This window comes from Triticum urartu, chromosome 2A (genome assembly GCF_056163025.1).
Source record: "Triticum urartu cultivar PI428250 chromosome 2A, HENAU_Tu73, whole genome shotgun sequence".
In the NCBI taxonomy this organism is placed as follows: Eukaryota; Viridiplantae; Streptophyta; class Magnoliopsida; order Poales; family Poaceae; genus Triticum; species Triticum urartu.
Genome location: NC_141874.1, coordinates 154499657 through 154571388, shown reverse-complemented (window position 1 = coordinate 154571388; position 71732 = coordinate 154499657). Strand labels below are relative to the sequence as shown.

At 46.3% G+C, this 71732-nt stretch overlaps 3 protein-coding genes across 3 annotated transcripts; 2 read left to right on the top strand and 1 right to left on the bottom strand.

Annotated features, from left to right (window-relative positions):
* The first annotated feature begins 30139 nt into the window (after window positions 1-30139).
* LOC147984347 (uncharacterized) lies at window positions 30140-33095 on the top strand. Its single transcript, XM_087543513.1, has one exon. The coding sequence runs from the start codon at window positions 30352-30354 to the stop codon at window positions 32794-32796; it is 2445 nt and encodes an 814-aa protein (XP_087399639.1). The 5' UTR covers window positions 30140-30351; the 3' UTR covers window positions 32797-33095.
* Window positions 33096-40040: 6945 nt separating this feature from the next.
* Window positions 40041-46008, top strand: LOC125536440 (formin-like protein 13). The gene is made up of 4 exons (XM_048699671.2): window positions 40041-41512; window positions 41609-41802; window positions 44366-44604; window positions 44979-46008. Exons 1-4 carry the CDS (start codon window positions 40317-40319, stop codon window positions 45780-45782), a joined length of 2433 nt encoding a protein of 810 aa, XP_048555628.2. The 5' UTR covers window positions 40041-40316; the 3' UTR covers window positions 45783-46008.
* Window positions 46009-49003: 2995 nt separating this feature from the next.
* On the bottom strand, window positions 49004-54673 carry FAD6 (fatty acid desaturase 6). Its single transcript, XM_048699672.2, has 10 exons — window positions 54403-54673; window positions 54233-54284; window positions 52999-53231; window positions 52767-52910; window positions 52503-52654; window positions 52136-52258; window positions 51841-52018; window positions 50375-50493; window positions 49559-49673; window positions 49004-49464 (listed from the first exon to the last, which is right to left on the bottom strand). The coding sequence occupies exons 1-10, from the start codon at window positions 54454-54456 to the stop codon at window positions 49303-49305; spliced, it is 1332 nt and encodes a 443-aa protein (XP_048555629.1). The 5' UTR covers window positions 54457-54673; the 3' UTR covers window positions 49004-49302.
* Between the last annotated feature and the right edge of the window lie 17059 nt (window positions 54674-71732).

Genomic DNA, 71732 nt, shown 5'->3' with positions numbered 1-71732 from the left:
GATGCATCATAGTAGCGTAAGTATTTCCCTCAGTTTTTGAGAACCAAGGTATCAATCCAGTAGGAGCTGTAACACCCCGGATGTAACTTTCCCTATTTGTACTCCAACTCTTGTCGTTTCCGGCGTTAAGTTATATTTATTTCCTCGGGTTCGGGTCCTTGTCTCCGTGTGTTGTTTTCGTTGTCATGCATCTCATATCATGTCATCATGTGCATTGCATTTGCATACGTGTTCATCTCATGCATTCGAGCATTTTCCCCGTTGTCCGTTTTGCATTCCGGTGCTTCGTTCTCCTCCGGTGGCCATTTCTATCTTTCTTTCGTGTGTGGGGATTAAACATTTCCGGATTGGACCGGGACTTGCCAAGCGGCCTTGGTTTACTACCGGTAGACCGCCTGTCAAGTTTCATACCATTTGGACTTCGTTTGATACTCCAACGGTTAACCGAGGGACCGAAAAGGCCTCGTGTGTGTTGCAGCCCAACACCCCTCCAATTTGGCCCAAAACCCACCTAACTCTGCTCCATGTCCTAGAGCGTTCGATCATGATTGCGTGGCCGAAAACCGCACCTCATTTGGACTCTCCTAGCTCCCTCTATGCCTATAAATAGACCCCTCCGTTTTCGGATCTTCTTCCTCCCCGAAACCCTAAAACTGCACCTCCTGCCGACGGACACGTCCGATTCGGGCCGGACGTGTCCGCCACCGCCAGCCGCCGCCACGTGTCGCCGCCCCATTGGCTGCACCTGCCGTCCCCGCCGCCGGCCCGCGGAGGCCCAGGTCGGGCCCTCCACCGCTCCCGCCCGGGCCGAGGCGCTCGCCCGCGCGCGCCGCCGTCTCCTTCCTCCCGCCGCCTCGAGCCACCTCGCCGGCGGCCGCCACCTCGCCGGCGACCCCGCCGCGCTCCCCGCGTCGTCTCCTGCCGCCCGCCTTGCTCCGGCGCCGCCAACCGCCTCCCTCGCCGCGCCCTCCGCCGCCACGCGAGATCCGGCCGCGGGAGGCCCGAGCCCCGCCGGATCCGACGCTCGCCGAGCTCGCCGACGACCTCCCTCCGGCCGCCGTCGTCCTCTCCGGTGAGGTCCAGTGGATCGGGACGAGATCCACCGGGATCTCATCCAAACGCAGCCCCGCGCCGCCCGGATCCCTCCGTCCCGGGATATCCTCGTCCCGTTGACTTTCTGCACAGGGTATAAATTTCGTCTAAGTCCCAGAATTCCTGATCCAAGTTGCTCTGTTCGAGGCCCCGTAATTTTGCATTCATAGCTCCGATTCATGCATATAGCATATCAAAATGTTCATCTCAGAGAGTACATCATTTCATTCCATTGCATCATTTTCATTCGAGTTCATCCTGATGCCCGAAATGCTGTTAGGAGAGGGCTACTTGAGTTAATTGTCAAATCTGTTACTCCGTTTGGCACTTTTGTCATTTTTGCCATGATTAAAGTGTGCATGCTATGCCCGTGAGTTCTTCATATGTTTTGTTAAGGGTTTTGTCATCTATCCAGAGGTGAAACCCATGTATTTTTAGGATGTTTGTGGTGACTTGTGCAAGCTTGCAAAGTGGTGCACTTGCTAGTTCTGTTTTCAGGGACTTAGTGATTTCACTAAGTCCTGGGATTGTTTATCTCATGATGCCATATGTTCTTGTTGTTTCCTAGTGATCCGTGCCTCTTTTGAGGATGATCAGTAAGGGAGTTTTGTTAATATTGTAGTGCTCTATCCATCCATGGCTTTGTTTGCAATTATGGAGCACCCTAGCTTGAGTCAATCGAGCTCTACTTTTGCTTCGTTGCGAATCTGGGCAGATCGTCAACTTGTTTGCGATTTTGCCGATGTTATTGTAGTTGATCCGTGCATGCTATGCCATTTTTCTTGCCATGTCTAGCTTGTATTTTGTGCCTTCTTTATGGGTGTATGCTTGTCTTGCCATGACTTGCACCGTGGTGAGTGCATCGAGCTCGTAAACATGCCTTCGTGAGTTATGTTTCAGCATGTCCCAGTTTTTCTCTGTCTGAAACTGATTATGTTTTTGCTATGTTCGTGTGCTTGTTATTATATTTTGTGATCCCTTTCGGCTCAAGGTCACTAAGGGACTTTTGTTAAGCTTGTTGAGTAGCTCCATGCCATGTCTTTCTTTGTCATGTTCAGGTCCTGTAGCATGTTGTTTTGTTGCTCCGAAGAGGGCTAATGATCTGAAATTCCAGACAAGTGTTAATTTCACTAAGTCTGAGATCTGTTTACCGTTTGCGTTTTTGCCATGCTTGTTTGAATCTTCTAATGGATGAATTGTCCATAGCTCAGTGCTAGACTGTTGTTAAGCATCTTGTGTGCATCCCTGCATGTATTTTGTTGTCATGTTTGGGTGCTGTAGCATGTTCATCTCATTGCATTTAGGTGTCTACTTGCTGTAAATCGCAGATCGGTGTCATTTTTGAAACGCTTGCCATTCCAAACAGTAACTCCGATTCCGGCGTTCTTTATATCGTTTTCAAGCGATTTCATCTCATCTTTCCAGTGGCACACTTGGAATTCCAAGTTGAGGCCAGGTTCATGCATTTCCTGTCATATCTTGCATTTTGCATCCCGCATCGCATCCCGCATAGCATATCATCATTTCATCATATTGCTTGGTCTTGCACGTGGTTGATTGTATCCTTGTTGCTGTTTGTCTTGTTTGGGTAGAGCCGGGAGACGAGTTCGCTAACGAGGAGCCCGTTGAGTTTGCTTTTGAGGATCCAGTCAACTCTGACAGCTGTGCAGGCAAGATGATCATACCCTCGAAATCACTACTATCTTTGCTATGCTAGTTTGCTCGCTCTTTTGCTATGCCATTGCTACGATGCCTACCACTTGCTTGCAAGCCTCCCAAATTGCCATGTCAAACCTCTAACCCACCATTGTCCTAGCAAACCGTTGATTGGCTATGTTACCGCTTTGCTCAGCCCCTCTTATAGCGTTGCTAGTTGCAGGTGAAGATTGGAGGCCGTTCCTTATTGGAACATCTTTTATTTACTTGTTGGGATATCATTATATTGCATGTTATCTTAATGAACATATATACTTGGTAAAGGGTGGAAGGCTCGGCCTCTCGCCTAGTGTTTTGTTCCACTCTTGCCTCCCTAGTTTCCGTCATATCGGTGTTATGTTCCCGGATTTTGTTCCTTATGCGGTTGGGTTATAATGGGAACCCCTTGATAGTTCGCCTTGATTAAAGCTTTTCCAGCAATGCCCAACCTTGCTTTTACCATTCGCCACCTAGCCTCTTTTTCCCTTGGGTTACCGGAGCCCAAGGGTCATCTTATTTTAAACCCCCCCCCCCCGGGCCAGTGCTCCCTCTGAGTGTTGGTCCGAACTGAGCTGCCTGCGGGGCCACCTCGGGGAAACTTGAGGGTTGGTTTTACTCGTAGCTAGTCTCATCTGAGTGTGCCCTGAGAACGAGATATGTGTAGCTTCTATCGGGATTTGTCGGCACATTCGGGTGGTGTTGCTGGTCTTGTTTTAACCTGTCGAAGTGTCTTGAGTTACCGAGATACTGAGTCTGATCGGAACGTCTTGGGAGGAGGTCTATTCCTTCGTTGACCGTGAGAGCTTGTCATGGGCTAAGTTGGGACTCCCCTGCAGGGATTGAACTTTCGAAAGCCGTGCCCGCGGTTATGGGCAGATGGGAATTTGTCAATGTCCGGTTATAGATAACTTGAACCTTAATTAATTAAAATGAATCAACTGAGTGTGTTGCCGTGATGGCCTCTTCTCGACGGAGTCCGGGAAGTGGACACGGTGTTGGAGTAATGTTTGCGCAGGTTGCTCTCTAGTTTCTCGCTCGCGCTTTGCCTCCTCTTCTCGCTCTCTTTTGCGAATAAGTTAGCCACCATACTCGCTAGTCGCTTGCTGCAGCTCCTTATATTTACCTTGCCTTACCTATAAGCTTAAATAGTCTTGATCGCGAGGGTGCGAGATTGCTGAGTCCCCGTGGCTCACAGATTGCTATTACACCAGATGCAGGGCCCGTTGATTCCACTCCAGGAAACGCGTATGAGCTCAAGTGGGAGTTCAACGAAGACTATCAACGATACTATGTTTCCTTTCCCGATGATTAGTAGTGGTGCCCAGTTGGGGGTGATTGGGACCGTTGTCGCATGTTGGGTTCTCTTTTATTTTGGCACCGTAGTCGGGCCTTGAGTGTATGGATGATGTAATGTTATTTATGTACTTGATTGACGTGGCGAGTGTAAGCCAACTATGTTATCTCCCTTTTTATTATCATATTACATGGGATGTTGTGAAGATTGCCTAACTTGCGACATATGCCTTCAATGCGATTATATCTCTAAGTCGTGCCTCGACACGTGGGAGCTATAGTCGCATCGAGGGTGTTACAGGAGCCCACGCTCAACTCCCTCATACCTGCACAAAGCGATAGCTACTCGCAACCAACGCGATTAGGGGTTGTCAAGCCCTTCACGGTCACTTACGAGAGTGAGATCTGATAGATATAATATTTTTGGTATTTTTGGTATAAAGATGCAAAGTAAAAAGTAAAGGAAGAGTAAAAAAGCAAAGCAAGATTAAAGTGATGGAGATTGATATGATGAGAATAGACCCGGGGGCCATAGGTTTCACTAGTGGCTTCTCTCAAGAGCATAAGTATTCTACGGTGGGTGAACAAATTATTGTTGAGCAATTGACAGAATTGAGCATAGTTATGAGAATATCTAGGCATGATCATGTATATAGGCATCACGTCCGTGACAAGTAGATCGAAACGATTCTGCGTCTACTACTATTACTCCACTCATCGACCGCTATCCAGCATGCATCTAGAGTATTAAGTTAAAAACAGAGTAACGCCTTAAGCAAGATGACATGATGTAGAGAGATAAATTCATGCAATATGAAATAAACCCCATCTTGTTATCCTCGATGGCAACGATACAATACGTGCCTTGCTGCCCCTTCTGTCACTGGGTAAGGACACCACAAGATCGAACCCAAAGCTAAGCACTTCTCCCATGGCAAGAACTACCAATCTAGTTGGCCAAACCAAACAGATAATTCGAAGAGACTTGCAAAGATAACCAATCATACATAAAAGAATTCAGAGAAGATTCAAATATTATTCATAGATAGACTTGATCATAAACCCACAATTCATCGGTCTGAACAAACACACCGCAAAAAGAAGATTACATCAAATAGATCTCCACAAGAGAGGGGGAGAACTTCGTATTGAGATTCAAAGAGAGAGAAGAAGCCATCTAGCTACTAACTATGGACCCGAAGGTCTGAGGTAAACTACTCACACTTCATCGGAGAGGCTATGATGATGTAGAAGCCCTCCGTGATGACGGCCCTCTTCCGGCGGAGCTCCGGAATAGGCCCCAAGATGGGATCTCGTGGATACAGAAAGTTGCGGTGGTGGAATTAGGTTTTTGGCTCCTGTTCTGATCGTTTGGGGGTACGTGTGTATATATAGGAGGAAGAAGTACGTCGGAGGAGCAACGAGGGGCCCACGAGGCAGGGGGCACGCCCTAGGGGGGGCTCCCCCCACCCTCGTGACCGCCTCTTTTGTTCCTTGGAGCAGGGTCCAAGTCTCCTGGATCATGTTCGGTGAGAAAATCACGTTCCCGAAGATTTTATTCCGTTTGGACTCCGTTTGATATTCCATTTATCCGAAACACTGAAATAGGCAAAAAAACAGCAATTCTGGGCTGGGCCTCCGGTTAATAAGTTAGTCCCAAAAATAATATAAAAGTGGAAAATAAAGCCCAATATAGTCCAAAACAGTAGATAATATAGCATGGATCAATCAAAAATTATAGATACGTTGGTGACATGAGGAATTTATCTAAATATCACTCTTAAAATAAAAAATGACAGTAGTTCTCGTGAGCGCTGAAGTTTTTGTTTTTTACAGCAAGTTCAACAAGACTTTCCCCAAGTCTTCCCAACGGTTCTACTTGACACAAACACTAATTAAACACAAAAAAACACAACCAAAACAGAGGCTAAATAATTTATTTATTACTAAACAGGAGCAAAAGGCAAGGAATAAAAATAAAATTGGGTTGCCTCCCGACAAGCGCTATCGTTTAACGCCCTAGCTAGGCATAAAAGCGAGGATTGATCTAGGTATTGCCATCTTTGGTAGGCAATCCAGAAGTGGCTCTCATGATAGTTTCATATGGTAATTTTATTTTCTTTCTTGAAAAGTGTTCCATGCCCTTTTTTAATGGAAATTGAAATCTAATATTCCCTTCCTTCATATCAATAATCGCACCAACCGTTCTAAGGAAAGGTCTACCAAGAATAATAGGGCAAGAAGGATTGCAATCTATATCAAGAACAATGAAATCTACGGGCACATAATTCCTATTTGCAACAATAAGAACATCATTAATCCTTCCCATAGGTTTCTTAATAGTGGAATCCGCAAGATGCAAGTTTAGAGAGCAATCATCAAAGTTACGGAAATCTAGTAAATCACACAAAGTCTTGGGAATAGTAGAGACACTAGCACCCAAATCACACAAAGCATAAAACTCATGATCTTTAATTTTAATTTTAATAGTTGGTTCCCACTCATCATAGAGTTTTCTAGGGATAGAAACTTTCAACTCAAGTTTTTCTTCATAAGATTGCATCAAGGCATCAACAATATGTTCGGTGATGGCTTTATTTTGATTATAAGCATGTGGAGAATTTAGCACAGATTGCAACAAGGAAATACAATCAATTAAAGGGCAACTTTCATAATTAAATTCCTTGAAATCCAATATAGTGGGTTTAGCAACATCTAGATTTTTATTTCTTTCAATCCCACTTTCATCAATTTCATCATTAAGATCTAAACACTCCGAATTTTTAGAACGCCTTCTAGGTAAAGGAAGATCATATTCAGTTTCATCAAGATTCATATTGCAAGATAAAGATTTAATAGGAGACACATCAATAACTTTTAGATCTTCATCTTGATTTTCATAGGTATTGGAAGAACACGCTTTAATAAAGGCATCTTTGGAAGCACGCATCCTAGAGGTTCTTTCCTTACACTCATCAATTGAAATTCTCATGGCTTTTAGAGACTCATTGATATCATGCTTAGGTGGAATAGATCTAAGTTTCAAAGAATCAACATCAAGAGCAATTCTATCAACATTCCTAGCCAAATCATCAATCTTAAGCATTTTTTCTTCAATCATAGCATTAAAATTCTTTTGCGAGGAAATAAATTCTTTAATATTAGATTCAAAATCAAAGGGTATCTTATTATAATTCCCATAAGAGTTATTGTAGGAATTTCCATAATTATTAGAAGGATTACTAGGATAAGGCCTAGGATTAAAATTCCCTCTATAAGCGTTGTTACCAAAATTATTCCTACCAACAAAATTCACATCCATAGATTCATTGTTATTCTCAATAAAAGTAGACAAAGGCATATCATTAGGATCAGAACAAACACTGTTAGTAGCAAATAATTTCATAAGTTCATCCATCTTTCCACTCAACACATTAATTTCTTCTATCGCATGCACTTTTTTATTAGAAGATCTTTCAGTATGCCATTGAGAATAATTAACCATAATATTATCTAGGAGTTTAGTAGCATCTCCTAAAGTGATTTCCATAAAAGTGCCTCCCGCGGCCGAATCTAAAAGATTTCTAGAAGCAAAATTCAATCCGGCATAAATTTTTTGTATAATCATCCACAAATTCAAACCATGAGTAGGGCAATTACGTATCATTAATTTCATTCTCTCCCAAGCTTGTGCAACATGTTCATGATCAAGTTGTTTAAAGTTCATAATATCGTTTCTAAGAGAGATGATCTTAGCGGGAGGAAAATACTTAGAGATAAAAGCATCTTTGCACTTGTTCCATGAATCAATACTATTCTTAGGCAAAGACGAAAACCAAGCTTTAGCACGATCTCTAAGCGAAAAAGGAAATAGCTTCATTTTAACGACATCATTATTGACATCTTTTTTATTTAACATATCACATAAATCAACGAAGCTATTCAGATGAGTAGCGGCATCTTCACTAGGAAGGCCAGCGAATTGATCTTTCATAACAAGATTCAACAAAGCAGTATTAATTTCACAAGATTCAGCATCGGTAAGAGGAGCAATCGGAGTGCTAAGGAAATCATTATTGTTGGTATTGGTGAAGTCACACAATTTAGTAGTATCTTGAGCCATTGCGACAAACAAGCAATCTAACACACGAGCAAACAAAAAGCAAACGGGCAAAAAGAGGCAAATAGAGAGGGAGGATAGGGAGAGAGAGAGAGGGTGAATAAAACGGCAAGGGTGAATTGGGGGGAGAGGAAAACGAGAGGCAAATGGAAAATAATGTAATGCGAGAGATAGGGATTCTGATGGTTACTTGGTATGTTGACTTTTTGCGTAGACTCCCTGGCAACGGCGCCAGAAATCCTTCTTGCTACGTCTTGAGCTTGCGTTGGTTCTCCCCGAAGAGGGAGGGATGATGCAGCAGAGTAGCGTAAGTATTTCCCTTAGTTTTTGAGAACCAAGGTATCAATCCAATAGGAGCCCACGCTCAACTCCCTCGTACCTGCACAAAGCGATAGCTACTCGCAACCAACGCGATTAGGGGTTGTCAAGCCCTTCACGGTCACTTACGAGAGTGAGATCTGATAGATATAATATTTTTGGTATTTTTGTTATAAAGATGCAAAGTAAAAAGTAAAGGCAAAGTAAAAAAGCAAAGCAAGATTAAAGTGATGGAGATTGATATGATGAGAATAGACCCGGGGGCCATAGGTCTCACTAGTGGCTTCTCTCAAGAGCATAAGTATTCTACGATGGGTGAACAAATTACTGTTGAGCAATTGATAGAATTGAGCATAGTTATGAGAATATCTAGGCATGATCATGTATATAGGCATCACGTCCGTGACAAGTAGATCGAAACGATTCTACATCTACTACTATTACTCCACTCATCGACCGCTATCCAGCATGCATCTAGAGTATTAAGTTAAAAACAGAGTAACGCCTTAAGCAAGATGACATGATGTAGAGAGATAAATTCATGCAATATGAAATAAACCCCATCTTGTTATCCTCGATGGCAACGATACAATACGTGCCTTGCTGCCCCTTTTGTCACTGGTTAAGGACACCGCAAGATCGAACCCAAAGCTAAGCACTGCTCCCATGGCAAGAACTACCAATCTAGTTGGCCAAACCAAACGGATAATTCGAAGAGACTTGCAAAGATAACCAATCATACATAAAAGAATTCAGAGAAGATTCAAATATTATTCATAGATAGACTTGATCATAAACCCACAATTCATCGGTCTCAACAAACACACCGCAAAAAGAAGATTACATCGAATAGATCTCCACAAGAGAGGGGGAGAACTTTGTATTGAGATTCAAAGAGAGAGAAGAAGCCATCTAGCTACTAACTATGGACCCGAAGGTCTGAGGTAAACTACTCACACATCATCGGAGAGTCCATGATGATGTAGAAGCCCTGCGTGATGACGGCCCTCTTCCGGCGGAGCTCCGGAACAGGCCCCAAGATGGGATCTCGTGGATACAGAAAGTTGCGGCGGTGGAATTAGGTTTTTGGCTCATGTTCTGATCGTTTGGGGGTACGTGTGTATATATAGGAGGAAGAAGTACGCCAGAGGAGCAACGAGGGGCCCACGAGGTAGGGGGGCGCGCCCTGGGGGGGCGCCCCCCACCCTCGTGACCGCCTCTTTTGTTCCTTGGAGCAGGGTCCAAGTCTCCTGGATCACGTTCGGTGAGAAAATCACGTTCCTGAAGATTTTATTCCGTTTGGACTCCGTTTGATATTCCGTTTATCCGAAACACTGAAATAGGCAAAAAACAGCAATTCTAGGCTGGGCCTCCGGTTAATAAGTTAGTCCCAAAAATAATATAAAAGTGGAAAATAAAGCCCAATATAGTCCAAAACAGTAGATAATATAGCATGGAGCAATCAAAAATTATAGATACGTTGGAGACGTATCAGTGGCTTCTCTCAAGAGCATAAGTATTCTACGGTGGGTGAACAAATTACTGTTGAGCAATTGACAGAATTTAGCATAGTTATGAGAATATCTAGGTATGATCATGTATATAGGCATCACGTCCGAGACAAGTAGACCGAAACGATTCTGCATCTACTACTATTACTCCATTCATCGACCGCTATCCAGCATGCATCTAGAGTATTAAGTTAAAAACAGAGTAACGCCTTAAGCAAGATGACATGATGTAGAGGGATAGTTTCATGCAATATGATAAAAACCCCATCTTGTTTTCCTCGATGGCAACGATACAATACGTGCCTTGCTGCCCCTTCTGTCACTGGGAAAGGACACCGCAAGATCGAACCCAAAGCTAAGCACTTCTCCCATGGCAAGAGCAACCAATCTAGTAGGCCGAACCAATCTGATAATTCGAAGAGACTTGCAAAGATAACCAATCATACATAAAAGAATTCAGAGAAGATTCAAATATTATTCATAGATAGACTTGATCATAAACCCACAATTCATCGGTCTCAACAAACACACCGCAAAAAGAAGATTACATCGAATAGATCTCCACAAGAGAGGGGGAGAACTTTGTATTGAGATTCAAAGAGAGAGAAGAAGCCATCTAGCTACTAGCTATGGACCCGTAGGTCTGAAGTAAACTACTCACACTTCATCGGAGGGGCTTGGATGATGATGTAGAAGCCCTCCGTGATTGATGCCTCCTCCGGCGGAGCTCCGGAACAGGCCCCAAGATGGGATCTCGTGGATACAGAAAGTTGCGGCGGTGGAATTAGGTTTTTGGCTCCGTCCCCGATCGTTTGGGGGTACGTGGATATATATAGGAGGAAGAAGTACGTCGGTGGAGCTTCGAGGGGCCCACGAGGCAGGGGGCGCGCCCTAGGTGGGGGGCCTACCCTCGTGACCACCTCGGGGCTTTCTTGACGAAGGGTCCAAGTCTCCTGGATCTTATCTAGTGAGCATATCACGTTTCCAAAGGTTTCATTCCGTTTGGACTCCGTTTGATATTCGTTTTCTTCGAAACCCTAAAACAGGCAAAAAATAGCAATTCTGGGTTGGGCCTCCGGTTAATAGGTTAGTGCCAAAAATAATATAAAAGTGGATAATAAAGCCCAATAATGTCTAAAACAGTAGATAATATATCATGGAGCAATCAAAAATTATAGATACGTTGAAGACGTATCAAGCATCCCCAAGCTTAATTCCTGCTCGTCCTTTTGTAGGTAAATGATAAAAACAGAATTTTTGATGCAGAGTGCTACTTGGCATAATTTCAATGTAAATCTTCTTAATTGTGGTATGAATATTCAGATTCGAAAGATTGAAGACAAAAGTTCATATTGATATAAAAATAATAATACTTCAAGCATACTAACAAAGCAATTATGTCTTCTCAAAATATCATGGCCAAAGAAAGCTATCCCTACAAAATCATATAGTCTGACTATGCTCTATCTTCACCACACAAAGTATTTAAATCATGCACAACCCCGATGACAAGCCAAGCAATTGTTTCATACTTTTGACATTTTCAAAACTTTTTCGATCTTCACGCAATACATGAGCGTGAGCCATGGATATAGCACTATAGGTGGAATAGAATGGTGGTTGTGGAGAAGACAAAAAGGGAGAAGATAGTCTCACATCAACTAGGCATATTAACGGGCTATGGAGATGCCCATCAATAGATATCAATGTGAGTGAGTAGGGATTGCCATGCAACGGATGCACTAGAGCTATAAGTATATGACAGCTCAAAAGAAACTAAGTGGGTGTGCATCCAACTCGCTTGCTCACGAAGACCTAGGGCATTTTTAGGAAGCCCATCATTGGAATATACAAGTCAAGTTCTATAATGAATAATTCCCACTAGTATATGAAAGTGACATAATGAGAAACTCTCTATCATGAAGATCATGGTGCTACTTTGAAGCACAAGTGTGGTAAAAGGATAGTAACATTGTCCCTTCTCTCTTTTTCTCTCATATTTTTTTATTTGGGCCTTTCTCTTTTTTTTGGCCTCTTTTTTTATTTTTTTCGTCCGGAGTCTCATCCCGACTTGTGGGGGAATCATAGTCTCCATCATCCTTTCCTCACTGGGACAATGCTCTAATAATGATGATCATCACACTTTTATATACTTACAACTCATGAATTACAACTCGATTCTTAGAACAAAATATGACTCTATATTAATGCCTCCGACGGTGTACCGGGATGTGCAATGACTCATGAGTGACATGTATGAAAGAATTATGAACGGTGGCTTTGCCACAAATACAATGTCAACTACATGATCATGCATAGCAATATGACAATGATGGAGCGTGTCATAATGAACGGAACGGTGGAAAGTTGCATGGCAATATATCTCGGAATGGCTATGGAAATGCCATGATAGGTAGGTATGGTGGATGTTTTGAGGAAGGTATTTGGTGGGTGTATGATACCGGCGAAAAGTGCGCGGTATTAGAGAGGCTAGCAATGGTGGAAGGAAGGAAAGTGCGTATAATCCATGGACTCAACATTAGTCGTAAAGAACTCATATACTTATTGCAAAAATATAGAAGTTATCAAAGCAAAGTATTACGCGCATGCTCCTAGGGGGATATATTGGTAGGAAAAGACCATCGCTCGTCCCCGACCACCACTCATAAGGAAGACAATAAATAAATAAATCATGCCCCGACTTCATCACATAACGGTTCACCATACGTGCATGCTACGAGAATCACAAAATTTAACACAAGCATTTCTCAAATTCACAACTACTCAACTAGCATGACTCTAATATCACCATCCTCATATCTCAAAACAATTATCAAGCATCAATTTCTTCTTAGTATTCAACACACTCATACGAAAGTTTTATTATTAATCTTGCATACCAAGCATATTAGGATTTTAATCAAATTACCATGCTATTAAGACTCTCAAAATAATCTAAGTGAAGCATGAGATATCAATAGTTTCTATGAAACAAATCCACCACCGTGCTCTAAAAGATATAAGTGAAGCACTAGAGCAAAACTATAAAGCTCAAAAGATATAAGTGAAGTACATAGAGTATTCTATCAAATTCCAAATCATGTATGGCTCTCTCAAAAGGTGTGTACAGCAAGGATGATTGTGTTAAACTAATAATCAAAGACTCAAATAATAAAAGACGCTCCAAGCAAAACACATATCATGTGGTGAATAAAAATATAGCTCCAAGTAAAGTTACCGATAGAAGTAGACGAAAGAGGGGATGCCCCGGAAGGGGCATCCCCAAGCTTTGGCTTTTAGGTGTCCTTAGATTATCTTGGGGGTGCCATGGGCATCCCCAATCTTAGGCTCTTGCCACTCCTTGTTCCATAATCCATCAAATCTTTACCCAAAACTTGAAAACTTCACAACACAAAACTTAAAGTAGAAAACTCGTGAGCTCCGTTAGCGAAAGAAAACAAAAGACCACTTCAAGGTACTGTAATGAACTCATTCTTTATTTATATTGGTGTTAAAACTACTGTATTCCAACTTCTCTATGGATTATAAACTATTTTACTAGCCATAGATTCATCAAAATAAGCAAACAACACACGAAAAACAGAATCTGTCAAAAACAGAACAGTCTGTAGTAATCTGTAGCTAGCACAAGATCTGGAACCCTGAAAATTCTAAAATAAATTGCTGGACATGAGGAATTTATCTATTAATCATATGCAAAAATAATTAACTAAATATCACTTTCCAAATAAAAATGACAGCAGTTCTCGTGAGCGCTAAAGTTTCTGTTTTTTACAGCAAGTTCAACAAGACTTTCCCCAAGTCTTCCCAACGGTTCTACTTGGCACAAACACTAATTAAACATAAAAAAACACAACCAAAACAGAGGCTACATAATTTATTTATTACTAAACAGGAGCAAAAATCAAGTAATAAAAATAAAATTGGGTTGCCTCCCAACAACCGCTATCGTTTAACGCCCCTAGCTAGGCATAACAAGCAAGAATAGATCTAGGTATTGCCATAATAATAAGATAGATTGTTAAAACTCATTTCATATTATCTACCTTCAGCAGCAAGTTTTCTTTGAGGCAAGAAAAAGTAATCAAAAGGGCTAAATTTGTTGGGACAAAAGTCTCCAAGATCAACCTTGGGAGGTATAGGTTCCTCCTTTGGTCCTTCATATTGCACAACCAATTCATCATTATAAGCATTCTTTTGACAAAACTTTGTGAGCCTATATTCAAGAGAATATCCCAATTCATTATATCGAATAGCTAAATCATCATTAATTTCAGAAATTCAATCAACTAAAACATTGGTAGGAACCCTTTTTCTAAGATTTTCATTGAAAGCAACATAGTCTAGAGATTGAAAACACATTATTTCTTCTTGATCAAAGAGGATAGTATCTATGGGAGGACGGCAAGCATCCACCCTATAATGCGCAAAGATTTCTTTGGCCTCTTTAATTATGAATCGAAACTCATGAGCCAAAAAGATCGTAACGGAACGCTTAACAGAAGAATGCTCAATATTAGAAAATTCTAGGAAAATCCTTTGTATAGAAGGATGCAAGTGCATGAATTGCCTCTCAAGTTCAACTACAAGCATGGCAATAGCGTCCGCAAGACTACTAGTTCTATGAAGAATAGAACTACCCATAGAAGGTAAAGCACCGGCACAAGTAAAGAAATCTTGAATAACTCCTTTTCCAATAATATTACCGCTACCAACACGAAATCTTTTTATATGAGAGATAGTGGGTTCTTTAGTAGGAGCATCAAAATTATTATCGACAATAGTATCCCCAATTTCAGACATAGAGGAAGAAGGTAAAGAACTAGCCATGACGACAAGCAAACAAACTAACACATGAGCAAACAAAGAGCAGACGGGAAAAAGAGGCAAATAGAGAGGGAGGATAGAGAGAGAGGGCGAATAAAACGGCAAGGGTGAAGTGGGGGAGAGGAAAACGAGAGGAAAATGGCAAATAATGTAATGCGGGAGATAGGGATTGTGATGGGTACTTGGTATGTTGACTTTTGCGCAGACTCCCTGGCAACGGCGCCAGAAATTCTTCTTGCTACCTCTTGAGCACTGCGTTGGATTTCCCCGAAGAGGAAGGGATGATGCAGCAAAGTAGCGTAAGTATTTCCCTCAGTTTTTGAGAACCAAGGTATCAATCCAGTAGGAGGCTACGCTCGAGTCCCTCGTACCTACACAAAAACAATAGCTCAACGCAACCAACGTGCTTAGGGGTTGTCAATCCCTTCACAGTCACTTACGAAAGTGAGATCTAATAGAGATGATAAATAATATTTTTGGTATTTTTGGTATAGAGATGCAAAGTAAATAAAGTAAAAGAAAGTAAAAGCAAAGCAATAATAAAGTGCTGGAGATTGATATGATGAGAAAGAGACCCGGGGGCCATAGGTTTCACTAGTGGCTTCTCTCAAGAGCATAAGTATTCTACGGTGGGTGAACAAATTACTGTTGAGCAATTGACAGAATTTAGCATACTTATGAGAATATCTAGGTATGATCATGTATATAGGCATCACGTCCGAGACAAGTAGACCGAAATGATTCTGCATCTACTACTATTACTCCACTCATCGACCGCTATCCAGCATGCATCTAGAGTATTAAGTTAAAAACAGAGTAATGCCTTAAGCAAGATGACATGATGTAGAGGGATAGTTTCATGCAATATGATAAAAAAACCATCTTGTTATCCTCGATGGCAATGATACAATACGTGCCTTGCTGCCCCTTCTGTCACTGGGAAAGGACACCGCAAGATCGAACCCAAAGCTAAGCGCTTCTCCCATGATAAGAACAACCAATCTAGTAGGCCAAACCAAACTAATAATTAGAAGAGACTTGCAAAGATAACCAATCATACATAAAAGAATTCAGAGAAGATTCAAATATTATTCATAGATAGACTTGATCATAAACCCACAATTCATCGGTCTCAACAAACACACCGCAAAAAGAAGATTACATCGAATAGATCTCCACGAGAGAGGGGGAGAACATTGTATTGAGATCCAAAAAGAGAGAAGAAGCCATCTAGCTACTAGCTATGGACCCGTAGGTCTGAATTAAACTACTCACACTTCATCGGAGGGGCTTGGATGATGATGTAGAAGCCATCCGTGATCGATGCCTCCTCTGGCGGAGCTCCGGAACAGGCCCCAAGATGGGATCTCATGGATACAGAAAGTTGCGGCAGTAGAATTAGGTTTTTGGCTCCGTCCCCGATCGTTTGGGGGTACGTGGATATATATAGGAGGAAGAAGTACGTCGGTGGAGCTTCGAGGGGCCCACGAGGCAGGGGGCGCGCCCTAGGGGGCGCCCCCTACCCTCGTGACCACCTCATGGCTTTCTTGACGGAGGGTCCAAGTCTCCTGGATCTTATCTGACGAGCAAATCACGTTTCCGAAGGTTTCATTCCATTTGGACTCCGTTTGATATTCCTTTTCTTCGAAACCCTAAAACAGGCAAAAAACAGCAATTCTGGGTTGGGCCTCCGGCTAATAGGTTAGTCCCAAAAATAATATAAAAGTGGATAATAAAGCCCAATAATGTCTAAAATAGTAGATAATATAGCATGGAGCAATCAAAAATTATAGATACGTTGGATACGTATCACTAGGACACACAAGTTGACAGTTGTCTTAGCCGTGTGCGGTGCCCCCCTCCACAGAATTCCACCTCGGTCATATCGTTGTAGTGCTTAGGCGAAGCCCCACATCGGTAACTTCATCATCACCGTCATCACGCCGTCATGCTAACGAAAATCTCCCTCGGCCTCAACTAGAGCAATAGTACGAGGGACGTCACCGAGATGAACGTGTGCAGATCGCGGAGGTACCATGCGTTCGGTACTTGATCGGTTGGGTCGCGAAGACGTTCGACTACATCAACCGCGTTACTTAACGCTTCCGCTTTAGGACTACGAGGGTACGTGGACACACTCTCCCCTCTCGTTGCTATGCATCTTCTAGATAGATCTTGCGTGATCGTAGGATTTTTTTTTTTTGAAATACTGCGTTCCCCAACAGTCCGCGGCTACTTAATGAATGATATTCAATCTCTTCGACCACCATCTTCGATTGGCTCGTCTCCGTGGAGTCGGTGGTATCCGTTGTCTTCAAGCTTGATTTTGTTGGGGGTTTCTTTGCGACACAGAAGTGCGAGGGATAGTGGTTGTTGCACGTTATGTGTGTTTGTCCAGTTGACCATGGGGTCGTGGAGTTTCTTTCTTAGCGAGTAGTCCGCATGTGGTCTATTTGTATCGGTTTCCCCCGGTTTTCCGTTAATTAACTGGGCAATTATCTTCTTCTTAATTAATTGATGAGGCAAATCTTTTGCCTCCGCTTTGAAAAAAATATGCATGCCTAACTGGCATCCCTAATTTTTTTGTGAAGGGTGCATCCCTAATTTCCTTGTCAGTTATATGGATTCCTCTTGTCCTTGTGCACCGGGGAGAGGAGGAGCAGTATCTTTGTCATTTGCGTTCACAAAAGCCCACACAAGGGCGGAAATATGGATTCTCCACAACATATCTATTGGGGAACGCAGTATTTCAAATTTTTTTCCTACGATCACGCAAGATCTATCTAGGAGATGCATAGCTACAAGACAGGGAGAGTGTGTCCACGTACCCTCATAGTCCAAAACTGGAAGCGTTATGTTAACACGGTTGATGTAGTCGTACTCTTCGCGATCCAACCGATCAAGTACCGAACGCACGGCACCTCCGAGTTCTGCACACGTTCAGCGCGGTGACGTCCCTCGACCTCTTGATCCAGCAGAGGTTCGGGGATGTAGATGAGTTCCGTCAGCACGACGGCATGATGACGGTGTTGATGATGTGATCCGCGCAGGGCTTTGCCTAAGCACTACGACAATATGATCTGAGGTGTAATCTGTGGAGGGGGGCACCGCACATGGCTAAGACAATTGATCTTGTGTGTTCTAGGGTGCCCCCTACCTCCGTATATAAAGGAGGAGACGGGGAGGTCTGCCGGGCACTGTAGGGCACGCCAGGAGAGAGGAGTCTTACTAGGACTCCAAGTCCTGGTAGGATTCCACTTGGTGGAAGGGGGGAGCAGGAAGGGAGAGGGAAAGGGGGGCACCGCCAAGGGGGGGCGTCCAGCCTCTTGCGGCCCTCCTCTCTCTCCACTAAGGCCCATGAAGGCCCATTAGTTTCCCCGGGGGGTTCCGATAACCCTCCAGCACTCCCATAGTTACCCGGTACCTCTCAGAACTCATCCGATGTCCGAATAACATCGTCCAATATATCATTCTTTATGTCTCGACAATTTCGAGACTCCTCGTCATGTCCGTGACCTCATCCGGTACTCCGAACAACATTCGGTCATCAAAACACATAACTCATATAATACAAATCGTCATCGAACGTTAAGCGTGCGGACCCTACGGGTTCGAGAACTATGTAGACAAGACCGAGACACGTATCCGGTCAATAACCAATAGCGGAACCTGGATGCTCATATTGGCTCCTACATATTCTACGAAGATCTTTATCGGTCAAACCGCATAACAACATACGTTGTTCCCTTTGTCATCGGTATGTTACTTGCCCGAGATTCGATCGTCGGTGTCATCATACCTAGTTCAATCTCGTTACCGGCAAGTCTCTTTACTCATTTCGTAATACATCATCCCGTGGCTAACTCATTAGACACATTACTTGCAAGGCTCATAGTGATGTGCATTACCGAGAGGGCCCAGAGATACCTCTCCGATACACTGAGTGATAAATCCTAATTTCGATCTATGCCAACTCAACAAACACCACCGGAGACACCTGTAGAGCATCTTTATAATCACTCAGTTATGTTGTGACGTTTGGTAGCACACAAGGTGTTCCTCCGGTATTCGGGAGTTGCATAATCTCATAGTCAGAGGAATATGTATATGTCATGAAGAAATCAATAGCAATAAAACTAAACAATCATTATGCTAAGCTAACAGACGGGTCTTGTCCATCACTATAATGCCCAAGATGCGGCTATATCTCCCACGTGTCGAGGCATGACTTAGAGGCATAACCGCATGTTGGTTTTGTCGCAAGAGGGGTCATCTTCACACAACCCCATGTCCAAGAACAAGGATAGAATAAATAGTTGGCTTACAATCACCACGCCACACAATGATCAAATAACTCATACATCATTCAGAGTACACACATAGTCCGACTACGGACAAATCCAAATGAAAAGAAGATAACCCCAAATGCTAGATCCCGATCTTCCCAACTGGGCGCCACTACTGATCATCAGGAAACGAAACATAGTAACAACCAAGGTCCTCGTCGAACTCCCACTTGAGTTCGGTGGCATCACCTGCACTGGCATCATCGGCACCTACAACTGTTTTGTTAGTATCTGTGAGTCACGAGGACTCAGCAATCTCAAAACCCGCGAGATCAAGACTATTTAAGCTTATCGGTAGGAATGTGGTTATGAGATGGAGTAGCAGCAAGCGCTAAGCAAATATGCTGGCTAACATACGACTACAAGAGTAAGATGAGAAACTACGCAACGGTCGTAAAGCTAGAAGCGATCAAGAAGTGATCCTGAACTACTTACGTTCATACATAACCCAACCGTGTTCACTTCCCGGACTGCGCCGAAAACAGACCATCACGGCTACACATGCGGTTGATGCATTTTAATTAAGTCAAGTGTCAAGTTCTCTACAACCGGATATTAACAAATTCCCATCTTCCACATAACTGTGGGCACGACTCTCGAAAGTTTATACCCTGCAGGGGTGTCCCAACTTAGCCCATCACAAGCTCTCACGACCAACGAAGGATATTCCTTCTCCCGAAAAGACCCGGTCAGTCTCGGAATCTCGGTTACAAGACATTTCAACAATGGTAAAACAAGATCAGCAAGACCACCCGAATGTGCCGACAAATCCCGATAGGAGCTGCACATATCTCGTTCTCAGGGCACACCGGATGAGACATCCTACGAGTAAAACCAACCCTCGAGTTTCCCCGGGGTGGCCCCGCAGTCTACTCGGCTCGGACCAACACTTAGAGGAGCATTGACCCGGGGGGGTTGAATAAAGATGATCCTTGGGTTAATTACACCCTAGGAAAAAGTTTAGGTTGTTATTAGGCAAATGTTAAAACCAAGGTTGGGCCTTGCTGGAGGAGTTTTATTCAAAGCGAAGTGTTAAGGGGGTCCCATAACCCCAACCGCGTAAGGAACGCAAAATCAAGGAACATAACACTGGTATGACGGAAACTAGGGCGGCAAGAGTGGAACAAAACACCGAGCAAAAGGCCAAGCCTTCCACCCTTTGCCAAGTATATAGATGCATTAATTAAATAAGAGATATTGTGATATCCCATGATATCCATGTCCCAACATGTAACAACCTGAAACTAGCAACGCTATAAGAGGTGCTGAGCAAAGCGGTAACATAGCCAAACAACGGTTTGCTAGGAAGGGTTAAAAGGTTAGAGGCTATCATGGCAGTTTGGGAGGCTTGATAAACAAGTGGTAGGTAGCGCGACATAGCGGTAGAGCGAACAACTAGCAAGCAAAGATAGAAGTGATATCAGGGGTAATGATCATCTTGCCTGAAATCCCGCTAGGAAGAAGACCAAATCCATGAAGAAGAAGACGAACCAACGAAGTCGAACGGAACCTCACAATCGCAACGATACTGAGAACTATCGAGAAGGAGCACAACCGGAAAGAAGCAAATAACATGGTAAACAACCAAGCATAATCATGGCATGATGCACAATCAAGTATGATGCATGTCCAGTTTAATGAGGCATGGCATGACAAAGTGCACAAACAAAACTACAAGTTAAGTGGAGCTTAATATGCAACGAGTTGCATATTGACGAAACACCACATTCGATTATTTAGTTCACTCCCGTTTAGGTACTCAACAATATTAAATGTTGTTAAACATGGCAAAAGGTGAAGCATAATTAAACTAACTATTTAAAGCAAGTTTAAATGAGGTCAGAAACATCAAACAATAATTCCGGTAAATCCTCATGTGCAAATAGCAATTTAATGCAAACAACAATTTTAAATGTTATTATCATGATGCGGATGACATATGCAAGTTTTATGCAATTTTTGTTAAAAGTTGACATGAACATGATATGAAGCATTTGGTCGCCATGACGGAATGAAAGGGGTGCCATGGCGGTGATAACGAAAATGATGCCAAGGCATTGTTCCGATTCCGACAACTCATTGAGATGTCGGTGAAAAAGAAACATGGGATGCATGGAATGTGCAATGCAATGGGGAGTGATCCCGGATACCGGGTGTCCCATGTGTCGGTGTCATGGAAAACGAGGGACGTGGACGAAACAAACGGGCACGGTGCAAACATGTGGTTCATCTCATACATCACACAACATTCGTCCACGGCGGTCGTCTCGATGTTATACCTTCCAAGGGTGCATTTTCAGAGCGGTTTGAGTTCATTGCGGGAAGTAATGGTTCACGAGCCGTAGTGGAAGTAGTCGTTCTCGCGACGGTAGTGGAAGTAGTGGTACACGACGACGGTAGAGGTACTCGCTATATTGGCGACGGTAGTCGTACATGGTTCGTTTCGGATAGGAACTTGACGAATCCGAGTAACTTGGGGTCGACGGTGGTCGTTCACGTCCGTAGCCGCACAAGTTTTCGTAGACGTTCGGGGTCACGACGAGGAGCTTGACGTCCACGGAGTTTTCAAGGGTCAACGGTAGTGGTACTTGGCAAAATGCACGTCGACGGTAGTTGTTCTCGTATTGTCGTGGAAGTAGTCGTTCACTTGACGGTCTTATCGGAACCTCTTCAACGGTAGAGATCCACCTTGGCGTTCTGAAGGGGTACTTGGTGTCGTGGTACTTGCGTGTCCTCTTGGTATCGACGGAGATGAAACGGTGCAACGACGGTCATGCGCGATGAGGCCCCGGTCTTGCAAGACTTGGCATTGAACATATAAAGGATGAGGGAATGCGCCCAACTAGCGGTTATGGCCACGTCTCTTTTTTTGCATCTATAAATAATGGGAGGAAGGGATAAGCCACGAGCGCTGCGTTCGGCTGGATAAGCCCCGAGCGCTCTCTTCTCCCTTTCCTCTCCCTCGTGCTCTCCTTTCCTCGCCGCCGCCACTCCATCCTAGCCGCCTCCTCTCCTCGTCGAACCAGCCGCCTCCTCCCCATCTTCACGCGCAGCCTCCTCTCCCTCAAGCCCCGCCTCCTTCCCACCCGGGCTTCGCCTCTTCGGGCGGCGGGATGCAGTGGCTGTGGTGATGGCAGATGGGGCGACAACGGCGGCGCTCCTCCTCTCCCATGGCCGAGGACGGCGGTGAGGGGCAAAGGGGCGATGTCGTTCTCCCCCCTCAGCGCGTGCGTTAGAGACGGACGAGGAGGCCGAGCAGTCCGTCATGCCGTCGACGCCGTCCTCGCCTACCAAGGTCTGGATCCTCCTCCCCCTTCCCTCATGGCGGCGCCTGGATCCTCCTCCCACTTCCCTTCCATGGCGGCACACGGACCTGCCGCATCTTCCTCATCGTCAGTCCGAGGAAGAGGAGTGGCAGCAGCCAGACGCGCCTCGTCCGTGTCGCGTGGTGGCCCAGATGCGTCCGCCCCGTGCTCTGTGGTGCCCGTCTCGCCCGTCTACGGCCGGAGAAGGAGGGGAGGACTGGATGCCAGCCGATCTGGAGGAAGAAGCGGAGACGCGGACCTCGCCTTCCTATTGAATTGCTTTTGTTTGTACAACATGGATTTTTCAAAATTAGTTGCTTACATTGTGAATAATTCTATCAACTTTTAGTTCAAAAGAATCTGCCGCAGTGTAAAGAGTTCTTTGTGATGTTGCATGATGTTCTGATTTTGAACTTGAACGTGCTAACTGAATTTTGCAGTGCAAACTGAACTTTCAAATTAACTGAATTAACTGAAGTTTATGGATTTCTCGAAAAGGTAAAGCACTACCTCAGTATTTCTGTGTTAGAGGGTGCCCCTGTTGTTTCTTGGTATCATTACTAGCAAGTGTCATATGAGGTGTGTGTGCCTTGCCTGCCATCATGATTCCTGAGGTGTGTGTTTACCTTTGTTTCAAGAAGGTAAACCACACAAAGAAAATCTATGTACCATAAAAAAGAGGATGTGCATGTGTCTTGTAGGGTTGATGGATTGATTGAGCACCATACAAAGTAAGTAGTTTGGGGAAAAGAATGATGTTGGACTACTAAAATCAAAGAAAATATTCCATGAATTTTGACACTGGAATGGCTTGTAAATGGTGCAGTGCCATCTTGTCTCTAGAACAGCTTAAAAATGGTGTGCATAGGTTTCTTAGGGGGTGTTTGGTTTCCTGGTTTGCATGTGGCTCGCACCCGCCATGCAAAATTTGGGTGGTTTGGTAGGCTGCATGGGCTGGTGAGCCTGGTCCGTGGATGCAAAAGGAGGCCTCCCAGCCAGGCCGAGCGAAACACAAGTTTCTCGCGTTTCTCGCATGCAGGCTCTGGCTCGTTCGCTTTTCTTCTACTATCTTTCATCTCTTCGCCGCTAGACCAAACGCCGCCGTTGTCGTCCTCAACCAACGGTCGCCGCCGCCCTCGTCAAACTCTGTTGTCCTCGTTCAACCTCCACCAAGCGCTGCCATTGTCCTCGACCAAACGTCGTCGTCGTCGTCGCCGCCGCCGTGGTCCTCGACCAAGTGCTGTCGCCGTCGTCGTCCACGACCAAGGGTAGCCGCGCGCCGCCATCGTCCTCGATAAGTGTCTTCACCGTCGTCCTCGACCAAGGGTAGCCGCTGCCGTCCTCGACCAAGTGGCGTCACCGTCGTCGTCGTCGTCCTGGACCAAGCGTCGCCGCCGCCGCTGTCCTCGACCAAGTGCCGTCGCCATCGTCGTCGACCAAGCGTTGCAGCCACCGTCGACCTCGACCAAGCATCGTTGCTGCCGTCCTCGTCCCGCCGTCTGGAGCCGCCGAGCTCCGGGTCTCGTCGCCCGGCGCTGCTGCGTCATAGCGTTCCTCACTGAAGGAAACGATCGGTTGCATTTGCACGGTGACTCGCGGCAATATCGGTCAAGTCTGCACAACTCGGCCAATCTATCTCCTCTGTTTCAGTTCAAGTGTGCGAGATAGCTGGAGCAGTGCAGTTTTGGTCATGACTGGCGGCTCGAGCGATGGATTACGTATTAGCCATCTGTCGCTGAAGTAGCTAGCAAACAATGATATGTCAAGCCCAACAAAATTCAGAAAAAACCTGCTCGTAGTGCAGCAATATCATGCAAGTTCACCAAACACCCATCTCTACTCATCCTTGCAGCAGCCCAACCAGGCCAGGCTCACCCAGGACGCCCCATGCAATGCAGCCTGTAGCTACGCAAGCAATCAAACACGCCCTTAGTTCTTGTACTGCACCCCATTTTTTAGAAATTGAAAGTACTCCAGTGTCCAGTGTTAGCTAAGAGCTAAGATGAGTACAAGAATTTTCTGTAGAGATTGTTGCAAGGAGACATCTCTGTCCAGTGTTAGCTAAATTTTATTGGTCTCGGCATTGGTCTATCTATGCATTGATCTCACATCTTATTTTCAGAACATTTGAGTACTCTTCAAATATGCATGCACTGCATATTTTCAGTGATAGTCTGAAAATATGCATACACTGTACAGCAGCATATTGAAAACACTCATGTTTTAGTATAACTGAATTTTCTGTTACATACACTCTGCACTTCTTCTATAGCTAAATTTTCTGTTACATACACTCTGCACTTCTGCTTTAACTGAATTTATTTTTCAGGTTTTGTACATCAGCCTACTGAAAACATTCAGTTATTGACAAATCATGACATTACAATCTGATAAATCATGCATGCAAAATCTGACCAAGTGTAAAAGCTTGTCAAAGCTCTCATTCCTTGTTATGTTATAAACTGAATGCCAAGATAGATTTCTCAATGTACAAATTGTTTGCACTTTCCAAGCACTGAAATCTGTATATTTTAGATAAAGTAGCATTTGCCAGTAGAAGTCATGGTTGGATCAACATATTTTTCCACTGAAATCCCTTTTTAATGCAAGTTTACTGCTACTCGAAGTTCCTAATTGCAGACTCAACTATCTTGACCTACCGATGATCTAATTTGTGGCATTATTACCTTAAGAAAATATTTTCATTTAATTTCCTTTATATATATAGGGGTATAAGTTCTTACCAAATGTACTCAAATATAAAGTCACTGAGAAAAATGCAAATATTTTCAACACGAATATGGTTTTAAACGGGTCTTTGCGCCATGTGGCATAACTGGTCATCTAGTGAACCCAAAAAAGCGGCACGAAGGCCTCGGTTCGAAGGTGGGGTCCGAGCTGGGGCACTACAGCAAGGCGGCGCTCGGCCATCTGGATGACACGCGAGGTGCGGCGGTTGTGCCTGGAGCAGGGGCATCTCCTCGACGCCGGCAGCTCGATGCAGAGCAGGCGAAGCAGGGTCGCTATCGTCGAGCAGCTGCTGACAGCCAAGCAGCGACATGGAGGTGGGGAAGCAGGAGCAAGGCAGGGAGGGCGACGGGCAAGGCGAGAAGGCGACGCGGCGACGCGGGAACGATGGAGAAGGGGGCGCGGAGGATGCGGGGAAGGGGAACAGAGCCGGAGGCGGGAGGGTTCGTCGGCCAGAGGAACCATGCCCAGCGGCGCGGCGGCTCGACCGGAGACGCGCCTGGTGGTCGCCGACGAACTTTGCCCCAGGGACGCGCGGGGTCTGCGAGCTCGGGTGCGCGAGGGGAGGAGCCAGTAGGGTCGAGGAGGTGGGCGCGCGAGGGCGAGCAGGCGGCTGGCGATGGAGAGCATCTCAGGCTCGGTTGAGGAGGACGACGGGTCGCGGGCGAAGATGGCCGGGAGCAGGGGATCGGCGAGGCGCGTCTGTTCTCGCTCTCTCTCACTTGGTGGCGCACAGGAGGGAGGAAGGGATCGACCAGGGCTCTCCCTGGCTCGATGCATGCGTGTGTGGGTGGCGGCAGAGGGGAACGAGAGGGTTTGAGGGGTCGAGTGGCTAGAGTAAGGAGGGTTAGGTGGGCCAGCGCTGGTCGGTTAGGCCCAAGAGGCCGACTGGGCTGCAAGGCTGTGCTCTCTCTCTCCCTCATATCTCTTTTAAGAGAAAAGAATTAGAGAGAAGAAAAGAAAGGGAGGGTTAGGGAAAGGATTTTTTGCAAGGGGGCTACTCTCCCGGACTCATAAAAATGTGCTCGTTCCAAAAAAAATTGAAGTGGGCAAGATTGCAAGGTTTAAATTCAAATGTGCTCGTTCCAAAAAAATTGGAGTGGGCAAGATTGCAAGGTTTGAATAGGAAGTGAGGGTTGAGAAGGTCCAAAAATGTTGAGATTTTTGGTGGGGCTCCGATAAACAAAGAAAGAAAATGTTGACAAGGTTTGGAGGTCAACTCAAAGCAGAAAAGGCATGGGATTTGTTTGCACGTGTGTTGAGGTTAATTCCAAATTAATGAAATATTTATTAGCTCCCTAAATATTGGGAGGGTATGTTATAAAGAGAAATCACCATGTGAATTTCCTCGATTTAAATGGATCCGAGATCCATTCAATTTATTTGGTTGAGTTTTTAAAATGGGTTGCATGATGACATGATGCAATGCGAATGATGACATGATGAATGCAACAAGCAAACAAATCACACGACGAATCTCGGAATCCATGGAAGGCATCTGGAGTGCCGGTCTTGGGGCGTCACAATCACATCATTCTCTAATGATGTGATCCCGTTCATTAAATGACAACACATGTCTATGGTCAGGAAACTTAACCATCTTTGATTAACGAGCTAGTCTAGTAGAGGCATACTAGAGACACTCTATTTGTCTATGTATTCACATATGTACTAAGTTTCCGGTTAATACAATTCTAGCATGAATAATAAATATTTATCATGATATAAGGAAATATAAATAACAACTTTATTATTGCCTCTAGGGCATATTTCCTTCTGTATCTTCGCCTCGACTACTTGCTCCATTGCTACGCCGGCATTTAAACCAAACAACAGCGACCCTATATCAAGCCTACCTGCTCGAATACATCAACAAAATCTTAAAAAATCCGCAAGAGAACTTACATGGTTTCGATCATGGTTCATGACATGATTTGCTGACGCTAAAACTAATTTTCACATAATTTGTTTTTAGTGCTGATTGTGCTCTTAATAAAACTCATAACTAAAATACCGTCTCGATTTTCCAAGGTACCGAAACACCTCATTTCCTTTCTATAATCGTCATCTCATGTTGTATTGATGGCGTCACACAAATGTTCCTCTCCCTTTTTTGATAAAATTCAAAGGTCCCTGCCAGTGGCGGGGCTAGACAAAAGTTGTCGTGGAGGCAAGACAGAATATGACAGTTTAAGGGTCAAAAGCTAAAAATTCCATATCTAGGCCCTCCAACAATAAATTCTCCAGAAATTTGTTTGTAGCTGGGGGCAATTGCCCCCCCCCCTCCCCCCCAGTCCTACACATAGCTCCAATGAAGCGGAGAAACAACTTCATAATGGATGTGTCGCCATTTGTTTAGACGTGGAATATGGTATTTATGAGGAGAAGAGATGGGTTGTATTAGGTTTTGAGCTGAAGTCTGAATTATAGTTGTTTGAATGAAACCTAGTAATCTATTTGTATGGGCTTCAGTATTGAAGTATTTAGGCCACACCAAATTAATTTAATACTTCCTTTGTCTCATATAATATAGTGCACAATGATTTAGAAAGTCAAACGTTGCAATGTTTGACCAAGTCTATAGAGAAATTTATCAATTTCTATAATACTCCATCCATTCACAAATATAAAATGTTCTAACTTTTTTCATAATCGGATTACATAAACATGTTTTAGTGTGATTGTTCATTCATTTCAGTTTGTAAGTAGTTCATATTGAAATATCTCAAACATGTTATACTCTCTCTGTCTTTGTATACAATGTCACCGACTTTGTTTTTTGTGTCAAACTTTGACTTGTACTTAGTCAACAAAATATGGATTCTATGTCATTAAAAATTTATCATGGCAAAGTTGCTTGAAATGTGTGTCTGATGCTATACTCTTTGTGGCATATAACTCATATTTTGTTGGTATATTAATGATCGAAGTTAGACATAAAAATATGAAACAGTGTTGTATGAAAAGACGGAGAGAGTAATTGTGAACGGAGGTAGTAGCAAATATACATTGTATGAAAATATATTTCGTGATAAATCTAATGAAAAAGATTTCGTATTTTCACATTTTTTTTCATGAAAACTTGGTCAAAATATATATATTGACTTCAAAATGGCCTACGACTATTGTGGGACGGAGGAAATATATTATAAGCATTCACTAATAAAAAAATGTTTTGCAAAATGTTTGTGGGGGCCATGGCCCCCATAATCCCCACACTGGATCCGCCCATGGTCCCTGCTCCATGCAGTATGCTACTACAAAGGTTCACCAACACCTTGAGGACAAGGTGGCTGCAAGGCTTCCTCCATGGCAAGGGAGAAACATCACCACAATAGTCCGGGCGGCCTTGGTCAAATCGGTCCTCACTTCACAAGTCGTCTACCACATACATCCCTGAACGTTCCCGTCGGCGTGCTACACAATGTCAATAGAATTGAGCGTGCTTTCCTGTGGTCAGCTCAGAGTCAAACTTCAGGTGCAAAATGTAAGGTCAACTGGGAGACTGTTTGCCGCCCTACGCATCTCGGCGGGCTTGGAGTGCTACAATTGGGGAAATTTGCAAGAGCTCTAAAGTTGAGATGGCCGTGGGTGGAGTGGAAGGACCCGACTAGACTTTGGGTGGGCTTAGGAAACCCATGCCCGGAGGTGGATATGGACCTCTTCTACGCCTCCACTGTCATTATCGTGGGAAATGGAGGGAAGACGCCCTTCTGGGAAGCACCATGGTTGAGAGGGAAAAAACCTAAGGATATCGCCCCCCTCATCTTCACAGCCTCCAAGCGAAGGAAGTGGGTGATGAGGGTTGCACTGCGAGACAATGCTTGGGTGCGCAAGATCAATCCTTCCATCAACCTAACAATCAACCACATTGTGAGTTTGTGGACCTTTGGGTCCGCTTGGACAATTCCATCTTTCACCGGACATTGATGACGACATATCCTGGAAATTTGAGGCGAACGGTGAGTATTCGGCGGCCTCTGCTTATAGGATCCAGTTCTTGGGCTCCACGACGACGACCATGAACAAGACTATTTGGAAGGTTTGGGCACCTCCCAAGGTCAAGTTCTTCTCTTGGTTAGCGATTCAAAACAGGATATGGACGACGGATAGATTGGAGAAGCGAAGTTGGGAGAATTGCCGCCTATGCACCCTCTGCAGAAGGGCAAACGAGACGTCCGCGCACCTCTTCTTTCGGTGTAGGTTCACCTTGCGCGTATGGAGATTGGTAAAGGAGTGGCTTGGCCTAGGGGCTCTCGAGATCCATCAATGGCAGGCGGAGCGCAGCATCAAACATTGGTGGACAAACATGTCGAAGCCCAATACGACGAACCAGAAGGCCATGGCTTCTCTTACTATGCTTGTCGGTTGGGCCATCTGGAATGAGAGGAACGCTAGAGTTTTTAGGAAGAAATCAACACCCCCCTTCTACATTCTAAAACTAATCCAAGATGAAGCCAAACTTTGGGTCACGGCAGGAGCTATGCACCTGAGCATTATCATGCCGCGAGAGTAGTTGTTATTTTCCTTTTGTTGACGGACGGGCTATGTTGTGGAGCCACTAATTTGTACTCTAAAACTCTCCTTCTTTATTAATGAATGAGATAAGTCTTTTCCTTTGTTTTTTTAAAAAAACTACAAAGGTTCACGGTACATGCTAGTACAAGTATACATATACAGTTTTGCTATTTCACATTTAGATGTAATATATTATCTCCCATCTAAATCTAGAACTGTACTTTCTCCGTCCGCGAATAAGTGTATATCTAGTTTTTTGTCTTAATTCAAAGTTTTAATACTTTGACCATCTTCCTAGGAAAAAGTAAAAGCATTTATGGCACCAAATTAGTATCACTAGATTCGTTTTGAAATGTACTTTGACAATATATCAATTTGATGTCACATATGTTAATACTATTTTCGATAAAGTTAGTCAATTTATTTAAACTTTGACTTAGAACAAAAGCTAGATGTACACTTATTCGTGGACGGAGAGAGTAGATTAAACTTGTCTTTTTTTAATAATAACCTATCGATGCGGTGCTCTGACGATAGCCATGGCGACCCGTTGACCGATGGAGACCGCCGTGGCGGCGCCGACGCCGGGCTGGGCGCAGGGCAAGGCGGCGGGTGGAGTGAGAGGGGGGGTGGGTGGCCTCTCCAGCGTGGAGCGGAGCACCTTCAAACAACGGGGGATGGAGACCCCCTTGGCGGCACCGACGCCGGACCGGGTGCAGGGCAAGGCGGTGCCGACGCCTGGCCGGGCGCCGGGCAAGGCGGTGGGAGGAGTGAGTGGGGGTGTGTGTGGCCTCTACAACGATGAGTGGAGCACCTTCAAACAGCGGGGGAGAAAAATCCTCCGGCGGGCGACAGACCAGAAAGGTTGTCTGCGGAGATTGCGGGAGAAGGCGGATGCGTTCCTTAAGATGGATTCGTTTGCAGCGAAATCAAAGGGAGAGGGACGCCAAATTCTTCCAGGTCAGACTGAGGCTGAGATCTCGGTCTCTGATTTGGCAAGGATAGACCAAATTCAGGTGAGTTATGGGGAGAGTGAAGAATCAGTTTCTTCCAAAATTAATTCCAAATTTGTTTCCGTTGGGATTGGGGATTATGCTGGTTTAATTCTCAGCGCTAATAGCGTTAGTATGAGGGAGAAATTTGTGGTGTCAAGGGAGTATTTGAGGGAAGGGAATCAGGGAGAGTTGTACCAATTTTGGATGTACTCTGTTCCTCCTGTGTCTGCGCTCTGTCCTCTTTGTGTGAAACAGGAACCGATGGCCACCAGTCGGGAGACAGAGATGGACCTAGACGGTGGCGCCATGAGTACTGGTACCAACTTGGGCGCACCGGTGATGGGATCGGATGGCGCCGTGGGCGCCGCTAGCGCGGCCACTTCTGCTCCTGCGTCCGCTGATGAAGTGGCTAGAGAGAAGACCAACACCCCGATGCTGGAGAAGGGGAAGGCAACAGTGGGTGGCCCGGCTCGGCTGGCGATCACCACCACTCCTAAAACTGTCGTTGGCTTCACGGCTGCGGCGGCGCCTCCCCAACTCCGTAGATACGGGAAGATCAAGGAGGCCTCGAGCTCGAGGGCTCCCAACAAGCCAATCGTCATCAACCTGGAGGCGGCTCTTCGGGAGGTGGTCGGCCGGGTGCTCTCTCCGTACCCGGTTGACCCCAAGATGGTCGTCAACGAGCTCAGAGGACCGTGGCGGCTACGCGGCGATGCCGTGGCCCAGCGTGTCACCAGTGAAGACCGCCGCTTCATCATCACTTTCAAGGAGGAGGGTGACCGGAGTCACGTTTTGCATGCTGGGCCATGGCATTTCAGAGATGATGTTGTGGTGCTTGCGGCCTTCGACGGGAGGGGAAATCCGAAAGACGTGCCCCTCGACTCCATCAAGATCTGGGTACAAATCTGGGGCCTTCCTGTCCCACTCAAGACGGTGGAGATGGGCAAAGTGATGGGCAACAAGCTCGGCAAAGTGGTCGCGGTCTCCCACAAGGACAAGATGATCGTCGACGAGCACCTTCGTGTCCGGGCTAAGCATCGTGTGGAGGAGCCACTACGGAAAGTCATCGACACCGTCGAAACTATGTTGGACGGCAACACAAAAGAGGTCCTGTATGATGTAAAGTATGAAAAATTACCTAGATTTTGCTTTTGCTGTGGCGTGCTGGGGCATACCACGGCCAGTTTTTGCAGCATTCCCAAAGAGCTCCGACAACCTTCTTTCTCCATCGACATCAAGGCGCCAGTGCTCTGGAAGAGGCCTCAGGTGGGGGTTGGTCCAGAGCGCCGCGGAGGACAGACCCTCTTCATGGTGGTCCAAGAGAGGGAGTCCAGGGAACCTGTCGTGCTTCCGGAGAAGGTCGTCCCTGCCGTGTCGACTGCGGTGCAGAACTTGACGGTGGAGGCTTGCCCGCAGCTGCGGGGTGATCCGGCCAAGGGCGGACTAGAGGACGACCACGCAGTAGGGTCAGGGGTTGCCCAGGTGGGGTGGCCTTCGCTGACTGACCCTACTAAGGATCGTGACCAAGGTGGCGAGGGCGCCATCCAGGAGCTGTCAAAGGCGTTGGCTGCCCACGACAGCCAGCTTGATCTGCTGGCGGCCGGTGAAGGGGCGCAGCCTTCTGCTGGTGCTGCGGACGGACCGGCAGATGCCCTCCCTGTTGATGCTGCACATGAGGGAGGGCAGACTGCTAATGAGGGCGCCCATCTTGGGTCTACTGCTGCCCTGCTCCTTGCCGGGGGCATTGAAGCCGGTGTGATGCCTCAAAATGTTGCTGGAGCGTGCGTTAAGGTGGACAAGGCTGCTGGGGTGGCGGCCTCAGTCTGGCTACCCCTGGTGGCTCGACGAACTTGGCGCGATGGAGAAGACTGCATAGGGAGGAGCAAGAGGAACGTGCTGTCGTGCAGGCGGCTTGCACGACGCACGTCCAGTTTGGGGTCCCTACACCCCCGAACAGTGGTAGCGACCTTTCCAGTGGCAAGGCGGCTTTTACTGAGATTCTCATAAGCTCGGTGGGCAACAAGAGACGCATGCCTGATGGCTAGAACCTTGTGGTTAGTTTTAAAAGTACTAGCTCTGAGAGTGTAGAATCCAAGGGAGTCAATGTAGTGCCACCTGCTTGTAAAAAAGTATGTGGGGAGAGGGTGGAGACCCAGGTAGGCATAGATGGGAATATGGTGCATGTAACAAAAGAGGTAGATGGTGGAGAGGAGGTGGCTCAGGGTAGAAGGAGAGAGTCTGTGGGGGAGGGAAAAGATGATGAGGGCTCTGTTAAGGATGCTACCGACCCGGGGGCTGTTGGTCAATTGATGGGCGCGTGTGATGAAAATGATCAGTTGGAACTATAGAGGGCTGGGTCGGCCTCGTACAGTTCAAGAATTAGTTTGTATCAATAAAGCTTACCGACCCAACATCATTTTTATTTCTGAGACTAGGCAAAATAAAGATTATGTTGAAAGTTTGCGGTACCGTTTGGGTATGAAAAATGTATTTTCTGTTTCGGGTAAAGGCAAAGGTGGTGGCTTAGCGATTTTCTGGGATGAGAGCTTCTCTGTGGAGTTAAACAAATTTGGGGACCATTTTATTGATCTGTACATATGTAACAGTGATGGATCAAGATGGAGATGCACTTGTGTTTATGGAGAACCAAAGGCGACCCAAAGGTATGTCATGTGGGAGCTTTTGAGACGAGTTAAACTTCTGGGTTCTAGTCCCTGGTTTATGGTTGGCGATTTTAATGAAGCTATTGGCAGTATGAGCATTGTTCTCGTACTAAAAGATCGCCTAAGCTCATGGCAAATTTCCGGGAGCTTCTTTCGGATTGCAATTTATTTGATCTGGGTTTTCATGGAGTGCCTTGGACGTATGATAATAAGCAGGATGGCCTCCAAAATGTGAAAGTGCGTCTTGATCGGGCGGTGGCATGCCCTCAATGGACTGCTATGTTCCCACAGTGCAAGGTACAACATGTTATTTCCTCCAGGTCAGACCATTATCCTTTGTTTATTCAGTTGATGGGTAGTCGGCCTAATGTCGTTATTAACAAGCATTTGAGATATGAAGCTTTTTGGGAGAGGGAAAGTATGGCTTTGGATGAACATGTTAGGGCGTTTTGGAGCAATAGTTCGCAAGTTAGGGATTTAAAGGATGTGGCGACTAATCTCAATAAATTAATGAAAGACCTGCACTCTTGGAGTCAGGAGCATATTGGTTATCTGCCAAAAAAGATGGAGGCTGCTCGTAAAAGATTAAATCTTCTGTTTAAAAGAAGTGATAGGGCAGCTGTGCTGGAGAGAAGGAAAATTCTCCTGGAGATGGACGGACTTCTATTAAAGGAAGAAGTCATGTGGAAGCAAAGGTCTTGCATTGAGAAAATGTTTTTGAGGGACCGTAACACGAAGTTCTTTCAGAGAAAGGCTTCTTGGAGGGCGAAGAAAAATAATATTTCCTCTATTAAAAGGAGTGATGGGTCTATTACTTAGAATGTGGATGAAATCATTGGTATTACAAATTCCTTCTTTTAGCATCTTTATTCTTGTGATACTAATGTTGATCCTTCTCATATTATTCCCTTGGTGAAACCCCTCGTCAATGATGATATGAATGAGGAATTGTGTAAACCGTTCTCTGAGGAAGAGATTAGTGATGCCCTTTTTCAGATAGGTCCTCTAAAAGCACCAGGTCCGGATGGTTTTCCTGCAAGATTCTTCCAGAGGAATTGGGGTTTAATTAAACAGGACATTGTTAAGGCGGTTCAGCAATTCTTTATATCAGGAATTATGCCCGAAGGTGTAAATGATACTACCATTGTTCTTATTCCCAAAGTGAAAAATCCTCGGTCCATCAAGGAATTCAGACCGATCAGCCTGTGCAATGTCATTTATAAAATTATTTCGAAGTGCCTAGTGAATAGACTGAGACCCTATTCTGGATGGTATGATCTCTCCCACTCAAAGTGCCTTTATACCCAGAAGGTTAATTTCAGATAACGCACTTATTGCTTTCGAATGTATTCATTCGTTGAATACTTTAAAAGATCAGCGTGGAGAGTTCTGTGCTTATAAGTTGGACCTGGCAAAAGCGTATGATCGCGTAGATTGGCATTTTTTAAAGAGTATGCTAGGGGCTTTTGGTTTTGCGCCAACTTGGATTAACTGGATCATGACATGTGTTACTTCAGTGAAATTTTCAGTCCGATTTAATGGTCAATTGTTGGAACCTTTTTATCCTTCTTGTGGGCTCAGGCAAGGGGATCCATTATCGCCGTACTTGTCCCTGTTTGTGGCTGAAGCCCTATCTTTGTTATTAAAGAATGCATGTGACAAAGGTGGTCTAAAGGATTTCCACTTGAACAGACATGCACCAGGTATTTCTCATCTATTATTTGCAGATGATAGTCTTCTGTTTTTCAAGGGGTCCATAGATCAAGCCTTGGTCATTAAAAATATTTTGTCGGGCTATAAGCGGGGAACTGGTCAACTTCTAAGCCCCGATAAGTGTTCGATCAAGTTTGGCAAAAAGTGCAGTATGGAGGATCAGGTGGCCACTATGGTTATCCTTAATATCACTTCAGAAGGGTTTGAAGATAAGTACCTTGGCTTACCGGTACCTGAGGGTAGAATGAAGGTTGGTAAGTTCCAATCAACAAAAGACAAGGCATTAAAAATAGTTTCAGACTGGATTGAAAAATATGTCTCGAGTGGTATAAAGGAAAATCAAATAAAGGCAGTTTTGCAAGCGCTCCCAGTGTACGCCATGGGTATTTTTAAATTTTCAGCTTCATTATGTGATGAATGATCTCAGATTAAAAGAAACTTCTGGTGGGGGGACGAAGATGACAGAAGGAAAACTCATTGGCTAGCTTGGGATAAACTCACAAAACCTAAAAGAGAGGGAGGCATGGGTTTCCGAGATCTTAGATTGTTTAATCAAGCTATCTTGGCTAAACAGGCTTGGAGGTTGCTAGTGAATCCAGATTCTTTATGTGCTAAGGTTTTGAAGGCGAAATATTATCCTAATGGTCACATATTGGATACTGCTTTCCCGCAGGCTACCTCCGTGAATTGGCAAGGCATTGTGCACGGATTGGATCTGCTAAAAAAAGGGGTCATATGGAGAGTGGTCGATGGAAAAAATGTTAATATTTGGAGAGATAATTGGCTACCTAGAAATTCTGGCCTCAGAGTTTTAGTCAAAAAGAACCGCACTAGACTGAAATGGGTCTCTGAATTATTCATAAGCGGAACAAGAAGATGGGATGAAAATTTAATCAGGCACCTATTCTATAACCATGATGCTGAAGAGATCCTAAGGTTACGTATTTAGACTATAGGTGAGGGAGGTCTAATCGCTTGGTACTATGAGAAAAATGGCATGTTCTCGGTTAAAAGTGCGTATAAACTGACTTTAAACCTTCAGGATGGCAAGGAAAGAAGTGTGTGGGATGTTATTTGGAAAGCCAAAGTCCCGAGTTGCGTCTAACAGTTTGGCGACCCAGGTAAACAGAGTTATTCATCACCAAACGGTGTCAGGTATGTGTACTATATGCGGGATGGAGGATGAAAGTACTTTCCATGCCCTTGTGTCTTGCCCAAAGGTGCGTGCGTTTCGTTTTGCTATGAGAGAAGAGTGGAATATTCCTGCCGAGGAGCTTTTCAGATTTACGGGGCCGGACTGGATGTTTATTCTGCTTGATCAATTGGGGTCGCCAGAACATGATCAAGTTTTATTCATGCTTTGGAGAGCTTGGCATCTCAGAAATGATATGATCTTCGGGAAGGGGAAAGAATCCTTACGTGCTTCTGTCACTTTTGTGGAAAATTACTGGAAATCTTTCACAAATGTCAAAAACTGTGCGCAAGTTGACTTAAGCATCAAAGGTAAGGGGGTGATTGATAATGGGAGGTACATCACACCAATCGCGAAGGCTCATCGTAATTGGGAACCACCGGACCAAGGGTATATTAAGATAAACGTTGATGCTAGTTTTGTGAAGAGCATGAGATCTGCCAGCATTGGAATAATTGCCAGGAATCACCTTGGCGAAGTCCTGGTTTCCTCATGGGATTTTATCGGGTCGTGCACTTGTGTGGATAAAGCAGAATTTCATGCCGCGCTTGCTGAGTTATATATTGGTATTGCATTCCATAGTCCTGTTATTTTGGAGACTGACAGCGCGGCTGTTGCTTTTTCTCTGGCAAAAGATTCTTTTGACAGGTCTCCTTTTGTGGACCTGAAAAGGGAGGCGATGAGTGTCTCAAACCTCATTAAGGATTTCAAGATAGTGAAGATTGACAGGCAGGCAAATAGGGTGGCGCATGAGATTGCTAAATTTTGTTTTGATAGTAAGTCAGACGGTGTTTTATGTAATAGTGTTCCGCCCTGCGTGGCTAGATTTGTAATGAACGATTGTAAGAATTTTGTTATTTCTGATTAATATATGGGGGGTTTTCAAAAAAAAAAACCTGTCGATGCCTTCCTACTCATGTGTCTGTGCGTAGGTGTGCTGCCCCTTGCTTGGGCTGGGCCTATATCTGGTGCGGACCTTTATTTTCTTCGGCCGTTGGCTGCATTTTCTCCTTTTCTTTTTCAAGTCTGTGCCGTGACTCACTCTAATTCTTCTAGTTTTTGTACATTTCCATTCAGCACCATTTATTTCTTTTTCTTTTTCAGTGTCTGTTATTTCCTTTTTGTTTCATTATTTGTTTTAAATTATGAACTATCTTAAATACATTTTTGTTTTATTTTCATTTTCTATTTTCTCATTATATATTCCTTTTTATTATTTATTTATTCACTTTTAATTAATGAACTTTTTTCACTCACATATTTTCACTTTACAATGTCGTGCAAATCTTGATCGCATGTTGCTTTTTCGTGTGCGCCCCATGTCGTGGTTAATAAAACAAACAACTAAACTACGCTGGACTGAAAATTTAAAGAAACAGAGCTAGGACAAACAAACAATGAACATCCCGTAAAAAACGAACAATGCTAGATTAAAAAAAATGATACAATGATGGGCAGAAAATTTAAAGAACAAACGGGGAGAAAGTTGTGGCCACAAATAGGATGACATCATCTTAGATGTAACATAATATCTCACGTCTAGACGAGATATGGTGAGACCCATACATGTAATATGATACATACAAATACCCTTCCCATCCACGTACCACTTGTAGCAAAGCTGCCTAGGCTGCTATAAAAGCAAGGCATCGATGCCAAACAAGCACATCTCGATCAATAGTTTGCCCTGTGTTTGTGTCCCCACTAATGCATGTCGACGAGGCTACATCTACAGCACATTCTAACCAGTCGATGCACCCGCGGGCGGCCATGATGATTGTCACTGGACCGAATTGAATTGTCGGCAGGGCATCCTAGGCTTGTAGGCTCCCATCTGACGCACGCAGTGCTTGTAGTTGCAGAGCGGAGCATGGACCGCGAAGCATGCATACAAGGCCAGAGCTCCAAGAATCTCCGGCTGCCGGTGCTCCGAGCCGCGGGTGCACAATCTTGGAACTGTCGGCGCAACCCAACTCGCGCTCGTTTACAGGGCCGCTTGGGCCTTCAGAAGAACGCCTAGCCGGCGGCTAACCGCCGTCCGCTGAGCGACAACACAGCGGCATGTACGGGACGGAGCATGGACCAAAACAGCCGCCTTCCACCGGCCAGCCTTCCCCACGGCAGAAGCCAACAAATCGGCAGGTTAGCCGGTGGCCCGCGAAAGCTTCGATCAGCACGAGCGGGCGGCAGACGAAACGAAACGATCGCGATCCGCCCGTGCTCCTCTACACCTAGCCAATTCCACACACAGCGAGCGCGCGCGCGCGGCACTCACCAAACGGAGCCACTGGCGTCTGTCTCTAAACGGCTAGCGTAGGTATAGCTACAGCTACAGGGGCGACGGCCTTTCCAGGGGGTCATTATGCTTTGCTTCAGAGGGCGTGTATACCATACATGGCCGCAGCGCATGCTGAAAGGAACTGGACGGGGAAGGAGGCTGAAGCGGACGAAAGCGCTCGTGTCAAAAGCTCAATGAATCAAACCAGAAAGTCCCGTCAGCCTTTGCTTGCTAGATGAGGTAGTACATGTGGGGAATATATATAAAAATAAAAATAGATATAATCATGGACGGTACCGCGATCGACGATGGCTGCACAAGTACGTCTTGATACACAGTAGTAGTAGTGTACTACTGGACTGTACTCTACCGAAATCATTAGACGAAGCCAATTCTTGTCAGCAGTGATGAGTTATGGCACCGGGAGTTTCAGTCAGACGAATTCACGCGCATGCTGAAACCGAGCTGCTCCTGCGGTTGTTCCGGGACGGTTTTGGTCATGCTGCCAGCCTGACAACTTCATGCCCGTCCCCACGGTCGGTGGTTGCAATGGAAGCTCCCAAGCAGCCGCGAATCTCGGTAAGATCCAATGATCCTCGGCCACGACCTGTGTTCTTCTTCTAGGCTTCTACTACTAGCTCGTCCCCCACTTTCCTCGGTTCGCTGTTGTGCTGGAGACGGCACTGTTGGCCAGCGTCCCATTACTGTTGGCGATATGTTCAGATTTGACACTGACGAAATGCGATCCCCATCGTATCTTTCTCTTCTCTTCCACACCCGCAAATCCCACATAGTACACCTCCAGATTTGATCGGCGGCCATGTTTTCGGTTCACCATCTACCAAACCCAGAGTTAAATTCCCCTCCGATTCCTTCCGCCGCGCGTGCAAAATCTCTCCACGTCGCCGCCGATTCCCGACAGGCCCTGCCAGTTAAACTCCCTGGCTGACAGCCACGCGCCAACAGTGCACCGCCACCGGGTGAGGTGGAAGAAAAAACGAGGTCGGGCAGGAACAAAATTTCTTTTCTTTTTTCCGATTGATTTGATTGACAAGAACAAATTCAGATATCGCGTCGTCTCACCCCCAACCTGGCTCGTGTAGTCACCCCGTGGGGCCCGCGAGCGGTCTGGTCCGAAGTCTGAACCCGCTCGTGTGCGAACACGCCAACAGCTCAGTTCTTCATTTACTTTCTACTACCAGCTTCTTCTTCTTCTACTACTACTTCCAGGCGAGGCCGCGACGACTGCCAGCGGGGACGCTGACGCGTCATCGGCTCCCCATTCGTTGCGCTCCCGTGGGAGACCACCTGGTTCAACACGCCGAAATGGCGGGTCGCTCCCTCGTCCCTCGCCTGATTTCACAGCCGCTAGTAGTATTCCTCCTGCGATCGTCGTTGCTCAGCCTGTCTCCGCGCTGACTGACTCGCGGGGCCCACGCGAGGCCGGGGCCCGGGGGTCAGCGAGACGGGATCCGGGAGAAAGCGAGCCTTGCCTGCATCGCACGCCGTCGCCGCTATCGGCCAGCCAGCCTCACTCCCCCCTCCCTTCTCCCTGCCTACAATACAAAGAGCACGAAACTGAAGCAGCGACGCGAAAAAAGGTTTCGAAAAATCAGAATCCATGGGAATTTAGATTAGAATTACTTACAGGGGTTTCGAACTCTCCGCGGCTGCTGCGCCCATGGGAACGACGAGGCCGGGTGTGCGCGCGGTGCTCGCTCTGGTGCTCTGCGAGCTACTGCTGCTGCTGTCGCCGTCGGCGGCGGCGGCCGACGGCGGTGGTCTGCCGCGGCGGTCGCTGCACCAGCCCTTCTTCCCGATCGGCTGGTCCCCGCCGCCGCCGGCGTCCGCGGATGTTGCCGCGCCGCCGCCGCCGGCTGCCGCCGCCGCCGCGACCTCGGGCCCCGCGCGGTCCGCGCCCAGCGTCACCAACATCGTCGCGATCGCGCTCACAGCGGGCCTCGTCGCGCTCGCGGTGGTTTCCTACTCCTGCGTCCTCCTGTGGCGCCGCGTCGCCGAGGGCGCGGAGGACGACCGTGCCGCCGCGAAGCCGGCGGGGGCCCTTGCCGCGAGAATTCCGAGTGATGCCGGGAGCAGCGCCCGGCACCAGACGTCGCCGCCGCCCAGCTCCACCGCGTCGGACGCGATTTACCTGGACCCTCTCACCGCGGTGATGGAGGTGCGCCACCACCGGTCCAGCCCTGACCTGCGCCCTCTCCAGCTGCAGAAGCAGCCCAGCCCTGACCTCCGCCCGCTGCCGCCGCTGAAACGGATGGGCGCGCAGCCGACGCCGCCGCCCGCGGCCACGCCGCCTATGACCGGCACGGAGTACTCCTCCTCCGACGAGGACCAGGCGACGTTTTACACCGCGCGGAAGACCAACATGTCTTCGTTCAGCCGGAGCACGAGCCAGCGCAGCACCATGGAGTACGCAGTGCCGCCGCCCGTGGCGCCTCCACCCGTGCCGCCCGCTCCCGCGCCCGCGCCGATGCCGCCGCCGCCCGCTCCCGCGCCCGTGCCGATGCCGCCGACGCCCGCTCCAGCGCCCGTGCCGATGCCGCCGACGCCCGCTCCAGCGCCCGCGGCGCCGCCACCGCAAGCGAATCGCCTGCGACCTCCTCGTCCGCCACCGTTGCCGAGGCAGAGACTGCTGCGGCCGATGCCCGCCGAGTCGCCTCCTCCTGCCGCCCTGGCCAATTTAGCGCTGACCAGTCCCCCTGAAGCCTCTGTCCAGAACAGGGAAGCCGAGAGCTCTGACGTCCAGCCGGGCGGAAGCACCCGGCCGCCCAGCCTGAAACCGCTGCACTGGGACAAGCTCCGGGCCATCTCCGGCCGCACCACAGTCTGGGACCAGGTCAAGAATTCCGACTCATTCCGGTACGCCCCTCTGCCATTCCTGTTTCCACAGTATCTCGGCGACCTCATTGTTTTCTCACCGAGCTGTTGTTGGCAACCGTGTGGTGATATTTACAGCGTGGATGAGGCGGCAATGGAGAACCTGTTCCCCCAAAACAGCGCCACCGCCGCCGCGGGGAATTCCGGTCAGGCGGCAGCGAGAGGAGGGCAGCACAGCCGGCTGCTCGACCCAAAGAGGCTGCAGAACGTGGCTATCATGCTCAAGGCGCTCAATGTGACCGCAGACGAGGTGATCGGAGCACTCCTGCACGGTGAGTTTGCACACTCTTATTACCACTTCCCGTTTGTTCAGGTCCCCTACCACAACTGTCCTTGTGGCGCTTGCAATTCTGTCTTCTGTTCTCTTGTGCAATTCCGGAGGCCACATGTCATGCCAGTGCATGAGTACAATCTAGTTATTGCTGAACCAAGTACATTCAGCAACTTGGCAAATGATTGAAGACCACTGGTTGGTCCACAATGCCAAGTCCCATACCAGTGCTACATAAGAGGGCTGCAAAGGATTGATTGGGAAAATTTCACCCTGACAGGTTTACTTGAATTGGTAAAACTTTCACATTCAGAATATAACCCGTGCTACGATTAAGCTGGTCCCGTGTTTTGTTCCTTCCAAATGGCCCTGTCATGGTGATCATGGAACTACTAGATACATGAACTGCAAGCCATTATTGTGCTCATCGGTTATAAGAAGGTCCGCGTCACACCTTTCACATGCTTCATCAAACCGTTTTCTAGTCGTATGTTTCACACAGGAATTTTGTGCCCGAATTGGCGAAACACGTCACCATGTTCACCAAATACGCATATACTATACCTTGAAACCCGTATAATTATCAGGCAGAGCAATCCAGCGATTGTCGTGTTGCTCACCTAACTAGTATACATTCCTAACATACCGGGAATCTTTCCCACTTCCCTACATGACACCTTTTCTTTTATTTTGATGTGAGCCGATAGCGAAGGCTCCTATACTTGTCCTGCCTTTTGACCTCAATTGTCACATTCAAGATTTTTCTCTTGGGTGGGAGGTTGCTTTCACGATCAAATCGTCTGGATGCAGTGCGTTCCAACAAGGATCATTCTTGCATTTATAAGCTTATGTTGGTGGATAGTTGAGTTTCCAGAGCTGAGGGCCTGGACCGCGGGACGCATCTGACCAATGAAACGCATATTTTTTTCTTTCTTCTGTGGTTAAGTCTTGATTAGTTGGTGTGGATATCTTTGTGAACAATCGGTGATATATCATCATTAGTCATGTCAATTTAGGCAATAGTAAGATTGTGGGGCAGATTAGGACATGTATTGGAGAGGAGATCTGCATCTTTTGACAAGACACAAGTGCTTTACCTTTACCTTGAGATATATGATGTGTATATTTTCGATTTGGTATCACATACAGTTACCAGTGTTAATTGTTTCATGTGAATGAGGTGTTAGCTGCGTTGAATTTCTACATTTTTTTTACATACAAAGTTAGAAGTCATTCCCTGCTAATTTTGACTTGCCCCTTCATTGAAGATTTTTTTTCCTCAGATTATTCATCACTTCTTGTCAACTTTTCTCTTTTATTTTCTCTCGAGAAACACTATTCTCTTGTATTGTGTCGCAGAAGCATCACTTTAGGGATATTATTGAATGCTAAATCTATTGGAATATTATTGCATACTTAATCTGTTGCCGGTGGACAATCTCGTTTGATCCTCTCAAACTTTTGTTTCGTAGATTGCAATTAGTTTGATAAAAAAAAAGGGCAGCCCGGTGCATGTAGCTCCTGCTTGCGCAGGGTCCGACCATTTTGGGTCTTTAGTACGCAGCCTTTCCCTGCATTTCTGCAAGAGGCTGTTTCCAGGACTCGAACCCGTGACCTCATGGTCAAAAGGCGACAGCTATATAAGTATGAGGTTATTTCTTTGGACAATAGTACATATGAGTTGTCGGGATATGTTCACTGCTCAATTTGTCGTTTGGTAGAAGTAGCATACATTTTCCAGGATTTTAGTGGGAGGTCCTTTGGCCATGCACACCTTCAGACATATTCAGCCCCATAGCTGGTTCTGAAAGTGACTGGTGTATTATGAGTTATATCGCTAGTTTGCATATCGTTGTTATGAGGTGTCTTCCATGTGTGCTATTACATCAACTAGAATGATTAGCAAGGCGCTGTTAAGAGACAGGAGCTTATTTTGTTAGAGAGAACCTTCTGTAGAAAACGATAATGCTGTGGATGACATAGTAGTGGGCCTATTACTCTGTTTTTGCTTCAGTTACGATGCCACTTGGAAGCATTCATTAGCTTATTTTTGTTTTTGGCAATGACATTATCTATGAATGTTTGATCCAACAAACTTTTTTCTACGACCTTTTTTTATTGTGCTCAACCAACAGATCGCATCTGTACATTTATCATAAATTCAGCTTTCAAGAATACTGTTCACTCTTTACAGCATCGAATATATATAACTCATGTGCTACATGACACAATGGAAAGTTCAGTACTACTTGTGTAATATAGTATAACGCTTGAATATTTTAATGTTGTATTAAAGGTGTGACTTTTCATTAGAAAGAAAAGAGGTGGACAGCAATGTTCAGACTTCAGACTGCATTCATGATCCTCCTTTTGGCAATGCATTTTTTTCCTGTTTCGGTTGTTGACATAAATACTAAAATGGTAAATCGTCCTTCTGGCATGTTGTTTAAATCAGGAAGTCAAGTCCACCTGAAATTGATTGAGTTTTTTTTTATGTATGGAGTTTGTTTTATCGACCCTTTGACGATCTGAATCATGACAGTTTTGATTCCATGAATAAACAGGAAATCTGGAAGATAAGCCTGAGTTGTATGAAACACTAGCTAAGATGGCACCAACAAAAGAAGAAGAGTTGAAGCTGAAAGATTACAGCGGCAACTTATCAAAAATTGATCCAGCAGAGCGCTTTCTAAAAGACATCCTTAATGTTCCTTTTGCCTTCAAGAGAGTGGATGCAATGCTTTACAGAGCAAACTTTGATGCTGAAGTGAATTATTTAAAGAAATCTTTTGGAACTATGGAGGTAACTAGCTATGATGAATTGATGATTGCATCTTATAATTTGCATTTTACAGTACTTCCTCTTATATTTTCTTTTTGTTAGATAAATCAATCATAAATGTTTCATGCTTCACAAAATAAACATCTGGCAATATTCAAGTTTGTGGTGCATTGGTTGTTAGTACTCTTTTTTGAAGTTCATCCTTTATTAACTTCTTAGGATATGTTCCAGTTTGTGTCTAAATAATTTATGACGTACTCCCTCTGTTCCAAATTACTTGTCGCAGGTATGGATGTATCTAGATGTATTTTAGTTCTAGATACATCCATTTCTGCGACGAGTAATTTGGAACGGAGCGAGTAATATTCAGGCCAATGTCAAATATACATTTTCAGGCAGCTTGTTCAGACCTAAGAAGCAGCAATCTATTCTTGAAGTTGCTGGACGCTGTTCTCAAGACCGGGAACCGCATGAACGACGGCACCAACCGAGGCGAGGCGAGGGCCTTCAAACTCGACACGCTTCTAAAGCTCGCCGACATCAAGTCAACCGACGGTAAGACGACGCTGCTCCACTTCGTGGTTCAAGAGATCATCCGGTCAGAAGGCTTCGACTCCGACCAACCAGAAACCAACAATCCTGGCACTGGCAGTGCCAGCAAAGAACGGTTCAAGAAGGACGGCCTGAAAGTGCTGGCAGGGCTCAGCAGCGAGCTCTCAAACGTGAGGAAGGCGGCCACGCTGGAGATGGACACGCTGAGCGGCAACCTGCTGAGGCTCGCGACCGACCTCGAGAAAGTGAGGCTGGTCTTGCAGCTCAGGGAGACGTGTGCCCGTCAGGAAAGCTCCGGCGCGGGGTTCTTCGAGTCGATGGATGGTTTTCTCGGAAGGGCGCAGGCGGAGATCGGGAGCATGAAGGTGGCGGAGAGGGGCGCGTTGCAGCGTGTGAAGGAGACCACGCAGTACTTCCATGGCGATGGCAACATGGAGGAGCCTTCTCAGCCTCTGAGGGTGTTCATGGTGGTGACAGAGTTCCTGTTGATACTGGACCGCGTGTGCCGGGACGTCGGCAGGACGCCGGAGCGGGTGATGATGGGGTCCGGCAAGTCGTTCCGCGTCAGCGCCGGCACGTCGGTGCCGCCTCGCCGGTATGATTCGCGGACGCTTAGCTCGTCGGACGAGGACAGCTCGTCGTCGTAGAGCAGCAGCTTAGAGGAATGTCCCTTTTTTTTGGTGGGGTGCACAGGATAGTGCTAGTGGTGATTTTGAGGGCGGTGATTCTTGCACCCTCAGGGCTTAGAAGGGGCCGTTACTTTACTGTGTAATAGTACTAGATGTCTACAAAGGTTAAAAATATAGCTGTACAAAGACAAAAGTTTTTCTTGATTCTTACATATATGGGGGGAATGGGAAATTGTTCAGCTCACCATGTTATTTTACCTGTCTCGTTGCTTCCCTTTGTGTAGTTCTCAGTAGTAGTCTGCACAGATTGAAGAATGAAATGCGCCATTAGTCCATTAACTCGAACAAAATGAACTAGCCATGGTTGCACTTGCATGAGTGTCCTTCTGAATCTGCTGATCAGGATGAAGTTTCCGAAAATGTAGAAATAAAGTTCAGCTTTGAAACAATTTACTAAGCCGTCTTTGCAGATCAACCCGACTAGTCATAAATCGTGGAGGTGGAGCTACCCGCAGCCTCTGCATGATCGGGTCGCTGAGGTTGAAGTTGGGGGGTTGCTGGGCAAGGGACCGATAGGTAGGTACGATGGGAATTCTGGTGTACGAAAAGGCAGAGGAATACCACCACTACCAAAGCTATGACAACGAGGAGAACAAAGGAAGTAAAGTGCTTGCCGGTGATGGGCACGGAAAAGAGGCCATGGGACGGGAGATGGCGACGCCAAAGTGATGATTCCCGTTGTGTATTTTTGTGTGTACGTTTACTGCCTCGTGAACGTTGCTCCGCAGGAGTAGAATACGCGTAGCACGTTGCGACCATTTACGGCCTCTGAAAGCAAGGATGGGATGGACTGTAGATTTTCTGATGGGCGCTAGTGCGCTGCTGCAGAAACGGCGTTGAGTTCATAGGGAACGAACGATCTATTCTGAACCTGGTGTGCTGATCGAGTGATCGGAGTGAGGAAGCGAGACGAAGGGAGAGGGCAGGCAGTCCACCGATCATGGCGTCCTTGCGCGCCCGGTACCGGAACGAAACTTCCGCCGCCGGGGGCGGCGCCGGCGCGGCCAAATTTGACGCGAATACACGGAAAATTCTCCAACAAGCCGGGGGCTGCTACGCGAGCCCTTCTATTTTTTTTTGAGGGGTAACCCTTCTATTAAAGCGAGGACATAGTCAAATCACCCGCAAAAAAAAAATCAATCGTAGCTCTTCTATATGGGCCGGCCCAAAAGCTCTTCCTCCTCGCTCCTGAAAATACACTCGTTTCACAAAGACAAAAATCACCCCTAAAGAAACAAAGACAAAAATCAATTTGTCTAAAAAAAGAGACAAAATCAAAGCTCCTCGCTCCCAAAAAAATCGGTTCCCGTTCTAGAGCCGGATTTAAAATACATTGTTTAAATAAAGTCATCTAAAATACACTCCTTCCGTTTTTAAATATTTGAAGTTTTTGGGTTTGTCCTAAGTCAAACATCGTTAAGTTTTTGTTTTTGGGTGAAAACACCGTTAACTATGACCATGTATAAAAAAAAGATATACTAACATCTACTACAATGTAAACTACTCCCTCCTAAAGAAATATAAGAGCGTTTAGATCACTACTTTAGTGATCTAAACACTCTTATATTTCTTTACAGAGGGAGTATATATAGTATGAAAATATATTTTATGATGAATATACTGGCCCTAATTTGATGTTATAAATGTTGGCATATTTTTAAATAGACTTGGTCAAAAGTTTGACTTAGGACGACCTAAAGCTTCAAACATTTTGGAATGGACCAACTACATACGAAAAAAAATGTTCATCTCATATTTTTAACATATACTCATGTTTAGGGAAAACATATTATTTACCCCCAAAAATGTCCATGTGTTATGCAAAACAGTTCATTGAAACTTCTTTACGTTGTCTTGTATATGGACGAGACAAAGTCTTTTTTTTTTGCAGGGAAAGAAAAAGCTTGCTTATCTTTCATTGACTAGCAAGAGGCTCATGCGTTGCACGGAACATCAAGATGCATTGTATGAGTAGCTTATCTTGTGGAAGAAAAGGATGAACGAGGAAATGCCTTATTTACAAATGTGAAGAGGGTTGCGGGTATCTTTTTGCAAAATTGCCATAGTTTTCTTCCTATTCGTCAGATATAAATCGGACGGTTTATATTACAGGATGGCAGACACACCATCATCATCAATTCTGTTTTTTATAAGAGTAGAAATAGAAGAGAATAAAATGAGTGCAAAGAGGAGATACAACACGACACAAAATGCAAGTAGACATGAACATGGTACCTAGAGCAGAAGGACCAGGGATGCTCGGTCCAAACTAGTCCTGGCCATGGGAAGCCCGGCCCAGCCCGAAAAAGCCCGACCCGGCCCGGCCCAACGCTGCTCCCCGGCTGGGCTGGGCCCGGGCCTATCGGTTTTGCGCTTTTCTGAAGGGGCCCGGCCCGAGGCCCGGCGAGCTTTTACGCATTCGGGCAGGGCTCTGGCCCAAAAAACAGGCCCAATGGCCGGGCCGGGCCTAGGCCTAGTTTTTTTGCTTCGGACTTGGCTAGGCCCGGCTCGAGGTTTGGCCAGGTATAGTCCAAACCAAGGATACTATACAGCTAAAACCACAAAAGCCCCAATTTAGAGGGGCAAGCGAACCAACACGAAGCCCACCATCGCCAAACCCCTGGGGATACCGCGAGCGACCAATACAACACCTTCATGAAGGGAAAATGACCCCGTGATGCCGTCGTCATCTGATCCAAAGAACCGGACCTAAGGTTTCCCCTAAACTCGAAGAGGGAGGCGCGGGAGGAGGCCATGACGCGCCTCCAAGAAGGAAAACGACACCTGTGGTGTCAGCAGCGAGACGAGAAAAAGCAACACACAGATACGAACGGAACTAACAATGGCCGATTTACAAGGCTGATGTCAGTCGACAGAGCCTAGCCACACTATTTCTACAAGGTGATGGTGAAAACTTTTCATGTAGATTGACTAACCATCCATGGATCGATGGAATCATCGAGTGAATGATGAAGCCATCAGATGGAAATAGTACATCTGGCGTGGCGCAACAGAGAAGACGAGAGGAATACATAAAGCTTATTCATCTTTGCTGCGGCGATATGGAGATGGGCAGATAATGGCCTAGAATTTCATTTCTTGAACTTGTGATATCGTTGCCATTTTACTGATGCAATCTAAATATTGTTCGTGTCACTTTGCAGATGTTTGAATGAGAATGAATGTGAAATACATATGCTGTTTCCTCTTGCATGTTTAATATATGACACTATAATATACTGTTATATGATGTTTCTACTCCCTCTGTACCAAATTACTCGTCGTGGTTTTAGTTCAAAGAAAGGGTAACACTCCAGGCGGCTTTCAATAAAAGCCATCTGCAATAAGGACTATCCCTGCCGACTTACAGTAAAAGCCATGCCTGAGCCGTCTGCGATGGACCTTTTGTAGTGTAATAATGGTTGTGATTGTTCTTTATGTCTAAATACTCTCTGACTAGTCAATGGTAGCAATTGCATCAAGCATAATCTGGCATGAACTTCTTAAGGAATCTTATTGGTTGAGATTCCTCAGGTACGAGCTCGTCAAAAGAAACGTAGTATCTCTCTTTGTCATACACATGGCACGTAGTCAGTATTGTCTTCATCAGCCGCCAATTCCAGCTGGCCTCGTTGATATACTGCAGACACAAGACATGCGGGGAGCACAAATGAAGCTATGATGTCAAGGCCCAGAGAAAATGCACAAAACTAGAAGGAGAAGTATCAAAGCACCTTGCCCCAGTTCTGTTTAATGGAGTTGTGGGCAGCACGAAGGTTATAACTTGGAATTCTCGGAGAAATATGGTGCGGGACATGTACGTTTATGTCATGGCAAAGGATCTCTATCCTGTAAATGTACAAATATGTTAGCCAGATAAAACTCAATTTCAGAATCAACATGTTTCCAAGACAAGTTGGCTAGACGGGAAAAGGAAGATGATTTGATTTACTCATGTTTATGTCTCCAAGACAATTTGGCTAGACGGGAAAAGGAAGATGATTTGATTTACTCATGTTCACCTAAAGTTCAAAAAAAAAGTTGGAACTTACACTCAGTACTCACAGTTTCGCATACATCCTTTATCACAGAATATTCACAAAACATTCCAAGATCCATTAGTAATGCACTAATATTAGATGCACTTCAGCGAAGTGAAGTTGAGTACCATTCTATTCGTACAGAACTAGGACCAGAACTCCACAGTTCAATTAAGCCTACTTAATTTACAATCAAAACTGTACTTGGAAGGCCCCATCATATCCTCTCATGGCACTTTACCCAAAATGAAAAATGATTTGCAATCCAGAAACATAAAACAACATGCTGGTGTAGTTTCTTAATTTTCAACTGAAAGGCAAAGAAACAAATGCACAATATGCGTCGTTTTATTTGAATGCAAAGTCTTACAATCTTGTCATACTAATTCCATATGCAATGAGAATCAATATGGAGAACACTTCCTGAAAGTTTGTTTAACATATATGATCATAACAAGAGTCCTAATATGCATGTAAACAAAACTGAAAGCAAAGATAAATAATGTGTACCATCGAGGATAGCTACAGTGAACTGTGCCGTTTAATTGCGCCTGTGCAGCATTCCACTCTTTTGATGATTTGAAAGGTATATGAGGAGCAGTGTGATGTACCATCGTAAAGGTGCTCATCTGAAGCAAATAGTTTAAAGAACACAAAGTTAAGTTCAACTTACAGTACGCAAACTCATAAACAATGAAGTCGATATTTCGTAACTTGGACCAATATCATTATCTTTTTATGTATGCATTCCTTGTTCTGTCAGTGTCTTCGAGGCTTCTAGCCAATTTAGTCACTGCAAGTATTGCTGGGAGTTAATTCATTGTTGATCACAGGCGAACTTTGCTGCAGTCGATTCCGATAGGTGCTGTACACTGTCGTTTTGTGGTCAAAACCATCGCCGCTGTTGATATTGGAACAGCCGCCTCCCTGACGACCGGCCTAACCGCCATCTTCTGCCACCGCAGCCGGCTTCGCTGCCGCGCCGCCTCGTCACCCTGCCCTTCCCCAGCCACCTCCTCTGCTGGTCCGCCGCCGCCCGGCTATCCCTATAAATTCGGAGGGCCAGGTTCTTCGCTAGCGCCGGTGTGTCACCCCCAACCCTAATCCTAAGTCGGATCAGGGTTCGTCACTTCTCACCTGCCCTTCTCCGCCACGACTAGCTGCAGCATCGCCGGCTGAACCTCAGTATGCTGCTCGCCTGCGCTGCGGCCTCCGCAGCATCGCAGGCTCTGCCTTGTCCTGTGCTTGGTTGACATAAAGGAGTGGGTGCTATATGCCCGAATTGTTCGATTCAACCGCACCCCATGGTCGAATGCCGAAAAGTTTCCTTGGCTAGTACTCCCTCCGTTCCAAAATAAGTATTATTTATACTTTATAGTGTAGCTGCTGTTCGCAGCATTGGAAGATCAAAATAAACTTGTCTTTATGAAGACTACTAGTCTGTACCTTCCTAGTTCGTACTAAGATCACTGGGTGCAGAGAATTGGTATTATTAAATAAAGGAAAATCCTATGGCTCCGATGGGATAGTTCCATTTACATCTAGAAATTCGGCAAATTCTAGGTGGAAGCTTGCACAATTGGCAGTCTTCTAGGTAATCTGGTGGGCTCAAGTGTTCATTATTCAATTACCATGAATTTTAAATTCCAGTTAGTATAATATACTTCCACAGCTGAACAGGATAACCATGAATTTGGATACTGTACATCTGCAGTATTCCCTCCGTTCCAAATTATTTGAAGTTCTAGCATTGTCCTAAGTCAAACTTCTCTATATTTGACAAAATTTACAGAATTTTATTTTGCTATAATATCTGCTACATGCGAGCATTCCTGCTCCTATACAACTTCTCTATATTGGCATTTGTGTTCTATACTTTTGGTAAATCTAAAGAAGTTTGACTTAGGATAAAGCTAGAATTTCAAATAATTTGGAATGGAGGGAGTAAATGATAGTAACAAAAAACAGCAATGTACCCAAAAGTGATAAACCATCCATGGCATGAACCAAAACTTGAACCAGCCAGCTATTCCGGATTGAAGAATGATTAGGGGCCATCCAATTGCCATGAATGCAAAGACACACGCCAAACTTATCTTCACCCTAGGGAGTTCATTTGGTCTGAATTTTTTCAGATCAAAGTGCCACATCAACCTGACAAGTTACATTGTGAACATAAATGTTATTGCCTGGAGGAATTCATGAAAAGTAATTGAACATAAGAGATGGCCATCAAAACATGTGACTAGAGAGATGTTGGGTAGGATATACCAGTGAGCAATAGACATCCATGGCCTGATAGGACCATAACCAACTATAATTGCCTTCCTTAAGAAAGAAGACGATTCAATTTCCTTTTGCCAAACAGGTTGCCATGCAGTATCTTCTACTAACCTGGAGTTATACCAAGGTAAGAATTTGAATGACCAAAGCAGAACGTGGTTCAAAATGAAAAGGGCTTTCAAATCACGATATGGCTTTCTTTGAAGTATATGAGTCTTCTTGTTACAGTGCAACGCATGAACTGAAAACATCAAAAGTAAAGTAACAGGCTGATACTATCGACTCATTAACTTGAATGACAACAACATCATCTGGACCATATTGGAGATGATTATACAGGGAGGTATGTACATACATATTTGTCTTGGCATGATGTCTGTCATGCTTAAATCTCCAAGGTTCATAAGGGTAAATTAATGGCAGGAAGGCTAGAGTTCCAACGATATCCTCCACTAGCTTATTCCTTGAAAATGATTTATGTGCACAATCATGACCTATGACAAAAAACTTCACAAAGACATCAATTAAATCGTGGACATGCCACAAGGACAAAAGCAAGCAGGTGTGCAACACATGTGCAAGCACACCACAGGCAAGTTGGGAGGGAAAGAGAGCTTACCCCGGTCACTGCTGTACCAGCCCATGCCCAAGCAATGGGAAGAAGATACCATGGAGCTTTTGAAATAAGGAAAAGACCGAAAGCATACGAAGTAACTGATATAAGAACAGATGCCCAAGCCTTTACATCATCAATTTCGAAAACCTAGCAGGAGCGAAGTTTTACATAAGAAGAGTTTGAGTACAGGAAACATCAGGAGCATAGCTGGTATTGGCATTTGTCTAGTTGGTACCTCTTTAGGCAGAGTATCCATGACATCTTTAAGAGTAATGTTATCTGGTAGCTGTTCTCCAATTTGTTTGAAACCATAATCTTCAGACATTTGCTTCCTTTTTTCCTCGTCATCAAGCAGTGGTGGAGTAACAGGTAGCACTGCTGCTTGCAACCTTCCCCTTTGTTTCAATGGTAAAAATTGGTGGTGACTTCTCCCGGTGCATAAAGAAAATCTCTTAACAATAAGTGAACCTGGCAAAACATGAGAATGCAACATCCAAACAATGAAATGATGCCGCCAAATAAGAGTGAAAATTGGGAAGTTAGATATATACTCCATCCATTCCGAAATATTTAACGTTCTAGGTTTGTCTTAAGTCAAACTTCTATCAGTTTGACCATGTATATATAAAAAGATATTAATATCTACAACATAAAACATACATAGTATGAAAATATATTTTATCATGAATCTAATGGAACTATTTTGATGTTGTAATTGTTGGTATATTTTACAATAGACTTGGTCAAACATAAAGATGGTTGAATTAGGACAAACCTAGAACTTCAAATATTTTGGAACTGAGAGAGTATATGTGATGAGCTGAGCAATTTCTCAACTATCTCATTTGTATAACAGTCTAATTACGGACGTGCTACAGTATGGATCTGTGCCCGAATCACGCGACTCCTTATTCTTCCTTGTGCAGAGACTTCTCCCTCTGGCGCCACCTCCTCACCTCCTCCTGCTCTGCAGGGTGGCTGCACTGCCTCCTTCTCTCCCACACCTGTTCTGGCTACATTGCTACTGGCGGTGTCAAGTCAGGGCACTGCTCACCAAAATCAGGCCATCCTCTAAGCCTGGCAGGGAGCTCATTACCGATCTTCGGTGTGCCACCTTGTCACTGTTGCCTCTACGGTCGCCGGCGTCGGGGTCAACCCTCTCAACCGCCAGAGTCCAAGCCACAAGCCTTTCTACCGAAGGAAGATTATTTGATATAACTAACCACTTGTAATGCTACATACAAGGACACGGCCTTGTATTCCCGCCATGCAATTGGCAGTACAATTCACAAATTCACAATACCACGACCTCGGCATGGTGATTTCCCATCCAATCCTGAACAGTTATATTCCAGGCAATTCAACGCATTGCTATGTCCACGAGAACAGGGGAGCCGTCTATTTCGCACCACACAAAGGGCCCTGCCTTTCCAACCCCAAATGCGAGTGCTAGGACGGCGGTACGGTACCTGACAGAGCTCCCGCGGCCGCTCTCCGCGGCGAGAGGTTCTTGGCGGGTGCCTGGGCATCAACAAGCTCAGGTAAGCGCCTCGCAGGCATTAGCGCGAACAGATGGCGGGCACATAAACAAAGCATGCGCAGGATTAACTGGAACATGATGACAGGATAGGGTTCCTACCCGCCGCAAGGAGAGGAGCTGCAGAGGGGCGGAGAGGCCGCTCGCCGTCGCCATCTGCTCCCGCCGCCGCGGGCAGAACGGGGAGAGTGTGGAGACGGCGGCGGGGAGCTGGCGAGAGGAGTGTGGAGATGGTTTGGATGGGGGAGGGGCCCTGCGCTGGCGTGGTGGTTGTGACGAACGCAGCCCGGCAGAGGCGAGGCGAGCGCGCGGCGCAGATTGCAGCGACGTGGCTGGAGGCGCGATAATGGCAAGAGGACCTGGCAATGGATTTTGCGTGACAAAGGGTTTATATTATTTTTTGCGTCACAAAAAGGGATATAGGAATACGGTTGATAACAATTTTTGACATGAAACCTGCGTGGCCCCGTGAACATAGACCATCAATCAAGGGCGATAAGAGCATCTCCACTCGTTCGGCCTCTGAACGCACGGTCCGGCGCTACTTTGGCCCTTCGTCCGGCGCATTTTGGGCCTTGGGGACGAAGTAGTTCCCAGCCACGTCCCCAGGTGTCGGCCCAAAAACGTTATAAATTCAAACTTGACATTTTCCACTATCCAAAAAAACGCCACAAGTCCAGCGATCAGCGGCTACCACATAGTTCAGCGATCAATAACTCGAAAGTTCGGCGTTAAAAAAGAAAGGACGTGTAGGCAATGCATCAAGCGGCGGCGTCCTCCTCCGGCGTTGGACTGGCGGGAGTCGACGTGCGCGGGCTGGTCGGTGACGGCCCGGCTTCTGTGTCGGGCGTCGTGGAGGCGTCATCGCTCGGGCTTGGCGGCGGCGTAGGGGGCGGCGTGGGAGTTGGCGCTGTCGTCGGCGACATCTGGTTCAAGATGAGGCCGCGCTCCACCAAGTACCACTCCTTGACCTGCTTGTCCATCGTCGACATGTCCGCCCCCATCAGGAATGCCAGGTCGGTGTTCCTCTTCTTCGCGGCGACGTTGGTCCGGAGTAGGTCGAGCTTGACAGTGTTGTTCGTCATCAACATCGACCACCGCACCTCGGATTTCTCTTCCCTCTGGGCTGCGTGGTTCTTGGCGTCGGTGATGCACTGCTCGATGGACGTGTGCAGTCGCGCGGTAGCCGGCGCGGCGTCCTTCGCCGCCTTGGCTCGTTTGTTGTCGTCTGGGCCCCAATCAGCCGCGCCCGGCGTCGGCGCGTCCGGCTTGTACGTCTCTTTGGCCTTGGCGAGGGTGCGTCGGACATCTACCCACTTCTCGCACTTCTTGTTCCAGGAGAACACATGGAGGTACTTGAACTCTTGGTCGGTGCTGCTGTCCTGGCGGTACATGGCGGACATCTGAACCATCTGCGCTGAAGAACAAGTGTCGGCGACGCAAACGGCGAAAAGGAGCGACAACCGGTGACGGTGCATACCTGACCCTCGACGTTGGCGCCGCTGTTCGGGCGAGCCACGACCTCCTCGACGATCCCATGCCATTTGTTGCAGGCCGTTTGGATGAGCGCCCAATGGTTCGCCATGGTCTTCGAGCCGCCCTTCATGTGGATGCCGGCGAAGTAGGGGTCGACCAACTTGCGCTCATCGAACTCCGACTTGATACACTCCCAGTACGTGTCGGCGCTCTGGTTCGTGCCGGTGATCGAGTCGAGGCAGACGGTCTTCCATGCTTCGGCGAGGCACTCGTCTTCTTTGGACGCCCACTTGATGCACGGCTCGCCGGTCCTGGCCACCCGCTTCTTCTTTTTCCCTTTCCTCGCCGGAGCAGGCGTCGACTCCTTCTCTTCCTCCTCGTCGTAGTCGATCTCGTCATCCATGTCGCCGGCGAGGTCCATTGTATCGTCTTGCGCATGGAACCCGGGGGAGGCGGCGGCGGCCAAGCCGCTCGTGATGATGTCGTCCATGTCGGCTTTCGTCCCGTCAGGGGGGCCGAAATGTGACGACGAGGCTTGCGAGAAGAGCAGGGCGCCAGGGCGCAGCGGTGGCGTCGGGGAGGCGGCGTAAGCCGGCAGGAAGTAGGTGTACGGGGGTACTGGACGCCGGCGAACGCGGGTGAGGGCGCGCGCTGGGCGGGATGGCCATGCGGAAAGGTAATGTTGGGGTTGAACCCGCCGTGCGCGTCACCATCGGCATAGCCAGGCGAGGGCGCGCACCCCTAGGGTTGTGTCAATGGCGAGAAGCCGGCTGGCGACCCGACGCTCTGCTGGCTCTAGGCTTGCGGGCCGTGGCTGCCGGGTGGATTCATCATCCCCGCGCGAGACGCCTCTGCCTGCTCCGCCGCAGCCGATGCGGCCGCGGCCCGGGCCCTCTTGGCATTGAGCCTATTCCGCCGGTCAGTGGTGACAGCCTCCCAGCGTTGAACCTCCACTTTCCAGTCGGCGTTCGACATGCCCGGTGGTTTTGCCGGCGGCACCCTCGGCTTCCTCTGCTTCAGCTGGGTGGCATCGGCACCAACAGCGGCGCGAGGGGCCATATACTTCTTCGGCGGCATGGCGGTCGGATGGAGGGGAGATGGAGGAGAATGGCGGGAGAAGTATGGTAGAAGGGGAGAATGGAGGGAAAGGGGGGAAGCGGGGGATCAGCAGGAAAAAGGGTCGTCTCTCCCGACATAGCGGACCCACACGCCTTTTCGCTTCGGCCGGCGACCCGGGCGACCCCCAGGGGATTGGGTTTGGCTCGGGTTCACCGACTCTTATTTCGGCCCAAACCGGCGATAAACAAGTCCCTGGGGGAGCGGCTGGGCCAATTTTTTGGTGCCGGCGCTAAAAAAAGGGTCCTGGGGGGCATGTTGGGGGCGCGAGTGGAGATGCTCTAAGGGCATTTATAATGGAAGCATCACCATGGTGCTGCCCCAGGACATCCACATCACTGCACATCAGCATATGGAACTGAGACCACCATAGAGCTTCATATCTATCCAACGCGCATGTGCCCTTGTGACGTGAGTCGTTTCTATTTTTCCCATTCTTTACGATTTCCCATCTCTTCCCCTCATCCTATCTCTCTTCCCTTTTTTGCTTTCCTCCATGGAGAGACAGCCTCCTGCGGAGGAGTCTCTCACACCCGCGCAGCACCCGTTTGAGTGGCCACAGTGGTGTTCGAGCCTACCTGGCCTCTGGGGCATCAGACTGGGGCAACCCATTGGCCATGCCCTAAGACTTTAAATTTGGCCCCATATGATCTTGTTGTTTTGGGATGGGACGTGGACTTTTTGCGGGAAGAAACTTTACTCATAAATTCTGGAAACATGTAGAAAGAGCACAACTCTGCTTACGAAGTGCGAAAGGCCCTGTGCTTCAGGGAGACACCCCCATGGAGAAGAGGATGACACATCGTTTGATTCGCACCTGCAGCCGGGGACTACGCCAGTCGAAGCCATGAGGGCCGCCCGTCGGTGGTGGCCGCCACCAATGACGAAGGAACATAACAACACAAGCATGAACATGAATATCAGCATCACACCTGCACAAAGAAGACACCCAGTAGATCCAAGTAAAGCTGCTTCAAACTTCATCTTCCAACCGCCACCGTCGTTACTTTGCCATCTAGGCGGAATGACCGACACAGATGAGCCCTTGTACACAACCTCTGAAGCTCCACAACGACGACGAGGTGCACATCGCTGCAACGGCGGAGCCCGAAGAGCAAAAGTGATGGGGACATGACTACCTTGGATATGACCAAAAATATTGCATACATGCATATTTGTCAGGTGATTTCTAGTGCAAACTATTCAATAATCTATTTATGTTATCCAGAATAAAAATACTTCACACACTTTTGTGTTTTGTCTTATTGCAGGTATATGGGACATTTCTACAATCCACATATGAAGATAAGGGAAAGGAGAAGTTTATGTTATGTTCAAAAAGTCCTCTCACGTCACTTTTGGGCCAAAAGAAGATAGAGTCCAAGTCTCTCACGTTTTGGATTCAGATTCGGACTGCACAGACATACCTGACTCAAAACGTCAACAACTTTTTCATACGGACTCCGAATTGGATGATTCTTTTTTTGTTGGAAAGTAGATTTCATGCTCTTTCCAACCCAATTGGAATCACCTTCAAATTCGCCCGGAGCATTGAGATATCGACGAAACAATCTGATGCTGCAGCAGAATCCGAGTCAAACAACAAGTCCAAAGGTGTTGCACCACCTCCACTTGGGCCCATGAGCCTTGTACGACCTAGGGTTAGTTTTAGGCTGCCTTGGGACGTCCTTCCACCTCCTTGGCCGCCACCCCTTGCTCCTATATAAGTAGATCCATCTAGTAGCTTTTTCCTTAGGACTTGTTTAGTTAAAAGTTAGCCATTGCAACTTCGTGTACTTCGTTTATGTCCAACGACCAGACCAAGACCGCTTACGGATCCCCACCATTATCAATACTTCATATATATTCGCAATATTCAGATTTCTTTATCATATTCTTGCTCGTTCTTCGATTGCTTGCAGGAATAGACCTTCGTGGTCAGGCTGACCGTGCTTCCGGCATCGTCAGTAACCTCAGGAGATTGGTTTAGCGATTGCTAAGGCGCAACGTCGTGCACGTTTATAGTCAGATCATGAAATTCATCTCAACCAAATCGATAGTTATTATCTCATCGAAAGATCGGGACCCTCGCCTCTATCAAGTGGTACCAGTTTTCAGGTTACTCGGTGAGAATTTCTAGTTTTTCCTAGATTAGATTTATTTTCTTACCTATTGTCCAAGAAAAATCCACAAAAAATTAGATCTATTCATCCTTTGTCCAAGCTAGTCTGAGCTTTTGCAATTTTCTTTTCATTGCTTGCATAGTTGAATTATCGGTTGCATCGTCGTGTCGAGTTGCTGATCTTAGTGTCTAGTTCGTTTAGAGTTTCGAGTTCTGTTCACATTAGTCACGCCGCCGCTGCATCGTTATCCCTTCCGCTGTCCACCACTCATCCATCAATTTCCACCACATGCTACCCATTGTTTATTGTCACAATCATAGTTGAGGTCGTTCACATCTTCGCTAGATCCAATCTGCATCTTATCTAGTTTGTTTTGGAAAGAGGGAGAGAGAAAAAAAGAGAAAAAAATTAAAAAAAGTCAGAGAAAAAAAGAGATAAAGAAAAATAAAAAAGTGTGAGAAAAAAGAGAGAAAACAAAATTCGAATCTATCTAGACTCAATCTCGTAGTTGAATTCGGATTGGAATCGGTTTTGTGCACTGTTCAGTAAAATAGGCATAACTTTCTCATACGAAGTCCGTTTTGACTCTGCGAGTACTCAAATAAAAGCTAGCAAAGAGCCGCATCTAAATAGTTGCAAAAGGTAGTTCAATATTTGGCGCCTTAAAATCGGCTTCTAAATAGGTCGTTTTGCCCTCCGAAGTTCATGAACACAGCTTATTCCAGTTTTTCAAGCCAGTTTTAGAATTTTTTGACTCTTCATATTAACTCAGAATTGAGTGATTCCTTTTGCGTTTGAAAGCTTGAGTCAATACCATTCTTGAAAAAAAATATCAAAAAATTGGCATAAACTTTTCCAAAGGAAAGTTGGAGAGAAAGTTGTTGATATATCCTGCTTGGCTGTTGTTTCACATCATTATCTTTACGGCTATTGTGATCTTCACTTATATCTTGCTGTCCAGAGCTACTTCATATCCTTTATTGATGCTAGTTGTGCTACGCCATGACCTCATTAGTGTTCTAGGCTCGCGTCTCTAGTCCGGTCTAGCCTAGGACTAGCACAGTACCGTTGTTGAACGTTTATTCAACATTGCATCTTTGAATTGATTATTGCTAATCTTTTGCTACCATATATAGCCAACCCAGCTCCACATATTTCTACACCGTGTATACGTACGTTCCCCTGGCAATCGCTTTACTCAATATTCAGAGTTATTTGACACCGCTGATTGCCTATCACCACCTGCTGCATGGTAAGAACTTGTAAGATGTTGAGATTTGCTATAAGCGTTTTACCACCACTTTCAAGTAGTTCATAGAAACATTTTTTTTGGATTCTGTTTCTTGTTTCTACTAATCATGACAGGATCAAGAGTCAATTCATGGGCTTTGTCGATCGTGGGAGACGTGCCACCACCTTTGCAAATACCACAACCGTCACAAGAGGTGCACAAACATCCAAATGCACATGACCAGGTTAATGTATCTATACCACCATTCAATGGCCGTTTTAGACCTGCTTTATATATTGAATCGGAGTTCAACATAAAAATTTATTTGCTTCCCATAATTTTGATGAACACAAAAAGGTTAAGGTTGCGGTTGGTTCTTTCACTGGTTATGCTTTGGTTTGGTGGAGTGAATATTGTCGGTTACACCCTGATTATATACCTACTACTTGGGATGATTTGAAACTTGCCATGCGACATACTTTCGTTCCCGCTTATTATACTCGCGACATGATTAAGAAGTTGCAACATTTAAAACAAGGTAGTGACACTGTAACAAAATATTGTGATGATTTACAAACTACCTTGTTGCATTCCTCTTTAGAAGAAAGTGAAGATGATTTTATGAATAGATTTTGGGGAGGATTAAGCCGTGATATTCAAGAGATATTAATTCATGAAGAGTGTTATCCTATGGACCATTTGTTTCGTCTTGCTTGCAAAGCTGAACAGGAAATAAAACGATGTGTTGCCCACGAGGAGAACAAGCGCACGGTGCACATTCCAAGAGTTGATATGATTGTTCCTTCAACTACTAGGCATACTATGACAACCACATTCGTTGTTGTGAGGATTACATCACTTCCACCATGTGACACATCGCCCCCGAGAGTCGCTACATCATCTGAGTTGATCATAAGAGGTAATGACAAAGGTATTGATCTTCCATCTCTACATGAGAATGATGAATGCCTTGTCAATTTGAATGCACCATCAGATGAGCTACCCACTACTTTGATCGTACCACCTATTTTAGAGGACTATGTTGATAATTCGACTTTGCCATATGATCAAACAACTGAAATACCAACAATTTTGAGTGCACCCATTGAATTAACTGTTGATGCAAAAGAACCAATGTTTAATCATTTTGATATGACCTCTAATCTTGGTGACGATTCTGTGCCCAATGACTTATTGCATGTTTGCTTATTTAAGCATGTTGTCATATATAAATTTGATGCAAGTAAGATTTATTCACCAATGTTGGGATGGTTTAATGATGAATATTGTCAATCTTTTGATATGAATAATAGCTTCACTTATATGTGCAAACTGAGTTGCAATATTTTCATGCCTTCTACTTATGATAATATTTTGGCTTTATATTTTATGATCTATGAAAGTTACTCATGTATACATGTGTCATATGTGCAAAAATCAAGGGAAGTAAAAATGGATGACATATACATATACAATATGTACACCTTATCTCTTTTGTTAGACACATTTCAAATTAAGCAACGTCGAGGACGGCTTTGCTTAATCTAAAATGTGGCTAACAAAGGAGACAAGGTGTACATGTTGAATATGTATACTTTGCCATCTAGGCGGAATGACCGACATAGATGAGCCCTTGTACACAACCTCTGGAGCTCCACAACGACGACGAGGTGCACATCGCTGCAACGGCGGAGCCCGAAGAGCAAAAGTGTAACACCCCGGATATGATTTTCCCAATATGTAATCCAACTCTTGTCGTTTCCGGCGTTAAGTTATTTTATTTTCTCGGGTTCGGGTTTTTTGTCTCCGTGTGTTGTTGTCATTGTCATTCATCTCATATCATGTCATCATGTGCATTGCATTTGCATACGTGTTCATCTCATGCATTCGAGCATTTTCCCCGTTGTCCATTTTGCGTTCCGGCGCTTCTTTCTCCTCCGGTGGTCATTTCTACCTTTCTTTCATGTGTGGGGATTAAACATTTCCGGATTGGACCAAGACTTGCCAAGCAGCCTTGGTTTACTACCGGTAGACCGCCTGTCAAGTTTTGTATCATTTGGACTTCGTTTGATACTCCAACGGTTAACCGAGGGACCGAAAAGGCCTCGTGTGTGTTGCAGCCCAACACCCCTCCAAGTTGGCCCAAAATCCTCTCCATCATCTAGAGCGTTCGATCACGATCGCGTGACCGAAAACCGCACCTCATTTGGACTCTCCTAACTCCCTCTATGCCTATATATAGACCCCCTCCTCAAAATTCGCGGATCCCCTCTCCCAAACCCTAGATCCACTTCGTCCGCCGCCGACGGACGTGTCCGCCCGCCGTGTCCGCCGCCATGTGTCGCCTCCCCATTCGCTGGGACGCCGCACCCACTTTGCCTCTGCGCGCCGCCGCGCCGGCCCGGGAAGCCCAGGCGAGGCTCCCGCGGCTCGGTGCCCCGAGCCGCCGCCCGATCCGCGCACCTGAGCACCCGCCGCCTCCTTCGTCGGCTCCGGACACCGGGAGCCACCGCGCCGCCATCTCCGGTGAGCGCCGCCGCCTCCAGTCCCACCGGCGCCGCGTCCGGCGACCCTCGTCGTCGCCCCGTCCGCTGCACGCCGATCCGGTTCCGGCGAGCAGCGCCGCCCCGGCCACCGCATCTCGCCATCTCTCCCTCCCCGGCGGACTCCCCGAGCTCCAACCCCGGCGCCGGTGAACCTCGGCTTCCGCGCCGTGATCCAGATCTGAACCGCTAAAGTAAACCCTAGGGGTTGACCTCTCTCTTTTTCCCTAAGTCCCTAGTTATTTTGGCTATATTCATCATGTTGTATCTCCTCATCCGTAGATCCTTTTTGGACATATAGCATATCAAAATGTTCATCTCAAAGAGCACATCATTTCATCTCATTGCATCATTTTCATTTGAGTTCATCTTGATGCCCGAAATGCTGTTGGAAAAATGCTATTTGGGATAATTGTCAGATCTGCTGCTCTAATTAGATATTTGCCATTTTTGCCATGATTATTGTGTGCTTGATATGCCCATGAGCTCTACATGTGTTTTGTTATATGTTTTGCCATCTATCCAGAGGTGCAACCCATGTATTTTTGTGATGTGTGTGGTGACTAGCACAAGCTTGCAAAGTGGTGCATTCGTTAATGCTGATTTCAGGGACTTAGCATTTCCACTAAGTCCTCGAACTGTTTATCTCATTATGCCATATGTTCATGTTGTTTCCTAGTGATCCGTGCCTCTTTTGAGGATGATAAGTAAGGATGTTTTGTTAATCTTGTAGTGCTCTATCCATCCATGTCTTTGTTTGCAATTATGGAGCACCCTAGCTTGAGTCAATCGATCTCTACTTTTGTCATTTCGTGAATCTGGGCAGATTGTCTACTTGTTAGCAATTTTGCCGAGGATGTTGTAGTTGATCCGTGCATGCCATGCTATTGTTCTTGCCATGTCTAGCTTGTATTTTTGTGTATTCTTGATGGGTGTATGCTTAGATTGTCATGCCTTGCTCTGTAGTGAGTGCATCGAGCTCGTAAACATGCCTACTCGATATCTGTTTCAGCATACTCCAGTTTTCACTAAGTCTGAGAACTGATTATGTTTTTGCCATGTTCACATGCTTGCAAATGTATTTTCTGATCCCTTTTGGCTCAAGGCCACTAAGGGACTTTTGTTAAGCTCTTTGAGTAGCTCCCTGCCATGCTTTGCTTTGCCATGTTCAGGTCCTGTAGCATACTGTTTTCTTGCTCCAAAGAGTGCTATCTGATCTGAAATTCTAGACAAGTGTTAATTTCACTAAGTCTGAAATCTGGTTACCAAATGCATTTTTGCCATGCTTGTTTGAACCTGTTAATGGATGAATTGGCCGTAGCTCAGTGCTAGTCTTTTGTTAAGCCTCATGAGAGGACCCCTGCCATGTATTTTGTTGCCATGTTTGGATGCTGTAGCATGTTCATATTGTTGCATTTAGATGGCTACTTGCTGTAAATCGCAGAACGTGGTCATATTTGAATTGCTTGCCATTTCCAAACCGTAACTCCGATTCCGGCGTTCTTTATATCGTTTTCAAGCGATTTCATCTCATATTTCCAGTGGCACACTTGGATTTCCAAGTAGAGGCTAGGTTCATTCATTCCTTGTCAAATCTTGCATATGCATCACATATTGCATCCCGCATAGCATACCATCTTTGCATCATGTTGTTTGAGTTTGCACGTGGTTGATTGTGCTCCGTTTGCTTGTTTGTCTTGTTTGGGTAGAGCCGGGAGACGAGTTCGCTAACGAGGAGCCCGTTGAGTTTGCTTTCGAGGATCCAGTCAACTCTGACAACTTTGCAGGCAAGATGATCATACCCTCGAAATCACTACTATCTTTGCTATGCTAGATGCTCGCTCTTTTGCTATGCCTATGCTACGATGCCTACCACTTGCTTTTCATGCCTCCCAAATTGCCATGTCAAACCTCTAACCCACCATGTCCTAGCAAACCGTTGATTGGCTATGTTACCGCTTTGCTCAACCCCTCTTATAGCGTTGTTAGTTGCAGGTGAAGATTGGAGACCGTTCCTTGTTGGAACACTATTTACTTGTTGGGATATCATTATATTGCCATGTTATCTTAATGCATCTATATACTTCGTAAAGGGTGGAAGGCTCGGCCTCTCGCCTAGTGTTTTGTTCCACTCTTGTCGCCCTAGTTTCCGTCATATCGGTGTTATGTTCCCGGATTTTGCGTTCCTTGCGCGGTTGGGTTATAATGGGAACCCCTTGATAGTTCGCCTTGATTAAAGTTTTTCCAGCAATGCCCAACCTTGGTTTTACCATTTTCCACCTAGCCTCTTTTTTCCTTGGTTTTCCGGAGCCCGAGGGTCATCTTATTTAAACCCCCCGGGCCAGTGCTCCTCTGAGTGTTGGTCCAAATAGAGCCACTTGCAGCGCCACCTCGGGGCAACTCGAGGGTTGGTTTTAGTTGTACGTAGTGTTCATCTGAGTGTGCCCTGAGAACGAGATATGTGCAGCTCCTATCGGGATTTGTCGGCACATTCGGGCGGTGTTGATGGATTTGTTTTAACTTGTCGAAGTGTCTTGAAGAACCGAGATACCGAGTCTGATCGGAACGTCTCGGGAGGAGGTCTATTCCTTCGTTGACCGTGAGAGCTTGTCATGGGCTAAGTTGGGACTCCCCTGCAGGGATTTGAACTTTTCAAAGCCGTGCCCGCGGTTATGGGCAGATGGGAATTTGTTAATGTCTGGTTGTAGATAACTTGAACCTTAACTTAATTAAAATGAATCAACTGTGTGAGTTACCGTGATGGTCTCTTCTCGGCGGAGTCCGGGAAGTGAACACGGTGTTGGAGTAATGCTTGCCGCAGGATGCCCTCTAGTTACTCGCTCGCGCTTTGCCTCCTCTTCTCGCTCTCTTTTGCGAACAGGATAGCCACCATATATGCTAGTCGCTTGCTGCAGCTCCACATAATTACCTTGCCTTAACTTTTAAGCTTAAATAGTCTTGATCGCGAGGGTGCGAGATTGCTGAGTCCCTGTGGCTCGCAGATTACTTCCAAACCAGATGCAGGACCTGATGATTCCGCTCCAGATGATGCGCTTGAGCTCAAGTGGGAGTTCGACGAGGACTCTCAACGATACTACGTGTCTTTCCCTGATGATCAGTAGTGGTGCCCGGTTGGGGTGATCGGGACCGTGTCGCATGTTGGGTTGTTCTTTTATTTTGGCGCCGTAGTCGGGCCATGAGTGTTTGAATGTTGTAATGCTATTTATGTACTTGATTGACGTGGCGAGTGTAAGCCAACTATGCATCTCCCCTTTTATTATCTATATTACATGGGATGTTGTGAAGATTGCCTAACTTGCGACATTACTTTCAATGTGGTTATGTCTCTAAGTCGTGCCTCGACACGTGGGAGCTATAGCCGCATCGAGGGCGTTACAAGTTGGTAATCAGAGCCTTCCCCGACCATAGGAGCCCCCATTGCTTGATCGTTTTTAGCAGCCGTTGTTGTGTCTAGAAAAATGTTTTGAGTCATTTAGGAATTATATATCGGAGAGTTTAGGAATTCTTTTTACTTCCCAGTCTCCTCATCACTCTGGTAAGGCATCCTGACGTAGAGTTTTGACTCTTCTCTTCTCAAATTTCACTAAAAAAAATTTAGGATCACGTGGGTATCTTGGAATCGTTCTGATGGTTTTGTGACGAGAACATTGTTCTTGGTGCCTCCTGTCTTTAGGGGTTGTGGCAGTGTCCCGGGGAGTTGAGCTCTGAGGTGTTGTCGTCACAATTTTATCGTTGCAATTCTGGAATACCTAAGTTTAGTATGCCGACATCGAAAATCTCTTTTATGTAGTTCGTTGGTGAGATAACCTCGACGCCACCTAGTACTGGGGCGGGAGTTCGGGAGTATCACCGTAACTTGTATAACGGATGCTTTTTGAAGGTTGAGGTAGATGGTTTCCGAAGTTTTCTCGGTTATGTGTTGAAGGATGGATACAGTTGGATGTAGGATTTGCTAGATTTGGGTGAGATATTATGCTTCCCCTGTATCCCCAACACCTGATTGCATAACCGAAAAGGTTCGGGAGTTTCATAGGTGGGAATTCTTGTAGCTCTAGTTCTTCTTCCACGGATATTTGGTTTGAGATTGGGATTTCTTACCAAGTATTCGTTCTTGATCCGTACCTTGTTGATTTATTTCTCTACCTAAATTCTAAGTGGCTTCTCAATTTATGGATATGTGACCATTTCTAGTGGAATGCATTCGTTCATTTTGTTCGGATGTGAAGACTATATGTTGCAATTTTCATTCCGTTGGATTCAGCTTCAATATTTGTCTATCAATGTGCTAATGGATGTCAACCTCTTCAGGATGGCTCCTCCAACACGCACGACTCTGAATCCTGATCCGCCACCACCTCCACCTCCTCCGGAGGCATGGCAAGCTGTGATGGCCGCAACCAATGCAAACACGGAGTTGATCATGCAAATTATTCAAGAGCGCAATCAAGCGAACCAAGGCAACAATCAGAATCACTTTGCTACACTCAACCAGTTCCTTGCTAACGGGACAAAGACTTTCAGCAATTGTGTTGAGGCAACTGATGCTGACGATTGGCTCATGGATCTGTGCAAGCATTTCGAGTGCAGTAACGTCAGGCCTGAGGACTTCGTCAAGTTCGCTTCCTTCCAACTCAAAGATCAAGCTGCAGAATGGTTCCAGCAGTACAAGGATTCCAGAGGAGGACGTGTGATTACCTGGGATGAATTCCGTCAAGACTTCAAAGCTCATCATATTCCTCAGAGCGTGGTTGACAGCAAGCGTGAGGAATTCTGCAACCTAAAGCAAGGCTCTTTGTCTGTCTATGACTACAACAAGTTGTTTCAGAAGCTCGCCCGCTTTGCTAAGCAGGACGTACCTGATGAGAAGAGCATGATATACCAGTTCAGGGGTGGTCTCAGAGAAGAAATCCAACTAGCTCTTGTTCTCTTTGAGCCCTTGAGGTATGATGAGTTCTACAACATGGCATTGAATCAAGAGGCTGCTCAACTGAGGTGTGATGCTTCCAAGAAGCGAGTCAGAGACACTACTCCTTCTTCCTCTACTCAAGTGGCCAAGCAGCAAAAGTATTGGCTTCCTCCTCCTCCGTTCCGTCAGCCATATCAGCAGAAGAGCAAAGGTGGCAGTGGATCTTCCCACCCACCCAACCCTGGCTTTTAGAACAAGACTTCGTCTCAAGCTTCAAGATCGAGTGCTCCGTATCACCGTCTGCTTTCAGAGGTCACGTGTAACAAGTGCCAACAGAAGGGTCACTATGCCAACAAAATGCTTCAATCAGAGGCTTCTTCCTCCTCCTCCTCCTGTGAGATCGGCAAGTATAGCTGTGGTCAAGCATAACCCCAAGCACGCCAAGGTCAACTTGCTGAATGCAGCTCAGGCAGAGGACTCGCCAGATGTCATCATGGGTAACCTTCCTGTTAATGATGTTCCTGCAAAAGTTCTTTTTGACACTGGTGCATCGCTTTCTTTTATTTCAACACCATTTGTTGCCAAGCATGATTTTGTGACCGAGAGGATTCCTGTCCCGTTGAAGATTGTGTCTCCGGGCAAGCAAATGACTTCTAACAATTGCGTCCCGGATGTCTCTATCACGTTGGGCGACTACAAGTTTCTTTCTTCTCCGGTGGTTCTTGGTAATTTGGATATTGATCTTATTCTCGGAATGGATTGGCTTTCTAAGTACAAGGCGCATCTTGATTGTGCAGCCAAGCAGATTCAATTGACTCATTCGTCTGAGGATGTAATTGTCTTTGCCGCTCGTGATGATACCCTCCATCTGTTTTCTCTCAATGAGAAGGGTGAACTGGATGCTATCTCGCAAATTGCAGTCGTTTGCGAATATCAAGACGTCTTTCCAGAAGAGCTTCCAGGAATGCCTTCGCACCGGCCAGTTGAATTCGTCATCGATCTTGAGCCTGGCACAGAACCAGTGTGCAAGCGTCCTTACAAGCTCAGACCTGAAGAGTTGAAGGAGCTGAAGAAGCAACTCGATATTCAAGAGAGAATGGATCTCATCCGGCCTAGTTCTTGTCCATGGGGTTGTGGTGTTCTTTTTGTGAAGAAGAAGGATGGAACAGACCGACTTTGTGTTGATTACCGTCCATTAAACAAGAAGACCATCAAGAACAAATACCCACTTCCCAACATCAATGAGCTGTTCGAACAACTCAAAGGCTCCCAAGTATTCTCCAAGCTTGATCTCTATATGGGTTATCATCAGATTCGAATCCGTGAGCAAGATATTCCCAAGACGGCTTTCAGGACAAGCTATGGTTCATATGAATACACTGTCATGTCTTTTGGCCTCGTCAACGCTCCTCCGACGTTCTCTCGCATGATGAACTTCATCTTCAACGCCTACACCAATGACTTCGTTTTGGTCTATCTCGACGACATTCTAGTTTTCTCGAAGAACAAGGAAGATCATGCCAAGCACTTGCGTTTGGTACTCGATAAGCTGAGGGAACACCAGTTCTATGCCAAGTTCTCGAAGTACGAATTTTGGCTCGATGAGGTTCTTTATCTTGGTCATATCATCCCTGCCAAGGGCATTGCGGTGAATCCTGAGAAGGTGTCTGCAATTGTGAATTGGGAACCTCCTCAGAACGTGAAGCAACTCCGTAGCTTCCTCGGTCTCGCAAGCTACTGCCGAAGATTCGTTGAAAACTTTTCCAAGATCGCGAAGCCTCTCTCAAATCTTCTTCAGAAGCACGTCAAGTACGTTTGGTCTCTGGAGTGTGACATTGCTTTCAACACTTTGAAAGAGAAATTGGTCACTGCTCCAGTTCTGACTCCGCCTGATGAATCCAAACCGTACGAGGTCTTTTGTGATGCCTCTCTCCAAGGTCTTGGCGCAGTGTTGATGCAAGAGAAGAAAGTTGTGGCTTATACCTCTCGCTAGTTGAAGCCCAACGAGAAGAGCTACCCCACTCATGACCTCGAGTTGGCGGCAGTTGTGCATGCTCTTTTGACTTGGAGACATCTCTTATTGGGAAGAAAAGTGGACATCTTCACTGACCACAAGAGTCTCAAGTACATCTTCACTCAGCCTAATCTCAACCTCAGGCAGACTCGATGGGTCGAAATGATTCAAGAGTATAATCCGAGTATCGAGTATACTCCAGGCAAGGCCAATGTGATTGCTGACGCATTGAGCAGGAAGGCTTACTGCAACAGTCTTATTCTCAAGCCTTATCAACCCGAGCTTTGTGAAGCTTTCCGCAAACTTAATCTGCAAGTTGTTCCTCAAGGTTTCCTCGCCAACCTTCAAGTCTCTCCTACCTTGGAAGACCAGATTCGCCAAGCCCAGCTTCTTGATGCTATGGTGAAGAAGGTGAAGATTGGGATTGCCAAGAGTCAACCCAAGTACAAGTGCTACCGCCTTGATGACAAGGATACTCTCTTCTTCGAGGATCGTATTGTTGTGCCCAAAGGTGACCTTTGTAAAGTGATCATGAATAAGGCTCACAATTCTCTCCTCTGCATCCACCCTGGGAGCACGAAGATGTATCAGGACCTCAAGTAGGCTTATTGGTGGACTCGAATAAAGCGCGAGATTGCTCAATTCGTGAATGAATGTGATGTCTGCAGAAGAGTGAAGGCAGAACACCAAAGACCAGCGGGTCTCCTCCAACCTCTTGCCATTCCAGAATGGTTTGACCACATTGAGATGGACTTCGTGTTGGGGAACGTAGTAATTTCAAAAAAATTCCTATGTACACGCAAGATCATGGTGATGCATAGCAACGAGAGGGGAGAGTGTTGTCTACGTACCCTCATAGACCGAAGCAGAAGCGTTGACGCAACGTAGAGGAAGTAGTCGTACGTCTTCCCGGTCCAACCGATCCAAGCACCGTTACTCCGGCACCTCCGAGTTCTTGGCACACGTTCAGCTCGATGACGCTCCCCGGGCTCCAATCCAGCAAAGCTTCGGGGAGGAGTTCCGTCAGCACGACGGCGTGGTGACGATCTTGATGTTCAACCGTCGCAAGGCTCCGCCTAAGCACCGCTACAATATGACCGAGGTGGAATATGGTGGAGGGGGGCACCGCACACGGCTAAGGAACGATCACGAGCCGCCGCCCGTTCATCTCATATCATGTCATCATGTGCATTGCATTTGCATACGTGTTCATCTCATGCATTCGAGCATTTTCCCCGTTGTCCGTTTTGCGTTCCGGCGCTTCGTTCTCCTCCGGTGGTCATTTCTACCTTTCTTTCGTGTGTGGGGATTAAACATTGCCGGATTGGACCGAGACTTTCCAAGCAGCCTTGTTTTACTACCGGTAGACCGCCTATCAAGTTTCGTATTGTTTGGACTTCGTTTGATACTCCAACGGTTAACCGAGGGACCGAAAAGGCCTCGTGTGTATTGCAGCCCAACACCCCTCCAAGTTGGCCCAAAACCCACCAAAACCCTCTCCATCATCTAGAGCGTTCGATTACGATCGCGTGGCCGAAAACCGCACCTCATTTGGACTCTCCTAGCTCCCTCTATGCCTATATATAGACCCCCTCCTCAAAATTCACGGATCCCCTCTCCCAAACCCTAGATCCACTTCGTCCGCCGCCGCCGGACATCTTCGCCGCCGACGGACGTGTCCGCCCGCCGTGTCCGCCACCACGTGTCGCCTCCCCATTCGCTGGGACGCCGCGCCCACTTCGCCTCTGCGCGCCGCCGCGCCGGCCCGGGAAGCCCAGGCGAGGCCCCCGCGGCCCGGTGCCCCGAGCCGCCGCCCGATCCGCGCACCTGAGCGCCCGCCGCCTCCTTCGCTGGCTCCGGCCACCAGGAGCCACCACGCCGCCATCTCCGGTGAGCGCCGCCGCCTCCAGTCCCACCGGCGCCGCGTCCGGCGACCCTCGTCGTCGCCCCGTCCGCCGCACGCCGATCCGGTTCTGGCGAGCAGCGCCGCCCCGGCCACCGC

Bases quoted from the DNA above. Each gene is read 5' to 3' on its own strand.
- FAD6 (XM_048699672.2), bottom strand. From the start codon at position 54,456: ATGGCGACGGCGAGCGGCCTCTCCGCCCCTCTGCAGCTCCTCTCCTTG. The intron at 52,911-52,998 runs GTACCAACTAGA...CGCTCCTGCTAG, and splicing joins TGGATACTCTGCCTAAAGAG to GTTTTCGAAATTGATGATGT. The intron at 52,655-52,766 runs GTAAGCTCTCTT...GTCTTTGTGAAG, and splicing joins CTGGTACAGCAGTGACCGGG to TTTTTTGTCATAGGTCATGA.
- LOC125536440 (XM_048699671.2), top strand. From the start codon at position 40,317: ATGGGAACGACGAGGCCGGGTGTGCGCGCGGTGCTCGCTCTGGTGCTC. The intron at 41,513-41,608 runs GTACGCCCCTCT...TGATATTTACAG, and splicing joins AAGAATTCCGACTCATTCCG to CGTGGATGAGGCGGCAATGG. The intron at 44,605-44,978 runs GTAACTAGCTAT...ATACATTTTCAG, and splicing joins AATCTTTTGGAACTATGGAG to GCAGCTTGTTCAGACCTAAG.
- LOC147984347 (XM_087543513.1), top strand. From the start codon at position 30,352: ATGGAGACCGCCGTGGCGGCGCCGACGCCGGGCTGGGCGCAGGGCAAG.